This window comes from Sceloporus occidentalis, unplaced genomic scaffold, assembly GCF_023333645.1.
Source record: "Sceloporus occidentalis isolate IW3139 unplaced genomic scaffold, rSceOcc1.0.p SCAF_384, whole genome shotgun sequence".
Classification (NCBI taxonomy): Eukaryota; Metazoa; Chordata; class Lepidosauria; order Squamata; family Phrynosomatidae; genus Sceloporus; species Sceloporus occidentalis.
The window spans coordinates 349,673-416,144 of NW_028317364.1; the positions used below are offsets into that span (position 1 = coordinate 349,673).

Below are 66,472 nucleotides of genomic sequence, written 5' to 3' on the forward strand. Positions count from 1 at the left end.
GAATACAATGATTTGCAAACAAATGGCGGGATGCGGCGTGTTTGCTTTACGGATGATAGAAATAATATACATTTAATATTAATGCACATTAAATGAGCCAAAATACTGGCTTTTCTAAGTAAAATGTGTATCCTGCCCTGGACGCAGCCGTACTCTGCTTTAGTTCAGATTGTGGCGTCTAATGGACCCAAGAGCTTACAATCTTTTTTTGTTGCCCCCAGAGAGCTGGTGGGCAGAACAGGCAGTACTTAACCTGGGGGCACATTACCCAGCTGGGGGTGAGATGGGTTTAGGGTTCAGAGCTCCGTCGCGGGTGGTCTCGTGGTGCAGACCCCGATCGTTATTTTCATGGTAAATTCGCTATAAATTGCCCCATATTCCGGTCCTTTAACGGAACTTCAACAAAGGAGTCAATGTGACTTTTTTTTTGTGCCATAAGAAGTTCCTGGAGCCCCGGGGCTCAGATCCGGATAAATAATTGTAGGGAACGTCGTGTCCCCCGAGGACAGGATGAGCTGAGGTGCACGGAAGAGACTCCATGTCAAGCAAACTGCCCCCAAGACTGGGCTAATGCTGAGTGGGGGCTGATCCTGGGCAGGTCTGGTGTGAGGGGTCGGAGCCGTGCTGATAGTGGTCTGATTGTGTGTTGGTGGCTTAAAGTTCTTAATGGATGGGCCGATGGTGGGTTAAGGTCATGTTGTATAGGTTGGTGGGGGGTTAAGGTCACGTTGTATGGGTCGGTGGGGGGTTAAGGTCATGTTGTATAGGTCGGTGGGGGGTTAAGGTCATGTTGTATGGGTCGGTGGGGGGTTAAGGTCATGTTGTATGGGTTGGTGGGGGGTTAAGGTCTTGGTGTATAGGTTGGTGGGGGGTTAAGGTCATGTTGTATAGGTTGGTGGGGGGTTAAGGTCATGTTGTATGGGTCGGTGGGGGGTTAAGGTCTTGGTGTATAGGTTGATGGGGGGTTAAGGTCTTGGTGTATAGGTTGGTGGGGGGTTAAGGTCATGTTGTATGGGTCGGTGGGGGGTTAAGGTCATGTTGTATAGGTCGGTGGGGGGTTAAGGTCATGTTGTATAGGTTGGTGGTGGGTTAAGGTCATGTTGTATGGGTTGGTGGGGGGTTAAGGTCTTGGTGTATAGGTTGGTGGGGGGTTAAGGTCTTGGTGTATAGGTTGGTGGGGGGTTAAGGTCTTGGTGTATAGGTCGGTGGGGGGTTAAGGTCATGTTGTATGGGTCGGTGGGGGGTTAAGGTCTTGGTGTATAGGTTGGTGGGGGGTTAAGGTCATGTTGTATGGGTTGGTGGGGGGTTAAGGTCATGTTGTATGGGTTGGTGGGGGGTTAAGGTCATGTTGTATGGGTTGGTGGGGGGTTAAGGTCATGTTGTATGGGTTGGTGGTGGGTTAAGGTCATGTTGTATGGGTCGGTGGGGGGTTAAGGTCATGTTGTATGGGTCGGTGGGGGGTTAAGGTCATGTTGTATGGGTCGGTGGGGGGTTAAGGTCATGTTGTATGGGTCGGTGGGGGGTTAAGGTCATGTTGTATGGGTCGGTGGGGGGTTAAGGTCATGTTGTATGGGTCGGTGGGGGGTTAAGGTCATGTTGTATGGGTCGGTGGGGGGTTAAGGTCATGTTGTATGGGTCGGTGGGGGGTTAAGGTCATGTTGTATGGGTCGGTGGGGGGTTAAGGTCATGTTGTATGGGTCGGTGGGGGGTTAAGGTCATGTTGTATGGGTCGGTGGGGGGTTAAGGTCATGTTGTATGGGTCGGTGGTGGGTTAAGGTCATGTTGTATGGGTCGGTGGGGGGTTAAGGTCATGTTGTATGGGTCGGTGGGGGGTTAAGGTCATGTTGTATGGGTCGGTGGGGGGTTAAGGTCATGTTGTATGGGTCGGTGGGGGGTTAAGGTCATGTTGTATGGGTCGGTGGGGGGTTAAGGTCATGTTGTATGGGTCGGTGGGGGGTTAAGGTCATGTTGTATGGGTCGGTGGGGGGTTAAGGTCATGTTGTATGGGTCGGTGGGGGGTTAAGGTCATGTTGTATGGGTCGGTGGGGGGTTAAGGTCATGTTGTATGGGTCGGTGGGGGGTTACGGTCATGTTGTATGGGTCGGTGGGGGGTTAAGGTCATGTTGTATGGGTCGGTGGGGGGTTAAGGTCATGTTGTATGGGTCGGTGGGGGGTTAAGGTCATGTTGTATGGGTCGGTGGGGGGTTAAGGTCATGTTGTATGGGTCGGTGGGGGGTTAAGGTCATGTTGTATGGGTCGGTGGTGGGTTAAGGTCATGTTGTATGGGTCGGTGGGGGGTTACGGTCATGTTGTATGGGTCGGTGGGGGGTTACGGTCATGTTGTATGGGTCGGTGGGGGGTTACGGTCATGTTGTATGGGTCGGTGGGGGGTTACGGTCATGTTGTATAGGTTGGTGGGGGGTTAAGGTCTTACTGCATTGGGTCTGAGAATAAATGATTATAATATTTCATTAATAAGAGAATATTTGGATAAAGTTGTGAGGTGTTGCAACTTTTAAAATTAACTTTTACTGAACCTTTTTTTGCAGCTGAGGACATTGATCAATTCTAGAAGGAAACCATGGCTGATGGGGCAAAACTGGATCCCGAATATGAATGTCCCGTCTGCTGGAATCCATATAATAACACCTTCCGAACCCCCAAGCTCTTGGAGTGCCGCCATTCATTCTGTATGGAGTGCCTGGCACGGATCAGCATCGCGACGCAGGTCAATAACCGTCTGCAGTGTCCTCTCTGCCGTCACACAACAAGCCTCCGCCTGAACCGGCTGATCACGGACCTTCCGACCAACACGCACATCCTCAGCCAGATGAAGCTGCCCCCACAGCAGCAAGGACGCCATCTTTGCGTGAAGGACACTCGGAGGCTGAACGTGTTTACGCGTCCGCCATCTGTCTACACGCTTGCGGTGGAATCGAGATCCATGGCTGGGACCCAACTCACTCAACCCCAGACCCCTCTCCCCACCATCCCCAGCGATGACTCTTTCCGGCACTGTTTGCGGAACCCGCAGTTCCGCATGTTTGCCTATCTCATGATGACCATGCTGGTGGTCAGCTTGCTCCTCATATTTTCCATCTTCTGGACTCGTAAGTTCTTCTGGGGTCCTGGGTGACCACTGTGAGCAGAACACGGCTGTAGATCGGAAAGGACCGGCTTGGCAATGATTGGCCGCCAAGCAGGGGCAGCGGATGCTGGTTCGTACCGCACGGATTTCCAAAGACAGCTGAACCTGCGCGACCCTCTTGTTACCCCCTCAGATAAGTGAGATACTCTTTACAGCTGGCTATAACATTTCAGATAATTTGGGGTAAATATAAACGAGCAGCACCTAAAAAAACAACGGAGCAACTAAAACGGCTTCTGCGAGCAGCCGCTTGGACCTAAAGCCATTTGGCTTCAAAGTTGGAGATTGCAGCGTTCTCTTAAATTGTAAATAATCCGCCAACCTGGGGAAGCGGTAACAGCTTTGGTGCAAAGCTGAGGTTTAATTATTGTGTACTTTTTATGAGGGATTTAAAACTTTTTTTTTCTACACATATGGCTTCTTAAGCAATAAATTTGGCCGGGGAGCTTACATTCTTTGTGCAGTTAAGTCATCCAATACTTTTTAATACTGGTTTCATAGTTCAGTTACAGGCAAAGCGGCCTTTTTCAGCTGATCAGACAGTTCTTAGCGGGATAACGGGATCCGCCGACCTGTAGATGTGGCTTTTGACCAGTCCACGGTCAGGACAAGAAGTCAAAGAATAAAAAAAGTGACTAAATTATATCATTCGTGGCTGGAGGATGAAGAAGCAGCGACCCTGGAAGCAGCCTCTGCGAAAGCGCTGGCGTCCGGGGGCAGCAATGTTAAAAAGTCGAGTTAGAAATTGATTGTCGGGTTTGTCTTTCATGACGCGTCGGGGGTCTGATGGGGTTTGGAGGACTACAGGTTTAGCTCGCCTCCTCCCGAGTTCTTGGTAAGTGTGCGGCCGACGAGCCGAGGGTCCCGAGTCCAAAGACATGATGGTGAACACGACCTTGTAACAGCTCAGAGAAGCGATACGGCACAAAATCATTTTAACCAGAAACGAAAAGCAGGCTCTGCTTCAAATAAAAATGGAATCCAACTTCTTTTACGAAAAATAATTTTTAATGAGGCCAAACAACAAAACCTATGTATAAAAACAGACTTGGCAGAAGGCAGAAGGCGATCCGGCTCGCTGCCCCTGCCTCCCCCGCCCCCCCCCCCCCGCAGGGAACGCGGGTAAATCTCACGTATGGTTTTTTTTTAGGGTCCATTAAGGGTTTAGGTGAATCTCGCTGTCCTAATTCCTTCCGTTGAACATTAAGGACGGAGCCTTTCGAGGGGTTCTTATTCTGCCATCCAGAGCTTGAAAGTCCTGTCGTACGAGCATGTGGCTATGAGTTCGCCGTCCGATGAAATGTCCAGCCCCATCACTTTGCCTTCGTGGCCCGCCAACGTCTTTAAAGGAGACCACAGCGGATGCGTCCACACTTTAGCGGCGTTGTCGTAAGCTCCGGTCAGCAGGTAGTTTCCATTGGTGGCTGCGCAGGATCAGACAGGCAATCAAATACAAAGTATCTCCTATCTAATAAACCTCAAACAGCTAAAGATCCCCGAGCCAGGCCAATAAGATCGACCATCACCGCTCCACGGCTGTAACCGGGGCTCTTTCCTACGCTTTCTTCCAGGGTGACGCTAAACACAGGTCTGGGGGGTTTATTTACGAATAAAAAAGTCAACTCTAACAACGTATTCTTAAAAACAAGACTGCGCCTCATAAAAAAGGACCCTGCGCCAGATCCCGGCACGAACTCGGCTCCAGTAACACCCGGCTGCGTGTCTGTCTACAACTGGGAGCGCGGCCCTCGGAGACGCACCGGGGAGCCCCCAGGGGCAGAGGAGAGCTGGGTTTTCAAGGTCCAGGAATTGGAAACGCTAACCCTTCACTCCTGCTTCAGTTTGCTAGCATTTCACAGAACAACAACTTTTAGTTTCTTTCGAAGCCAAAGTCCGATCTCTTGGCTGCCTGTCGGGTGTTCGACTCCTACAGATAACGAGTTGGCAGATATACCGGGTTTTCTGAAAATTAAATCACTGTGGGCTTTTATCAGAGAATATAAAGTTGATTTAATACTATTTTTTTTTTTTTTCTTATAAATCCCAAGCAGGCTCTAAATATATACATAAAAAAGGGTCCAAAAACAGTTTTGTCTGCAGAACAAGGTATTAAAAACCAGTTACTGGGGGCACACGGGGGTCTCAGACCCAGAGCTGTCCGCAGTTTGTTTTTAATTAAATTGGCACTCACGCTGGAACTTGACGGAGCTGACCAGGTTCTGGTGAGCCGCGATGGTGTATATACAGCGACGCTGACGTAGATCCCAAACCTTACATGTATTGTCACCGCTGCCTGTAGCCACGTGGTACCTGGGACAGGAGACACATCCAAAAGGGCTTTGAGAATCTAAACCCTGATAATATATCGTATCTCTGCCCCCTTTGCTCCGTAGAAGTTACGTTTTGTGCATTTATTAACCCTCCGAGCCCCAGATGTATTCTGAAACTGTAAGTTGATCAAATATTTAGATCTGCTGGCACCCTGAGCCATGTCGTTATCTAATAATAAAGGATACAGTGGACCGATTGTGTTTGTATTTCCCCAAAATACCCACCAACACCTTTATTGGGTTTCATTTCCAAACCACCCCAGTGCCTCAAAAGCCCCCTGCTCTCCCCTCTCCGCTGGGTGACACGGAGCCTTTGTTTTCTTACCCGTTGGGCGAGAAGCTGACTCCATAGATCTCCTTCAGATGACCTTCGAGAAACATTATGCAGCGGCCAGTCCGTAGGTCCCATATTCTGCCAAAGGCATCCAAGCCCCTGCATCCGGGAGAAGGGAACTTATAATTAAGGCCCCAAATAAAATGTCATGCATGTTGGAGTCTCCCCCAAGAAAACCTGTTATGGGCTCTTACCCGGTACCGGCAAGCGACCCGTCCACGTGGAAGGCAATGTCATACACCCCTTTGCTGTGTCCCTCCTGATGTAGAATCTCCTCTTGGGCTTCCAGGTCCCAGAGTCTCCAGGATCGGTCATAACTAAAAATAAAAGTGACCTCTCACTAGAACGCACAAGGGGAACAAGGGCTGCTGACGCCGGTCACCGTCCGGTGCGAAGCTCTTACCACGTGGTTCCCAGGAAGCGGCCGGACGGGTGCCACGTGACTCTTGCTACCCTCATGGAGTGGCCTTCTATATCTGCCACCGGCTCATCGCTGCGGGAAGACAAGGGACATTGTGAACAAGGGCGAGACTCCCAAGAAGCTGAGTCACGGCCGCCGGAGCTTTACGTAATTTATACGGAACCCCCGACAGACTAATGCATAATGTTACCCCGACAGACTAATACATAATGTTACCCCGACAGACTAATACATAATGTTACCCCGACAGACTAATACATAATGTTACCCCGACAGACTAATACTAGAGCAGAAAGCAGGAGATACGATACGGAAAAAGAGTAACGCACGGACCCCACTGTGCCCAGACAGGACGAGAAAACGCGGGAACTCAATACATTTCATAAACTGATCAAAATAGATTTTGGGAGGATGGTTTAAAGGACACTGAGCGCGCCCCGCAGGGTAACACAAAAAATTACGTAAAGAAATCATTTTTGGGTGCGCTCAGCCCACGCACACCGGGAGCCTTTAGTGTAAATGTAGGGATTTCACAGGAATATTTTCCCCGACGCTTGTTGGCGCAGCGATTAGGGAGAGGGCTTCTTGGCACATGCCATCATGATAGGATGAGCCAGGCCTCCAACTCCTGACCTGAGTTTGCTACCAATGCCCCTCTCTGCTGGGAGGTCGCTCTTTGTAACCTCTAACAGTGACTTTTTGTTTTTTGGACCCGCACAGCACCAGATGTCTTGCTGTTATTGCATGCGGCTCACTGAAGTGACTGATGCGGCCCAGGGGAGCGAGGTATCTTCATGCTGCGGTGGGTATCATTCACCAGGGCAACCTCCCCGATTCTAAAGCCTCTGGATAATTACCCCCCCCGGGACAAAGATTTGCCACTTAATTAGCGGAGGAAAGAGTAATAGTTATCCAACAGCCTCGTCAGGTTCTTTATTTAGAAATGCGGTTTATTCAATTGCACGGTTTGATCTTCAGGAAGGTTTGGTAAAGAGACCCCCCCCCCACGTAACGTTACACACCACCACGTAAAAGCCATCGGCCCCGTCTAGTCGCCCGTTTCTCCTGCTGTAAAGACTCAAACCTGAATCAGTCGTCGGTCTCGTCTTAGATTCAGGAGCTGTATGTCTATCCCGTGCATGTTTAATCCCCTCACTGTATTACCCTCTACCACTTCTCCTGGGAAGTTGTTCCACCCTCAGCAAATAAAAGAGAAATTACTCTTAAGGGTTGAACTTGATGGACTTAGGTCTTTTTTCAACCTTATGAACTATGTACTCCCTCACGAAGGCATACAGTAACAAGACACTCACCTTTCCAGGTTCCACAGCTTCACCGAGCCATCAGCTGCACAGGAGACCAGATTCACGTCTTTCTCATCAATGGAGATGGTGGACTTTGGGTGGAACACGATGGCTCCCACATTTGTATTGTGTCCTGGACAGAAACACGGATAATGATGTGAGTGTGACCCGTGTTATCGCCTCATCGCTTTCTACAAAGTGTTACATACGAGCTTTGGGGGAACCCCTTCGACCTCCAACTATCAGACTGGCATCGGGGTAAACAAACCCCTGTATTTAATGAAACCAGCCAAGGCTCATAAAGGGGAGTCCTTATTATTAATCGATAATCGGATCAAACTTTACCTCTCAGGGTCCGGATGGGGTTACAGTCGGGCACCGACCACAATTTACAGAGTCCACTCCTGAGAAAGCAAACGATACAGGTGAGTCCCGGGGAATTCACCAAGTTACAAGCCCCATGCACCCCACAACCAGCCATACTCACTCACCAGCCATACTCACTCACCAGCCATACTCACTCACCAGCCAGCTGTGGCCAAAAGCTTGGAATTGGGACTCAAATGGCAGAACGAGAGCGGGCGATCATCTCCAATTTGGCTGCAGAAATTATTCAAGGACTGGATGGAAAACCAAAAGCATGCGGTTACAATTCGTTACACCGAACGGCATAACAGTCTGAATACGGGCCACGCGCTTCCCAAATCATAAAATCAGCGCCTATAACCAGAAATGTAAAATCACGGGTGGCCTTTAACTAATAAAATACCTTCCTGCAGCCATCGCTCAGATCACAGGATCTCCTAAAGAGCATTTAGTGATTTAAATCAAAGGACTCCCCATTATTATTATTATTATTAGTCACAGAATATCCGCTCTCAAAGCTCTCCAACGAGACGCCGGCATCCCTGAATAAACGCGCTAAACCGAGTGTGCGTCCCAAAGCTGAGAAGCGAGACCCCGCTCGGATCGGCGGTCACTCACCCCCAGCGACTTGTGAAGGTCCTGTAACTGGGACGTCCTGGTGGATTCTGGGATGTGTCGAAATTCTCGCGCAGCCTCCAGACGTTTCAAAGCCCTGCAACATGGATCTACAGTCAGAGTCTTGCAGGCCGCGTGTTCCATCAGCCATCACCTCGTATTTGACAATTTGGAGCTAAAGCTTAACATTTTTCTAGTGTTTCTCCTTAATGTCACAACCGCTAATAATAAGACGAATGTCCCAATAAAAAGGGATTTTTAAAACTGTTGTTTTTTTGGGTGAATTGAACTGTAACCCTTAATTATTGGTGCTCAAACCCCCTGGCAGTGCTGGCCTCAGGTGGACAAAGGAGGCTCAGTCAATGTCACAAGCTCTGCTGAAGAGCCCCTCAGAGCGGACGCAGACATGCACCGGGGGTCTCCAGGCCTGACCCAGGACGGGCCAGGTGAAAGCAATTAACCGCCAGCGTTTCTGATACGTACCGCGGGAGGGAGTAGTGTGCGATCCAGAGCCGGGCTGCTTTCAGTGAATTCGAACCTTCGTGGTACCAGGTCTGCTGATACTAAAATAAAACAGGTTTGCATGACTGCAAGGACAAGAATTTGGGGCCACATCAGGGCCACGGTTATTGCGTCCATGAAAACCCTAGAAGCGATGAAAGGACAACCCAAAGAGAGAACGTCTGCTGCACGAGACACAAACCCACGGAACGGGACCCCGGGCTGGATCCCCACACAGCAGATCCCTACCTCGTCGCTCGGTTTCTTGCTCTTCTCTTCATCTTTCTTTGTCTTTTTTAAGGCGTCTGTCCCCACAACAGACAGAACGTTTCTCAGCCTGGACACAGAAGATTTCAACGTCACGATGCAGGAATCAGCCGGCACAATAAAGGCAGAAATAACGCGCAGATCGCAGGGGTCCGCGTTTATTATTATTATTAGAGAGCCGCAGCCAGCGATAAACGTCTAAATAATATTCCCGAAGCCGGGCCCCGGCGGTTTTGCTCCCCGATTTTGTGACGCCCTGACTTATTAAAGCGATGTGGCGCACTTACCTCTCTCTCCTTTCAGCAGGCCCCTCCCCAAAGAGCGTGATTGGCTCCCCGAGGGCTCTTAGACACGCCTTCACCTCCGAGTCGTCGGTGGACACATTTATCTGTCGCGCTCGCTTTCTGCGCTCAAACTCCGCGAGCACCTCCGCCTGCCGCTCGCTGATATGATCCTCGAGATCAAACGACTCCCCTGGATTATACAAAAGACAATCAGGGGTTAAAACGCCGAAATCACACCCAAAACAATGAATTAGCCAGAAAGCGTTTACCGGTTGTTTAGGATCAGAATAAACGGCGATTCCGCTCAAGGGTTTGGGTTTCTTTCACTAATAAAGGGAACATTTCACTAAATCCAACGCTGGAACTTAATCGCTGATTCTTCTGACTTTCATTAGAACTCAGAGGTCATCGTCAGTCATCTCGGCTCACGGGGCGGAAAAAAGAGGGGAATTCCTCTGGTTCTGGAACCCCTAAAGCTACAATTTTTAATGTTTGCTTTAAATAAGTCAGTCCGGGGATTCCTCTGTACCGACAGAATAATGAATGAGCTGAGCCGCCTGTTTTTACATGTAGTGGAACCAGATCTGTCCCTTTAAATAATGAACGACCCATAAAACACTCCCGGCCAGACAATAACGCAGGGTGGGCCGGAGACCACCGGAGAGGCTACGCCATAGAGGATCCATCGCAACCCCGTTCCCTCCACCTCCGGGACTCACCGCTGCTCACGTTAATGTTCCCGGCCTCGATTCCGGCCTTCACCGCCGTCCTCCCCATCGGGGTCTCGCCCTTCGCTAGACGCTCCTTTTCTTTGTCTGCTAAGCTGCCGTAAAAGATACGGGATCTCTTCACGGCGGGGGCTCCTTCATCGTCCGACATCTTTAGATCTGTGAAAATAAACCGTCGCCTTTAAAGACAGAATGACGTAAAAATCACCGGATACAGTAACGAGATGGCCAATAATCATTTTGAGGTCCTAGAAAAGAGGGGCATCAGGGGAGGAGAAAGGGGCATGAAGAGAGGAGAGAAGGGCATTAGGAGAGGCGATAGGAGCGTTGGGGGGGGTGAAGGACTGTCCAAACTACACGGTGACACTTGGCAAGTATCGTGCATTACGCAGGCCTGGCATAGGGGGTATGTAGGAAGGCAGCAGGCTGGGGTTGCTATACAGCCCTCTGCTTCAGGATGCTGACTGAGCGGACTGGGAGTAGGAATGCCCCTGTGCACAGGATCAGCCCCCGTATTTCACCCAGGGGTAGTTACAGGTCGGTGTTCCCCCCAGCAGGGTATTAGTGCCCTCGCTACTCACGGTGCCCAGGTCTCCGCTCTCACAGGAAGCCGCCTGCTCGCTCGCTGAGAAACTTCCGGGTCACTGGGCCGCAGTGCATGCCGGGAAGAACCAGAGCGCCGGAAACTGCGCTGCACGACGGGAGATCTGCCTGTGTGTGGCGGGGTGACAGGGGCAGGTATGTGGGGTAAACAGGGTCTGAGAGTAAACGGGCATTGCGCTGGGAACAATAACGGGGTATTACTGGGGTAACTGCAGTGAGGAGGGGCAGGTTATATGTCACTGGGGGGTAACTGCAGTGAGGAGGGGCAGGTTATATGTCACTGGGGGGTAACTGCAGCGAGAAGGGGCAGGTTGTATGTCACCGGGGGGGGTAACGGCAGTGAGAAGGGGCAGATTGTCACCGAGGGGGTAACGGCAGTGAGAAGGGGCAGATTGTCACTGGGGGGTAACTGCAGTGAGAAGGGGCAGGTTGTATGTCACTGGGGGGTAACTGCAGTGAGAAGGGGCAGGTTGTATGTCACTGGGGGGTAACTGCAGTGAGAAGGGGCAGGTTGTATGTCACGGGGGTGGGCAAATTATGCATTATTGGGGTCAGTTGCAGAGAGATGGGGCAGCTCGTGTAATACTGCAGGGTAATTGTGCATTTTCGGGGGCAGTTGCGTTGAGATGGGGTAGGTGTTCTAGTTATGCTTAGAGTAAATATCTCCTTTGCGCGGTTACATTACCACTGACTCCAGGGCAGACTGGGGGTCGCCCGTGGGGGTCCCTGGGCAGGTTACTTAGCGCTTGGGGGGGGTAATTGTGCTGCTCCCAGTATTGAGGCTGATTTAACCCTTTATGTCCTTTGCAGGATGCTGCGCAGGAAGCCCACGCGTCTGGAGCTGAAACTGGACGACATTGAAGAGTTTGAGAGTATAAAGAAGGACCTGGAGGTATTTACCCCGGCAGCGGGGCAGAATTATTCAACAACATATTTTTAAATGAAAAGGTAAAATGTCGCACCCGTCATGGCTTCCCTCTCATGGTGTTTTAACCCCGCAGGGGCGGAAGAAGCAGCAGCAGCAGCGTGAAGAGGTCGATTTATCCGCCACGGAGCCGGAAGCCGCTGTCTCTCTCAGCACGGACCCCAAGAGTCGGGAACAGACCGTTCACGAGCGCATCGGATACAAACCGCAGCCCAAACCCAACAGCCACGCCACCCAGTTCGGGAACTTTGAGTTTTAATACGACGAACTACGCAGCGATTGGGGGACATGGCAAGGGTGCCGAGTGCTTCGGGAGACGCGGAGACCGCTCAGAAACCAACTTCTATTACACCGCATATGGAGGCTTTTTTGTGGGAACCCTTGCCATTTTTGGCCATGCCAGAGTGATTTTTTTTTTTTTTTTTATACTGAATACTTGATTAAGCCCCGTGCCCTGGAAACGGCTTACTCTACAAGAACTGAACTATAAGAGGAGGATGAGGAGCGGCTTTGGTGTTTCCTAATATTTTTGGAACAAGGTCTGTATCTAAAGAATCCGAGGTGTTGCTTCCGGATGAGCCGACGACCCGTGGGGGGAACCTCGCCCCGAAAGCCTTTTATCATCGCTTTCTGTGTGACGTTACACGGGGCAGCAAGGCGGCTCGCTGGATCCCGCTAACCTCAGCCGGTTTTGGGCCGTAGAGCTCCTCGGCTAGAAGGGAATTTTTATGAATATCTTTGGAGTCTAAATAAACTGAAATAAATTGTAAACGAAGTGAAATAAGATGCAGATCTGCGCTGTGTTTAGGTTACGTGCGTAAAACACGGCCCTTGCTGGAACGTCCCAAAAATAACCCATTCTTTAATGATACTAAATAGTAAAGATCGTTGCAGGGGGAGATTGCTCGTGCCCCCCCCCCCCCAACCATTAAAGCCACCATGGATTATGTGCCGTATAGTAAGGGTCAGAAGGCTTGTTTGCGTATAATCTGTGTTATGATGTCATTAACGCACTGCAGGTTTTGTGACATTTGCAGATGACTCAGACCTCAGATATAATAATCCCGATTAGACAGCAGACTGGCGGGGCTCCTACCCTCGGGGGCCGCAGCCGGGACGGGCATGAACCGCTCTGGTTACTAACTGGCAATTACGTAGTTTCTCCAATTCGATTAAAGGTGGCTGGTTTTCGGAGGACGGGGTCATACGTGTCTCGGGGGCTTTCCTGTCCCGTAGCATTATCTGTGCCGTAATATAACGAACATGCAGACTTACACGCACGCTGTCGTTACCATGCCGATAATTATTACAAACGCCGAGTGCTGCTATATTATTTTATTAAAAAGGTTTGATTTTTTTTTTTCCCTCTGTTTTTATGATGAAATAAGACGTCATAAAATCTTCACATTTTACGTAAAATACATGAAGAACCATCAAAAAAAATTGGAAAACAAAACTTCATTCTATAGATTCCTGCTTTCTATTATTCATAATTATGGTTACATTCTAGGATTCTAAATCGCGGTACCGTGATCACAGCACCTGGATGCTCGCCGAACGCGCCGGCTGCTCCATTAAAGGTTCCTTAATAAGATAAATTACTGACCGTTTGCGTGCCGTGGAGGCACTGAAGTATCTGCTCCGCCGCTGGCACACAAAGGGTTCTATAATACTGAAATACCCATTCAAAATTACCTAAGAGCAGATCAACGTTTGCTCCGATTTACTGGTTTCAAAATCTTTTTTTTTTTTTTTTCTCTAGAAACTCAAATCATTCAGAGTCTTGCTTTCAGGAGTCTTCACGATAATTTTAACTATTTGGGAGGATCCAGGAGAGAGGCTGGGAAGAAATCTACAGCGTGAAGCCACCAGACAGCAGATTAAACAGTGTTTCTCTAGAGCGACTGCTTCTAGATGCTTCATGGTATGGATTTTGTTACCACTAAAGTCTACAGAGCGTTACCCAGAATGCAGCAGGAGCACCGCACTCACAGCACTCGCTCTGCCTCGTGAGGGCCGTTGGTTCAGCGACGTGGCTTTAAAGAGAGGACGAGAGCGCGACGCTCTGATGAGAGAACGGCGGCGGCTGCAGATGTGCTCCTCGCAGGAATGGCGCATGTGATAAGGCCCGCTGACTTTGAGGGGGTAGGAGGCAAATCATGGTGTTTACCCCTCCAGGGGCACTCCAGAAACCCTAAAGGGATGACGAGAGTCTATTCTAGATCTGGTGGCAAAACAGAAGGCACTGGAGGTTTTGGTGATTACTCAGCGCCTCCTGCGGAGACCCCTAACCAAAACTATCTAATCCGTGTCTTGGGGACGTGATACGGCAGAACATGAAGGGTTAAGGCGGCCCTCCCTCCCGCTCTCGAATTTGGTGATTAATGGCAGTGTTCGGTAATGTCCACGACCACCGCCTTCCTCCAGCTGAAGAGGAAGTAGCCGGTGCCGGCTCCAGCTGCCACCGCGATGCACAGGTACGCGTTGTAAGACATGAAGACCAACATCAGGAAGTAGCTGACCACCACCTGGATGATGTGAAGGAAGGTCTGCATCACGTGGGGGATACTCAGCATCTGCTGCCTGCGCGGGAGAAAAAGACACGCCAAGTCAAAGCCCCGAAAAGACAGGAGGCTCGCCGGGAAAAGAGACCCCTGATCCGCGTCACCGGCCCTTACCCGACGGTCTTGTGAGTCTCCATCAGGGTGGTCCCGTTGGGCCCCGGCACCGGCATGGAATTGTAGCGAATGCTGACTTGCGACTTCCGTAGTAAAGCTTCACGAGCAATTTTCAGTCCTTCGTATAACACGGCGAGCAAGAAGACGGCCACGAACGCCCCGGCCATTTCTGAGAGTGCGAGAGGGGGTTAAACGTCACGAGGGAGGGACCCCCGGGGGCATTTAAATCACATTTAGTGACAAAAATATAAAAAGTAATCTGCAAAGCGTAGCTCTGACTTCTGAGATAAAAAGGATGTGAGGGGCAGTTAGGGCAAACTGGGCACAGGGAACAAACCATGCGGGGTTCATTAAATAACGCAAACAGTGATTTACAATTGGAATTTAACCCCTTGACAGCTTCGGTAATCTGGGCGCCGCAGCTCTATATGTTCTATACCTTGCCCTGGCTTATAGATATTTGCCCCGTGTGCATCTATTACAGGGCCAGTGAAATGCGCCGGTGGCATACTCACCTCCCGCCGAGTTAATCACCAGCCCAGAGAACAGCAGCTCCACGTTGGAGTAACCAAAGTAAAACGACATGGGCTGAGGAGAGAGAAGTCAGCGGTCACAAACCTGGTACGCTGAGGGTGATGGGAGTTGTACCCTGATAACAGCTGGGCTTAGGTTGTCACTCACCATCATATGCATTCCGCCGCCGCCACCACCACCACCGCCACCGCCGTGGTCGTGTCCTCCCGTAGTTGGATGATGGTGACCGGCGTGTGGGTCGGACGTAGAACCCACGGCTCCCATGGTGTGGTGACCGTGATCCATCTCCGAGGTCAAGAAAACGGAATATTCCTTTTAAAACCAAAAAGAAAAGAATTATTACTACATTTAATAATCCGTCCAAACAATCGAGCAGATCGCACCCCGACACGATGGAACGCGGGCAGCCGCCCTGCATACGGACACGGTAGCTGCTAACTGTCCCGTCTCAGTCGCCCTCTGTCTCTTTAAACCTCTCCCCGCCGGGCGCCTGGCACACTTCACCTTCTATCCAGGAAGATAAACGTAATTACGGGGTTCGCAGCCAAATCTAACAAAGCGATTAGGGAAGAAAGACGCAGGAAAAGGTCTCGGATCGCCCGGAGCCGCCGTTAGACAGCTGATCCGTCGCAGAGCGGTAACCGTGACGATGAGGGGAATTATACAAGAACACGGAAAAAGGAAACATTCGCTTTTTTCATGTATATCGTATAAATGATTTTAATTTATTTTAAGTTACGCCAAAAGCACCATTTTTAATAAGATTTTTACCAACTGGTGAGAAAACAAAAATATCTTTTTAACCAAACATTCTTATATATATATATATTCTATATCTAAAGTCTCGCGGGAACGGCCGGCGTGGCCCGAGGGCCGGCTATCTTTCGGGATCTTTGCTGATTGTTTTATAACGGCTGCGGAACGATCCGGACTCCTGAGAACATCGTAAATCCTGCAGCCGGGAAATCCACAGGAGATTTCACAGCATTTGCATTACTTTAACCCTAAAAAGAAAAGCTACACATTGCACCATATGGATCAAAGGTAAACGTGGTAAAGCGCCGCACCCAGGTGCTATCGCATGGAAAGTTTTACTTTACTGAGAGGGAACAGCCTTCCAGCAGAGGTGGTAGACGGTAATACAGTGCGGGGATTAAACACGCATGGGATAGACATACGGCTCCTGAATCCAAGACGAGACCAACGACTGATTAAGGTTTGAGTCTTTTTAAAACTGGCGACTAGACGGGGCCGCCGGGGGCCGACCTGCTGGCAGAATCTGTTGTTTTAAACCACACTCTGCTTTCCGTGCCCCAAAAGGCGGGCGGGAGATCCGCGGTCGCTTTAGAAATAACAGAACGGCTACCAAAGAATCACTTTTTGTGGATTTGGTGATTTGCGGATTTACAGGGAATCAGCGGGAGGGCCGGCAGCCCGATAACCGGCCCTTATAAAGAACAGGACGGACTCCCGCCGCGGGTAACTCCGGCTCGCCCGCTTTAATCGCCCCGTTTCCTGCTCGGCGCGAGGTCACAATCACAGGAACGGGAAAAATATAAAAAAAAAAATCAAACAATTAGGTTTTTATTTATTTCATAAAACAATGGCTTTCCTTCAAACAGCGGGCGTGCCGATGCAACTCCCATCACTCTCATCCGATATTCTGAGAATCCGAGGAGATTGTGAAAACCAGCGCTGCGATTCCCGAACTCCGACGCGTATCCAGCGGTTACCGGCGTATTGAGTAACAATGGAAATAATAGTTTTAAGGGCGTTACGTCTTCCTCTTGGGCACAAGTACCTGGCAGTGCTGCGACAAAGCCAAACAAGCAGAGAGGTGCAAGCAATCCGGCAGACACCACGTTTCCTGGAGGTCACAGAAGTCCCCCTCTGGATAGATTATAATATATATATATATATATATATATATATATCACACACACGCGTTCACATCTACCCCTCTTTATGTCCGTAATTAACCTAATTAAGGGTTATTTCCAGACGGGCCGCTCGCCCCGCTCTTCTGTCATCGCTGCTAATCTGTGTTAATTACTATTTTAAGGCTCGGACGTCGCCGGCCGGGTTGACGCCTTTAGGTAATCGCAGGTACACCCGTTATTGCGAAGCATGCGCGGCCGCCGTGCCAGCTCCCTATCTCTGGGCGGCGGATCTCCGAATAACTAGCCGGGTCGGGTTTCATCCGCCATAAACCTTAATCCATGTAAATCGGCGGATATTTGCCCCCCGGGCTCCGAGCCGCAGCCCCCCCACCCCCCAACACGTTACTGAAAGCGGAGGATCGGACGCCTCTCTTCCTCGAGGGTTTAAGACGCGAGAAGCTCGGATTTGGTCGCTGCGGACGGCGCCGTCTGTAACAGCCGCACTGAGTTTAAAGCAGACTACAGCTGGATTCGCCTCTATGGAGAGAAGTTAAACAGATGAAGCTACGGTTTAGGGCCCCCGTTGGTCTAAGGGCCCCCGTGTGTGAGGGGGGGTACCGGTTCCTCTTACATTTATATCTCGGATCAGAAGTTTAATGTTTCTTACTTTAAGTTCCGTTAATTTAAGACGGGCCCTGCTTTAATTTTCTCACTTACGGCCCCTTAAATCTTGGAGCCACCCCTGTCCGCCCTCCACAGGATCCGCAGGTTAGATGCCCACCCCAGAGGTACCAGCGGGGGTAAGAGCTGCTATCTTTAAATACCCGGGAATTAAACACTAAATGGCTGTAATGAAGAACACAGAGAGGCAGCCAGGGGGTTAAATATGGCCCTTGTTTAACTAAAGGAACCGGGTGCCAATATTTACCCCCCCCCACACAAAAAACTGTTACTAAACACACAATGGGCACTGTGATTCCTTGGCTGCAGAGCTTACATTCTAGTTACGCTGGAAACTGTGCACGGCAGAGCAAACTCTTGGATAATTGCACCATGGGGTGAAAATACAACTTTTACGAGCAAAGCGCATTCGAGAGAATCTTTTATAAAACGCAGAAACAACAAGGGATGTTGATACAAAGCTCCAGCTCTCAGCGGAGGTGGCACAGCAAGGCAGATACTTCACATTTACAGAAGGATTTGTATAAAACAGAAGAATACAAAATGAACACGTGGAAGATAAAGGTCCTGCTCTGCAGAGCTTACAATCTATTAGCACATATCACACGCAATCAGTGCTTAGAATGTTACACGTATGTACCGGCAGGTGCCACACGCAGACCTTACCAGAGCCGGGTCCCGAGCGACGACTGTCACCGCCGACTAAACTCTGCCTACTTCAGGGACATTTAAAGGGCCGCCCAGTGACGGAGCGGCATGGAGAGCGCATCATGTGACCTCCCCGCGGCTTCTCATTTATCCAATTTCCTCCTGGGCCCCTGCACTGCCCACCCCCCAACCCATTAACTCCTTCACTCCCACAGAACACAAAATCAAGAAACCCACAACCTGCCGGCAGATCGGCCCCCGAGGGCCCATCTACTCCGCCGCTTCTCCTGCTGTAGATTCAGGAGCCGTATGTCTATCCCATGCATGTTTAATACCCGCACCGTATTACCCTTTACCACCTCTGCTAGGAGGCTGCTCCACTTATCCACCACGTCTCCTTTTGGATGCTGTCCCTGTAGAGGCTGGACGTGTTTACAGAGGCCCTTATCAGAACATACCAAAGCATTACGCCAAATCCAGAGATCCGTCGCCCAGCAGGGTTAATACATTATAGCAATTTAACAAAAATAAACACAAAAACATTTCTGAGCCGCAACAAAAGTATCCGTCCGGAAACATCGAAAACATCCCGAACCTCCTTAAAATACAACCAGAAATCTGCATTTATTTATTTTTATGATTCGACACTTTGTAGGGTTTTAAGCAGCACATGGTGGGCTAATTGCCCCCCCCCGGAAATCTCCCCATAATGGGCATCAGGAACCCCACCCATCAGGGGGTTTCACCCCAACGCACCCCCCCCCCACTGCGCATCTCCGACTCAAACCCTTTACAATGAAAGAAAAAGCTAAACAATCCAGGGGGCTCCAAACCGCGGCAGGACTACAACTCCCATGATGCCTTTTAACTAGGCGGCTGGCAGAGGAGCTTGGGAGATGAAGTCCTGCCACAGTCTGGAGCCCCCTTTAATCCGGATGCCTCCATGGGGGGATATAGGGGGCAGCGAGTCCGTATGGAACTCCCAGTACCGGGCGCAGTGTGGACCCGCGGGTGATGGGCCGGGCGCAGTGTGGCCCCCCCGGGTAGGTGGAAGGTCGCGTTTTACAGCCTTGGTAAATCCAATGGGATTTATGGCCCTCGTACGGCCCTCAGAACACCGAGTCTCCCAGCGAAACGCTTACTAAGCCAGTCTCTTATCTACCTGTCACGTGACTGAGTGGCCCCGGGGCCGGCGCTGCGGAGAGCCCTCGTTTATTATCTCAATAAAAAGATTCAATGATCAAAGGTTCCCGATTCACGCCGACGCTTCCTCCGGGGCAGACGTGTTTGGGGATCGTGATGGAATCCGTGCGAGAGATCCCGTACCCCCTCTGCCCGGCGTCCGCGCGTTCTATGATCAAAGTCTCCATCAGTTGCACAACCGCTAACCCCCTGCTGTGTAATCGTTAACCCACGCTGCAGTACTATACCTCCCGAGTGTCCCTGTCTTAGCTTGGCCAGTCCCTGCACCCCCCCCCCAAATCCCAACGGCCCGATACTCGGTATAATTTCCTGATCTATCCAAAAAAATCAGGAGGAATTCAGAGTATTTTTCACACCCTCTGTGACCTGAAGGGTTAACCCCGCGCAGGAAAGTTCGGATAAATAAATACACGCCACTTCAGGCTCCTTTTCACATAACAGACATTGTTCTGCTCGGCCCGGACTTGGCGCTGCTTCTCGGTATCTGGGTTAGGAGTTGTTTGAACGCAGCGAGATGGAGAGGACGCCCGCGGTCAGTGTCTGGGGGGCCGGGGGGGGGCGGTCCCGACATTCTGGAGGTGACTGGAAGCCATCTTACATCACAGATCCATGTTTAGGCATACCTGCCAAGTGACCCTCCTTAGTTTTGCCAGTCCCTCTCCCAAACCTCTAGTGCCCCCCCATGCCCCTCTTTCCCCACCCGTGGCTCTCCCACCGATACCAGGCTTAACCCGAGGGCTTTATTCACTATACGCAGTGTTGGTGGAATTAACCCGCGCCGTTCCAGATTAAATAAACAGATCATTTTAGTTCATTACATAAAAAAAGGAGGAAAAAACTCAAAGCAAAGAGTCACCCCCCCCAACCTGGCTGGGGTACAAAAGGGGCCGTTGGGGGCCGATGACACGCAAACAGAGCTGATAACCAGGACACGATGTCCCCCTCACAGCTTCTATTTACTCACCTGTGCGGGGCAAATACTCACGCTGCCCCGTAGCCATACCTGGGGGCTTTATAAAGGAGTGGCCCCTGGGGCAGCAGGGCCTGATTGGGTCGGAGTCACACAGGGGTGGGGGTGGTAGAGACCCCTGGAGTTGTAGGGCCACACGTGAACACAGCTCCCCTAACCCTCGCTGCAGTAACCCCCTTTACAGAACGACTCCCATCACTCACAGGCCGCAGTGTAAACGTGTGTAAAAAGCCACTCTCGTATCTAGTTTGAAAGGGGGTCTTATCACCATAGCAACCAATGAAACATTACTGCTGGCAGGACCAAGGCATTGGTTGCTATGGTGATTTCCACAAAAATCACTTTTTTTTACTCAACTATACAGTGAAAAAACTGGAAATTTAATAAAAAGAAATCAATGAATGACGCGGAAAAAAAGGAGCAGAGAGATGTCGGACGCGCCCCCCCCCCCCCGGAAATAAAATAAATAAATAACGGCTGCTCCGAAAGTTCAAAACCATAAAAAGTTATTTGTTCGCATTTTTCAAAGTGAAGGAAACAGCTCGTCGCGGTCTGTACATCGCCCCGCGATACCGAGTCCGCTCCTCTGCAGACACGCCCCGAATACTACGCACAGATCGGCCCCCGGCGGCCCCCGGATACTCGCCCGTTTCTCCTGCTGTAACGACTCAAACCTTAATCAGTCGTTGGTCTCGTCTTAGATTCAGGAGCCGTATGTCTATCCCATGCATGTTTAATCCCCTCACTGTATTACCCTCTACCACCTCTGCTGGGAGGTTGTTCCACTGATCTACCGCTCAATAAACTAAAACTTCCTTCCATCTCGGACCCTCTAGTGTTTTGCTCTCTCGGTGTAACTTTTCTCCTCCTTTTAAATAAAATTTCCCTCCCTTCCTTTATGAATTTAAATGTCTCTTCTCTCCCTTCTGCCCCCCCTCGCTCTACTCTCAGCCGAGCCGGACACACTGAGACCCCTCTGTCTCTTTTCTCCGTGTTAGTTGCCCTCTTCTGCGCTCTCTCCGGAGCGTCAGCTCCATGGCGGCACCAGAACCGGATTGTCTCCACGGGCTCCGCGTTGCGCAATAAGCAGACGCCTTGCGGTTACTAAATCGGGATTTCTTAATCTGAATCAGACTTTCGGTTCCTTAAACATAACGAGCGGAATAATAATTATAACGCAATAAGATATTACCCGAGAGCCAATAAACTCCTCCGACTCTCTTACTTTACTGAGCGGTGAAACATGAGCTACAGAATAGACTTCCTGTTAGCGGAGAAAGGATAATATTAACCAATCAGATCCTTAGGAGCCGCTGGTTGCCCTTTAGGGGGTAACCATGAGACGCTTTGCTTTAAGGGGCCCGTACAGAACTCAAGGGGTTAATACTGCCACACCAACTACTTTGGAGCACTCACTGGCCCCGGCGGACATGCGCCACGCGGAGTACGATGACAGGACGCCGGCTTTACAGCCCCAGCCTGACCCGCAGCAGCCAGATCCCCGTCTAAGGCATCACCCTACAGAAGAAATCACCCCCTTGTACAACGCCACAGAATACGATGGCGCTATATAAATGATACATAATATCGCGGGGTAATAGTCACTCCAGTGAAACATGCCGGTGCTGGAGGGGCCGGGGTAGGAGGCTATGAGGGGTAGAGTTAGAGGGGGTCGACGGGGAGCAGTGATTTGGGGTAAAGTGCACGAGGAGGGGCAAGTATCCCAGTTACAGAGCCGGCAGGTCAGCAGAGGATGAGAGGAATGGGTTGCCAGGGTGACAGGGCAAATAGTAAATAACCTGGGGGGTAGTAAAAGGGACAGTGACGGGGGGGGGGGGGGGGAGTTGTTTGAAGGGACACCGAGTGGGGGGGTTATAGGAACAGTGACTGAAGGGGGGGTTATAGGGACAGTGACTGAAGGGGGGGTTATAGGGACAGTGACTGAAGGTGGGGTTATAGGGACAGTGACTGAAGGGGGGGTTATAGGGACAGTGACTGAAGGGGGGGTTATAGGGACAGTGACTGAAGGGGGGGTTATAGGGACAGTGACTGAAGGGGGGGTTATAGGGACAGTGACTGAAGGGGGGGTAGTTTGAAGGGACACCGAGTAGGGGAACCGGTTGCAGCCGCACGGACTGTCGCCGGGGGTGATATGAAGGTGAGATGATGTAACTCGAACAAAGAGAGGAGCGCTGCATGGGGCACATACCGAGCAGGCGGGGGTCACCCCACAGTGGCCCCTCCCAGCAGGTAATGCGCAGAGTAAGTGGCGTGGCCCTTACCTGGCTCCTGTGGCCCCTCTCCGGTCACCGTTCAGTGAGTGACCCAGCCGCACTGCCACTTACAAACACATCCGCCGAACACGCCCCGCCTACCTTACTCCTCTGGGCGGGACTAGCGAGCTCATTGAATGAAAACCCGGCGCCTCCGCCTTCCATCCAGGCACTGACCAATTAGCACCCAGAGGCGGGCCAGTCTCCCTCTGATTGACCGGTACTAGTAACCGCAGCGAGGCGTGACACGCAGGAAATTGGGCTTTTGCTGCGTTCCAGGAGCAGACAGCGCCACGTTGTGGCTGTCTAACAGCGACATAACGACTTTTTACGGCAGCCGTAAAGAGAACAGCGAATCAGCTGCCTACCCCGTCACTCTTCCTCATCCCGGAAGAGACGGGAAGGGGCGGCTGCCGGTTACTGGTCCCTGTATTCACTGTCACTAGGGCCCACAGCAGTATGTTCGGGGCAGAGGATGATGACACGGACTTTCTCTCCCCCACTGGAGGGTGAGTGACCCTGGAGCTCCCAGCAGGGGGCTGGAGGGGCCACTGAGTCAGGTGCAGGGCTAGATCAGACTATACTGTAGTGGGTACGTGGAATGGCCTCCCAGCAGAGGAGGTAGGCTTGAGCTAAACACAGGAGTAACACTTTATTTACTGACAAAGCCTGCAGTCTGTCCCCAAAGTATTTGCCAGAAATGCGTTTTAAATCTGATCCGCGGCGGCCGCGCACGGAATGTGTTTAGTGCTCCGATCCAGTTTAATGGAACCGGGAGGTGACCCCAAAACCGCGACCCGAACCCCACCAAACGTTGCATGTCCGGCTTGCCGTGCAGTTTGTATGACGCGGTATCGGTTACCCCGTCCGCAGCGTCCAGGAGATTCTCGTCGCCGTGACTTTAATGACGGGGTCTCTGCGCCACCCCTCTAGGGGTTTCACGACACGGAGCGCAGGGATCAGGGGGTAACTACGTGGGGGGGCGCCCAGGAAGAAAGAATTCTTTAGACGCTCTCTGACACAGCGACGAATACGCCAGGAATCCCAACCGCTGCTCCGTGACACTCGGGTTCTATTAATGCCCGTAGGATTAGAAGCAGATCCTGACCGGGAGCCGGTGCGATTAATCCCCCCCCCCCCGTACCCCCCGCTTTAATACACGCACATCGTCCTGATACCCGAAATGATAGAGCAGGGTGCTGAGCGTGCCCAGAGTGCCCAACGTGCCGCGCTTACCCCTCCAGTGACATACAGAACGCGACGATGCGCTTCTCGGTGTCGTAGACCTGGCGGCTCGGCAGTCTCGTCTTTGGGGTCATTCGATGGGAGCTGTCTAACCGGACGCTCTGAGAGATCTCGGCGAAGGAGGCGCTCTCGCTAACCCGAGTCAGATGCTTCCTATTAATGTAATCAGGCTGCGGGTCGAGACATCCGGTTATAACCCCACGCGGGGTGGCGGTGCGCACGGTGCTTGTCGGGACGCCATGTCGGGGGAATGGAGGACTCGGTACCTGTGGCACGAAGCGCACGGGTTGGTTACGTGTTGCGTCTGGCTGCCCCCCGGACCTCCGATGCTTCGGGGTCCCCGAGCTGGGATGGAATGAAGGGGTCCGGCGGACCCAAATAATATATTCCGCTAAAGGGTTAAGTGAGACGAGCGACCCCTTTCAGCCGGAGTTTTTGTCTTGCAGGGCGAAGCTGGCCTCGCTGTTTGGGATGGACCAGTCAGAGAACCGGCCGGGCAACGAGTCCTTCCAGTACACGGCCCCCAAACAGCCAAAGAAGGGCCCGGCCGGTGAGTTCACGGGCACAGCGGGCACCCAAGTCTACCGGAAAGGGCACTAACAGCTAAATAACTGTCCGGCGCCCCAAAGCCCCGCCGCGGATATACTAGGGGGGGCAGCGGTGCTGGGTCGGGGGGGGCAGCCTCCGCCGGGCGATGTCTGGAATTGGCTGATAATTTTGTTTGGTTTTTTTTCTCAGGCCCAAAACCCCCCAAACCGTCCGGACCGGCAGCAGCAGGACCCGCGCCCTCCGTCCTCTTCGCCACGGCCGTGCACGCCTTTAAATTGTAAGCTTTTTGGGTCAGTGGCCGGTCCTGGGCCCTGCTAGCCGTTCTTCGTCCCCGGGAATTTATTATTATTTCTCGAGTGTAAAAGATTTCTGGCTGTCTGCCGACGCATCTGACTGTAACGGAGCCGCGTTCTTATAACCCCCCCCCCCGGCGTTCTTATAAATCCCCCCCCCCGCGGAATCCGTTTGACGTGTTTTCGTTTTTTCAGCGTTGGCGGGCAGTATGTGAAGCAGGGGAAGTTCGGCGCGGCGGTTTTGGGTAACCATTCGGCTAAAGAGGTGAGATGCTGCTCCTGCCACTTACTGTATAGTCTGGGGATCTGCCCCCCCGTGCCTTGTTGCCCCCCCCGTGCCTTGTTGCCCCCCGCGCGCCTTGTTGCCCCCCCTGCCCCCCGCACGTGCTGCGCTCTGACTGTCTGTCTCTGTCTGGAATCCAGTACAGGATCCTCCTCTACATCAGCCAGCAGCAGCCGGTCACCTCCACCCGGATCCACGCCGGCCTTGTCTTTACGGTGAGTGTGGCCCCTGGGCCGGGTGAGTGTGGCGGATGGGAAGTTGCCCCTCTCACGCACTTTCTGATGCCCCCTGTGCGCCCAGGTCCAGCAGAATAACTACGCCACGTTCTACGATGATCAGCGCCAGAACTGGTCCGTTATGTTTGAGTCGGAGGCGGCCGCCGCGGAGTTCAGTAAGCAGGTATTTATACGGCAGCTGGCGGCTTCGTGACTCGGAGCCCCGATGAACCAATGGGAGGTCGGCGAGTATAAACTCTGAGCCAGGGGCGGAATAAATAAATACGTTCACAGGCCGGGGGGGGGGGCCGTAACGCGCGTGTCCCTCCGCAGGTCTGCATCGCCAGGTGTAACGGCTCCGCGAGTCTGGAGGGCGTCCTGTGCCAGGATCTGCTCCTGGGTGACGGGCCGGCGGCCGACGCTGGAGATCTGCTGGAAGTCGCTTACACCGGGTGGCTATTTCAGAACCAAGGCCTGGGCCAGGTACGCGGCGGGGGGTCCGCTAGGGCGGGATCTCCTGCGATCGGGTCGGGCTTATGACCATTTCCCGTCGTTTGCTAATTAATGAACGAATCATGTACGTCGCCATGGTAACCTCATGGTTTATCTCTCCTGTTCAGGTGTTCGACTCGAATGTGCAGAAGGACAAAATGCTGCGGCTGAAGTTGGGGTCCGGGAAAGTCATTAAGGTGAGAGTCCGAGGACCCCCCAAATATTACCCCATTATCTGGCAGCCCCTTCCCGTTTACCCCAGACACTCTGTCCCTGCAGGGCTGGGAGGAAGGGATGCTGGGGATGAAGAAAGGCGGACGCCGGCTTCTGATTATACCTCCTGCCCTGGGGTACGGAGCCCAAGGCCTGGCCGGGCGGATTCCTCCAAATTCAACCCTCGTGTTCGAGGTGGAAGTTAAACGGGTGAGTGACCGTCTGTCCGTCCGTCCGTCCGTCCGCATTAACCGCCCCCCATTACTTTTATCGCTGTTGAGAAATTTGAAATAGGCGAAGGGGGAAGTTTTTATTGGCTGCGCTTTGCACTTCCTGTGTGTTTAAAGGAGGGGGGGGTTCTTTATTTAACTCTTTGTGGGAAATGTGCTCCATTTTTCAGATGAAGGTGAAGGATTTGGACAGACAGAGCGTCGGATCTCGAGATTCTCCGGTGTCCTTGACAGACAGTTTACCCCAAGAATCTTTACCCCAACCGCCGACCTCGGTGCCGCCCCAGCCGGGGTAAGACTGCGCCTCGTGTGATGCACGATACACGCGTGAAGTTTCAGTTGATTACGATAATTAAGGATTAATGTTATAAATACGATAATTAAGGTTTTTGCCCCCGGCACAGGGAGCCCGCCGTCCGAGCCAAGTCTAATTCCATCAGCGAGCAGCTTGCGGTAAGCGCCTGCAGCCGGCCCCCCGTTATTATTACGTTTACTTACAGAGACGCCGGTGGATACCGTAGCGCTCCTTAGTAGTTACGCGACTCTTTTCCCAGAATCCTGACATGGCGAAGGCGAAGCTTATCTCGCGCATGGCGAGGATGGGCCAGCCGATGCTCCCCTTTCTGGCGGGAAGCGGCACCCCCCAGCCGGACTCCAGCGACTCGGACATGGAGGTGAGCACCGGGGCGGAATAATACTGTGCCTTTACGGGAAAGGGTGTTGGGTATAAATTGGTGTCGATAAAACTCTTTTTGCAGGACCCTAATATTCAGAGGCTCTCTCCGCACCCCGCCGCGCCGCTCCTCGTCCGACCCGCTCCGCAGACAAGCCACACGCCGGCTCCAGGTAACGTGTGCGCCGACCGGCAGCATCTTTTAGAGCTTAAAGGGGTTAAAATGACATTACAGGCTCTGCACTGACCGCACGGCCTCAGCGGTCTCTGGCTCAGACAGCATTTCTTCTTCAACAACCGATCCTGAGCTGCTCTGGTAAGGGATTTCTGTCTGGGTTTCTTTTTACCCTCAGTCTCTTAGCTTTACTTCCTCTGCTGGGAGTCTGATCGGTGGATTCACTGACATTCCAGTGAAAAGCCGCTGTCTGTAATGAATTGCTCTGCAGTCTCTGGGGGTTGATGACTCCTCAGTGGTCTCTTCTCAGTGACTGTCTGATGTTCCTGGCCCCTGGGAGTTATTCTGATGTTCGCTCCCCCCCTGTGTTGCAGCTCCTCAGACACAGCCTGCCCCAGGTCTCCATGCGCCCTCCGCTGCCCTCCTGCCCGTGGCTCCTCTCTCCTCCCAGGCCGGATTCCAGGTAATGCGCGGACAGCTCCAGGGAACGTAGCGGCGTTTAGTCAGCCAGACCCGTTAGTCCGGGTAACAGGTCACTCGAGATCCGCGCGGCTTTATACACGGCTTATCCCCCGGGTCTCTGCGTAGAGTTCTAAGCACACTTTACTCTAACCCTTTAGCCTTACGCTGGCATCCAGTACTCCGCATCCGTCGCCCAGCTGCAGCCGATGGGGTCCGTGTACCCCCCTCAGATACAGCAGCCGGCGCATTTTCAAGGTATGTGCCGCTGAACGTGGGAGCCGCATTTATCGCATTAACCCTTCCCAGCTCGGGGGCTCCGAGGGTGTCTGGGAGGGGTGATGGGGGGGTAAATATAGGTAGGTGACACCAGAAGCGGGGGCAGTAATTGGTCATTGAGCTTCCCAGCTGTACTTGGCGCTCCTTACGGGGCTTTTCACGTCCGTTATCCGGGGCCCCGTAACGCGTTAATCTCTGTCCCTGGGAGAGGTGAGCGGGCGAACCGCATAGAAGTTATAACGAGAGCCACTTCCCTGCTGCAGCTGCCGGGGACGTCACCGCTTTCCTGATGACAGAAGCGCGGCAGCACAGCACCGAGATCCGAATGTCCGTCAGTAAAATCGCGGACAAGATCGATAACCTGGCGTCTAAGGTAAGCTGAGCCCCCCCCAATACTCCCCTCCCCCATTTCTGTCCTCTCCCCGTCCTGCGCCCCCCCCCCGTCTCACCTCCAGCTGCTGTTTCCGCAGGTCGACAATCTCCAGAAGGAGAACTCGGCTGCAGCTTCCCACTTAACCCCCGGGATCTCGTCCATCACCATGGAGAGCGCCATGATCATGAACAACATTCAGCGCATCATCCAGGTGAATCCGCTCTGTTATTGATGTAGCGCCGTCGTATGCTGCAGCGCTGTACAACAGACCTGCCCCCCCACGGCTGATACAGAAAACAATTTAAGTGACTTTCACGCAAATCAGCCGTTCCCGTAACCGTTTTATTTTTTCAGGAGAACGAGCGTCTGAAACAAGAGGTTCTGGATAAAAGCAGCCGAATCGAGGAGCAGAACGCGAAGATCGGGGAGCTTATCGCCCGCAACCAGAGGTGAGACTCTGGGGGGGGGTAACTGCCCCCCGGCGGCGCGCTCACCGCGTTTCCTCTCACCAGGTACGTGGAGCAGAGTAACCGGTTAATGGAGCAGAGGAACGATTCCCTGCAGACCACGGCCGAGACCACGCAGGCCAGGGTGCTCCACGCCATGAAGGAGAAGGTACGGCAAGCCCCCCCCCCCCCCCGGGGCTGATTCTCCTCCCCCCATTTACCCTGCAGCGTGGTATCGGTTAAACACAGGGGGAGGAAGAAAGATGGAGGGCCTGGGGCAGGCGAACGTGTAGATCGAGGGGCCGCTGCTACACTCCTTCATACAAAAGTAACGACTTGTTATTGAAATGAGGTGGAATTCTTGGCATCAGGTGAGATTTCCTGGCTTTAAATACTAAACAAGGATGTTATTTGACTCCTTGAGCCGCCAGGATACGTCGGGATGTCGTTTAGACTGATGTTAGGGGAGTACGGCGTGTCTGGGTAACGCCGCGCCGTGCGCTCTAATTCCGCGGTTCCTGCCATGTTTTCTGATTGGCTGAACTTCTGCTGGTTCTCACTTTTGCTGCATTTTCTTCCCAGCATGCATTGCACACGGATCTGGGCAGGTGCCAGGTGAGGTCTGCAGGGCCCCTCTCCTCCCATTGTCTGTCTCGCCCTCTTTAGCCCTCTTTCTCTCCCCGTTTCTCATGCTCTGTCGCTCTCCAGATTGTTCGCACGGGGTGCAGGCAGCGGCTGGGGGGCGGATTAGCGTTTGCTCTGTTTTGTTATTAGAAATTAGAACATTTATAGCAGGACGTAGTTACCGTGAAGCTGGACGTGTTCTGGGCGTAGTCGGGGCCGGCTTGTAACCCGTTTGTTACGGCAGGTCGTATTGGCAGAGGAACTGGCTGCGGCAACCAATCAGGTGTCTCGGCTGCAGCTGGAGGTCACGGCCTCCCAGAAGAAGGAGATGGAGCTGAGGACGCGGCTGGAGGCCGCCCTGCAGGACACGGAGAGGAACGAGGTCCAGCTGAGCTCGCTTCGGGTCCAGCTGATCGGTGAGCGCACGCGCGGCTCGGTGTGAGCTGGAACCTGCCTGGGGCCGCGGCACCAACGCGTCTTCTCCTTGTCGCTTTCAGAGGCGCAGGAGACGTCCGAGCGGACTAAAAGCCGCGCCAAGACCGAGAAAGACGGACGCCGGCAGCTGGAGGCCAGGTTGGCAGCGCTGGAGGAAGAGGCGGCGGATCTGAAGGCAGAGAAGGAGAATTTAGAGAAGGTAACGCGCCGTCTACACCCAGGCAGGGTACAGGCCGGGCGCGAGTCCCCGGCAGGGTACAGGCCGGGCGCGAGTCCCCGGCAGGGTACAGGCCGGGCGCGAGTCCCCGGCAGGGTACAGGCCGGGCGCGAGTCCCCGGCAGGGTACAGGCCGGGCGCGAGTCCCTGGCAGGGTACAGGCCGGGCGCGAGTCCCCGGCAATTCAGTCTCGTTGATCTGTTGCCGATAAGTGGTTATTTCCATTGTCCTGAGGATTGTTGCCGTTGGCCTCAAAACACCTGTAAAGTAAAATAACTGAAATACCTGTTTCTGCACCCAAAAGCCCGGAGGAGGGAGTCTTTAAATGAACCCTTAACCCCCTGTGTTCTGTCGCAGAGCCTCGCAGAGAGGACGAGGAGGTCTCGGCAGGACCGGCAGCGAGCGGAGGATGAGCAGGAGGAGATACGGAGAACCTTCCAGGACGAGATCGAGGACCTCAAGCAGGTCCTGAAGAAAACCCGTGAGCAGGCAGCCGCCGGGCAGGTCAGCAGAAACCGCGTCCCCAAATCCTGCCGCGATAACGCGAGACCCCCTTCGTTCCCAAATATCTCAGCGGGGGAGGGGTGGTTGATGTAGTTTTGTAACGCTGTCTGTGTTTGTGGCTTTAAAGCACTCCTCGGGAAGAGATCTGGACGAGCAGAGACATGCGGAGCTGGAGGTGCAGGCGGCCGAGCTGCAGCCGCTGAGAGATAAGGTGAGTCCTCGGCCTGGGAGTCTCTTAATGCGTTACGGATGAGTTTATGGGTCCCAAGAGCTGTCACTTTAATGACCGGTTCGCTGTGTAAAGCATGCTGGGAGGACATCTTTATTACCCTGGCCACAGGCCCAGAGCGCTGACCGCAGGATCCATTCCCCTCCGTTACATCTCATTGTCATACTTTCTCTATTCACCGCAGTGCGCGAAGCTTCAGAGTCAGCTGGCTGCTCTGACCGAGGAATACCGAAGAACGAAATCCAAGGTGGACGAGGCTGGTCCAGCCAAAGACACCACGGAGGAGGTGAGCATCATCCCTGCGCCCCGTATGGATCTTCCTCCTGATTGGCGGCTTTGGGGGTCCTCTGACTCCGGGAGGGTTCATGTGAAATGCTATAGAGTTTTAAGACCCCCCCCCCCCCCCATTTCCCCAGGTGAAGAAGATAATGAATGGCGTTTTCCAATCACTGCGATCAGAGTTTGACTTGGAGGAGACGTACAGCGGCCGGGCCGTGCTGGCCACCATCATGAGCACCATTAAGGTACAAAGACCTAAAGTATCTCCCCTGCTCACTAAAACTTAGTCGCTGACCCAGCCAAGCAAGAGACTTTATTTTTTTGTACAATGCTCTTTTTGTGGCAAAAAAACACAGATTTGTGTCTGAAATCAGGAAAAATAAGATAAACAGTAACAATGAAGCGTTGAAGGCCAGGAGGTGTCTCTTCCATGACTGCTGACTCTTTGTTACGTTCTAAACCTCTTTCAGACAACCACACTGCGGTTACTGAACAAGCGGCAGGCCGAGGACCCTGCGGGAAGCAGCAGCGAGGAGGAGGAAAGGACCGTAGCTCAAGCTGCCACCCATACCGTCGAGCAGCCCGAGACAGAAGAGCGGACGGCGTCTGCCGTTTTGATTGCTGAGCCCCAAGAAATCCAGGAGGAACCTGCCCGACGTCTAGAGGAAGAGACGTCAGAAAGGCACGAGACTGCAAACAATGACTTCGATGCCCGGCCCGACGACGCTCCACCGGAGGAGGAGGAGAGCTCTGTGGAGGTGTTTCAAGAGGTGATGGATCCTTCATCTGCTTTGGTACATATGATCTCCAGTGATCTGCCAGAGTCCAGCACGGTCACATATACAGAAGGAGCGAGCGGGGGAGAATCTTCAGAGGGCGACGAAGCTTTCACATCCGAAACGAATCCCACTGAAGCCCCGACCGACGAGATCGAGTCTATAAATGGCCAAGAAGAGTCGCCTGCCTCCAACGTCCGCGCCGCAGAGAAAGCAGAGGAGAGAAGACCAGATGTTCCCCAACCCTCGGGGGGCGACCCGGACGGCGGCAGCCCTGTCCCTCCGACAGAACATACCTCGGCCGCGAATTCCTCCACCGTCCCTTCGGCGAAGGAAGAGGATATCGCCGGCCAAGCGACGTCTCGGAAACTCGATGCCGGGTAATGTGTTTTACTTCTCCGTGAAATCGCAGGATAACCGATCGGACCTTAATATCTATCGATGGGTTAAAGGTGATTCCGGCTTACATGCGGGTTTGGCCACCACTGAGTCACCTAAATGGACCGATTGAGATTTGAGTCTTTAGGACTAGATGAGCCGGTCATAACCGTTTCATTCTACAAGGTCGGTGGTTACCAATAATGACTACCCGTTCCGGGCGCGCATGATGATGATGACGATGATGACGATGAGTGATCGGCGCCCCGGGGCCCGGCCTTTACAGGAAACCTAGAGATATCTTAAGACGGCTTTAGCCCGAAACAAGTAACGCTGAACGATAAACGTTATTTTTCAGTGCGGACAACGCTGAGGATGAAGACTTGTTTAAAATGGCTTCTCCCCGGCCCCAGAACGCAAAACGGGAAGAGGAAGACGAGGAGGAAGTGGTGAGTTCTCACCTGTTGGTGATGGGTATTAAGAAACGGGTTAAACGGGGAGATGATCTGGAACATTGTGGTGACTTTCATCTCATGTCTGATACTTTGCATCCCGTGTTTCTAGAGCCTGAAAGGTCGCCCCCCTCCCGCTCCCCTCTTTGGAGATGAGGACGACGATGAGGATGATGACCTTGACTGGTTGGGATGAAGCCGGCTGGCATCTCAATGGCCGTTTCTGGGTTCTCTCGATCCCGATAGATCCCGGGGAACACGAAAATAACAGCGAGGAACGGAAGAGGAACCGCTAAAACCCTCGTTCCAGATGTTATGGGCTCCCAGGGGCTGGAAGATCGGAGCCGGGTATTCTGTGTGCTCCTCCGCCTCGTGGACGCTCTCTTTTTTTTTTTTTATGGCAATAAAACCTAAAGTCTGGTTTCCGTGCGGCTTGCGAGCTGTTAGTCGGCTGCCGAATGTGTATTTAATACGCAGCCTGAGATACCCGTCGTATGTATTCGAGAAATCGATGCTGGTTATAGAGAAACCGAACCCTGACTAATAGATCGTACAGAACGTAATAAACTTCTAACCCGCAAAATATTATTAACATTCTGCGTTCCTTTCATGTGATTTAATTCTCTAAATCGTTGACGACGGAGATTTGCCGTTCATTTTCCTTGGGTTGAAGGGGTTAATTCTCTGTACTGTGGAATATGATGGCGCTATATAAATACACACGCTTGGTTGGAACTCGGTACAGATAATGCCAGGGATATCCGTTTCTATGAATTAACCATTGAAATGATACTTTCCGTACACGCCGTTTTAAGGGTTAATTGTTAAATCTAAATTTATTATAATTTTGCACAGCTTACGCTTCATTAGGTAATCATTTTATACACAACGGTCACAATTGTAATATATATATTTTTTATATATTCTTTTATATATTTTTTTATAATACGTCCCCGGATGAAGCTCTGTGATATTAATAATATATAATTCTATAATAATATCATTAATATATTCATTAAACGCCCGTAAGAAGGGATTTGCTGGTGTGTAACTGCAGCTCTCATGATCCATAGCATTAGACCGGCCACATACTGGAGATAATAAGAGTTGTAGTCTCACACCTGCCGGGGATCTGCCTTGCGTTATCTTATAATCCATCATTTATTTACCTTGGTGAGTCGGGGTAAGAAGTCGCCGTCTATTGGGCCAACAAAATGATATAAAGTTGCGTAAGCTTTTGGGATCTGAAGAAGAGACCTCTGAGGCCCAAAAAACTTGCATAGCTTTCTATCTTTCTGTTGGCCCAGAGACTCCCTTTTCTTTTGGGCTGATATGGCATATATATATATATATATATATATATATATATATATATATATATATATTTATATAACGTCTCATTAAGAAGACACGAGTGCCTCCTCAGCTCAGCGGCAGCTGCATGTTCTAGACTTTCTTAGGACCTTCTGGCCAAACGCTGTATCCGATCCATTCCCCAGCAGAGAAGGAAAAGGCTCAGGTTCTATAATGGAAAATTCTTTGAAAAATGCAAAAATATGACCTACAGCACCTTAAATATAACCTGTACTTTTTGATGACATCACACTTTTACCTAAAAGCTAAAGCTGTCTCAGAGTCCCTCCCTGTCTTGTACTCTCTCTCTGCCGATGTTACCGTCTCTCGGATTCTACACCCGTCGCTCTCAGCATCCTCGTTCTCGGCAGTCTGTTTTTGCGTCTCTCTAATAGTAAAAGGAAGAGAGAGAGAAAGCACCTTCTCCATGAGCTCCGAGTGTCAGAATTCCAGACGGCAGCTTCTCTGTCATCAACATGCGTTATGTAAACAAGATGGATGTAAAACATGTGCATTTCCAAGGTGCTATTTCCCCATGCGCGGATAAATCCCATAGCCCCCTACCTCTGTACTGTCATGGCGGCGCGTCCGCTGGCCCTCTGTTTAAGGAGACATGAGGTTTACTGGGCAGTGAGGGCGCGACGGCATCCCTACTCACTATAGTCCTCGCATTGCCCGAGTTCTGGTGGACAGCTCGCGAGTTGAGTCCTCGTGGTTGAGTCTTGTTGGCTCCAGTTGGTTGATCCTCTTTGGACGGGAAGCCGGGTCGCCTTTTTACTTGAAGAAGAAGATGACGATGAAGAAGACGCAAGCGATGGTGACGATAAGCCCCAGCGCAAAGCAAATCCGGACCCTGTCGGCTGAGATAGATGTGGAGGCAGGGGATGGGTGGGCTTCAGACAGGGCCACCCGGCGGGTGATCCCCAGCAGGTAGGTGCTGCGAACTTCTTGCCTGTATCTGCCGCCCCACAGTTGGCCTTGGTCGAGGGGCACAACGTCACTGACCGTGAAGATGGAGGGACGAGCCGAGTAGGCGCGATCACTCGACAGGGTGGGAGAGGAGCACCCAGAGCTCTGCGGAGAGGCATCTTCTGACGATCTGGAGATCACGGTCTCCGTTGACGCCCGGCGCAGGGTCTCCTCGTCGGTTTTTAAGGCCTGGACTCCTTCTTCAGGCACGATGGTGACTTTGCGGCAGAAGGGACAAACCACGAAGGTCAGCAGCAAGCTGTGGCAGACCAGCTTCCGCAGGCAGTGGAGGCACAAGCTGTGGCCGCACTGCAGGGTCTTCGGGGCCCTGGATTTGGAGGACGTTCTATAGACCTCGTAGCAAATGGCGCACTCGCCCGGGGTGACCTCCTTCTGAGCCTCTAACGACGGCAGATCCATGACGGTCAAGCGTGTCCAGTGGAGCACCAAGACGGGCCCTCGGTGTCCGGATTACCCGTCCTACAGAGTATTAGTGGAAGATGGACCACGAAACGTTCCACGTGGTCTTCAGACTAAGCCTTTATGTTTCCGTACGGACCGGGCGTAAGACGAGGTCTGCGGGGCATATAAATAAAAGCACCGGGCCAAATTTTACTTAGATACGTAGTCCCATCAAACAACATGGCACCCGGTGACCCTCGCACAATCACAATGCGGGTACAAGGACTGTTTTGGGGGTCATGGGGCTTCCCCAGCGATGGGGGCAATACTTTTCTCGCACCAGAATTGGTGCAGATCACTAGAAAGTCCCGGGGAATTTGCTGATGGAGGAAGAATGAACGAATTCCACGAATATTTCCCTCTCCGGAGCTCCCGGGCGGGCGGCCAATCTCACCGCTTTGCGAACCAATCCAATTTACAGAGAGTTTTACTCCGGGAAAATTAATTATCAGGCGATCCCCGGCGAGGCGACTCCGGGAAGGAGATCTAAGATCTCGCTGGGATCAGAACATAAACGTTTTCCTCCTTCTGGCGTTCCGGCACCCGACGGGGAAACTTCCCACCGACGGACGCTCAGGTCTCCTTTAACGCCCCGACGCGCGCCTTCTTGTGACTCAGGAGCAGCCGCTCGAACGCCAGGTTCTTGGACGCGCGACGCTCCTTGTGGCCGAGGGACCGTGGACTCTGAGACCCCATGCCGGGGGAGCCGCGTCTTTATCACTAACCGAGTCCTTGCGCTGAGATAAAGCAGGGAAGAGCTGGAGGCGAAGCGGGGGTCACACGGAGCTGAACTTTGTCCGCTCTCCGCCGGTGGACAGTGACGGACCTCGGTTTGTTTGTCTTTGGCCGCTCGGCGAGTTCGTCAGAAAACAAGTTAATCTAAGACATCCCGACCAATGAAGGGAGCGCGACCTCTCCGCCCCACCGCGGGACGCTTTACTTAGCAGACCGTGACAAGAAGTCTTCTCCAGGTCAGGGATTTTTCGACTTGTCCGATCCCGTAAAAAAAGCAGCCTTAATTCAGAGTATGACGAGCGTGACACGCGTGCTCGTTATCACATACCACAGAGCGTGTTCCCGGTTACTGCTCCACCGGGCTGCATTCACAAGATCGGGAGTTCGCTGCGGAGGCGATCGCCTGAACTCGTGAAGGGCCGACGCTGGCGAGATCCCCCGGCACGAAGCCGGCCCCCTATATCGGATGGCTCGCCGTTTAGTAAATAAGCCCATCAGACGGATTCTCTGAGACGGGACTTTGGCTTCTGGTTAAGGAGTCGCGGGGGGGGGGGGGTTCATGCAAAAGGCACTTTTATTACCTGCGTGACAGTTTAACGACACATTACAGAGCGACACAGCGTGACCGATTATACAACACGCAACTCCACGGCACAAGGTGCATAACATTCGGGCTCGGGAGGGTTTTTTGGGGTCTTATTTAACCCTTTCCGTGGGGGGGGTCAAATGTCGGATAACAAGTGTGGTCTGTGAGCTGAAATACACAGAAAACGGGAAAAAAAATAAAAACCACAAACGGACGGAGCGTAAGCTTTATGGACGCCAGCAAAGGACAAACTGCTTCATGTTTCTCCCAGACTCCATCGGGGGGGGGGGGGTATTTAAAAGCCTGATCTGCCCCCCAAACACGGAGGGAGCGGGAATAATAAATTATCTACATTTAACATCCGCCTCCCTGCATCATTATTATGGCTTTTAATCAGGAGCCGGTTATGGCCCCCGGTGCGGGAGATTTCCATGCTCAGGGGGTGGCAGGCGCTCTGGGGGCTCTCGGTTAATCCCTCCGCGTCTCGGCGGTCCGGGTTATGTTAGAGCACCGCTGACGCTCCTTCCCATCACCGCGGGTTAATTATTGATCAGTCTGGTAATTAGAACCAGTGGGCCATTAACCCTTCGCTCCCTTTGGCTCTTGGTATTCGGGAAGCCGGGGTGTTACTTGTGGGGTGCGCAGGGCTGCGGCCGGCCGCTGCGCTTCACAGATGGGTTTTAAGGAGCTCGCGGGGGAGTCCAGAGGCTGAGCAACTCGATGGCATTTAAAGGGTTAACGGCCAAAACAATAATAACAACAGTTTTTTCATTGCTGACCCCCATAATATACATGCAGCTCCCTGGGACCCCATAGGCCGGAGGGTCTCAGCGTTGGTCCCCGGGCCCCCTGGTCCCCCGCTCATTATCTCTAATCAAACCACCTGAATCATCTAAGGAGATCCTGGAAGCCACTCAGTTCTGGGAGGAGAGACTCTGAGAAACTCTCAGCCGAGTGCCCTCACCGCTTCCCAACGCAAAAGCCAAGACTATACCCGACGCGTTTCCCTGTAACCAACGCCACATTTCCTTCACGTGAAGTGCAATCAAGTGTTAAAAAAACAGCTATTTGATTAATAGCGGCCAGTCCGGAGGGGCCACTCCTGCCCCCAACATGTACGAGCGCACTATAGAGCAGTGACGCCCCCCTTCATTTAGTTATTCTCTTATACAGAGGAGGGGGCTTTCATTACCTCCCCCCATTTAATAAATAGCAAATTATAGCAAATAATCTTCCTAATAACACCCATATACCCCGGTTACGCAGACTACATAGTGCGGGGACCCTCTGCCATTCCATGCATACAGATACTCGGCCCCCTCATACAGCGCAGCATCATGCAGACGGTGAATGTGATATCTATACATTATACATATAGCCAGATACTCGGCACCGCTATACCCAGCAACGAGCCAGCGGTTATATCCGATACTCAGCATTATCATACGCTGCCGCCGGCGACCTTACAGACAACGGCCTCTGGAACGACCCCCTGGAACGTTAGATACTCCATACCATTAGAGGGCGCTCAGCGCAGTTTCACATCCATGTAACGAGGGACGGGGGGCAGAAAACGGGGCGCAAACATTTAAATACACAGAATGACGTACGAAAGGAGCCGGTTCACATTATCGAGCGGTGAGAAAGGGTTAAAGCAGCCCCCCACCCCGGGGCACGTGACCTTTAACCCCTTCTTACAGCTTTATCTCAGTCAGTGCGATGGTTTGGGGAGCAGGGTCAGGACTGGATCCGTTCCCAGAATCCTCTCTGCTAGGCGCTGTGATAGATCCGTATCCGCTGGCTGATCTCGCCCCGGCACAGGGGGCAGATACGAAGGGCATCTCCGCAGGGGGCGCAGCAGCAGACGTGTCCGCAGGCGAGGAAGATGATCTGAGCCTAGAACGGGACGGAGAGCAGAGTCACGCTGCCGGTATCTGTTCAGAACATATCCCAGCATGCAAGTCGGGGGGGGGGGAGTGTATAATATATAATGTATAGTATGTAGTGTATAGTATATAATGTATAGTATGTAATGTATAGTATGTAGTGTATAGTATATAATGTACAGTATATAGCATATAGTGTATAATGTATAGTATATAGTATACAGTATGTAGTGTATAGTATGTAGTATATAATGTATAGTATGTAGTGTATAGTATATAATGTATAGTATGTAGTGTATAGTATGTAGTGTACCGTATATAGTGTATAATGTATAGTATGTAGTGTATAGTATGTAGTGTATAGTATATAGTGTATAATGTATAGTATGTAGTGTATAGTATGTAGTGTACCGTATATAGTGTATAATGTATAGTATGTAGTGTATAGTATGTAGTGTATAATGTATAGTATGTAGTGTATAGTATATAGTGTATAATGTATAGTATGTAGTGTATAGTATGTAGTGTATAGTATATAGTGTATAATGTATAGTATATAGTGTATAATGTATAGTATGTAGTGTATAATGTATAGTATGTAGTGTATAGTATGTAGTGTATAATGTATAGTATGTAGTGTATAGTATATAGTGTATAGTGTATAGTATATAATGCATAGTATGTAGTGTATAGTATATAGTGTATAATGTATAGTATGTAGTGTATAATGTATAGTATGTAGTGTATAGTATATAGTGTATAATGTATAGTATGTAGTGTATAGTATATAGTGTATAATGTATAGTATGTAGTGTATAGTATGTAGTGTATAGTATGTAGTGTATAGTATATAGTGTATAGTATGTAGTGTATAGTATATAGTGTATAATGTATAGTATGTAGTGTATAGTATGTAGTGTATAGTATGTAGTGTATAGTATATAGTGTATAGTATGTAGTGTATAGTATATAGTGTATAATGTATAGTATGTAGTGTATAGTATATAATGCATAGTATGTAGTGTATAGTATATAGTGTATAATGTATAGTATGTAGTGTATAGTATGTAGTGTATAGTATATAGTGTATAATGTATAGTATGTAGTGTATAGTATGTAGTGTACCGTATATAGTGTATAATGTATAGTATGTAGTGTATAGTATATAATGTATAGTATGTAGTGTATAGTATGTAGTGTACCGTATATAGTGTATAATGTATAGTATGTAGTGTATAGTATGTAGTGTATAGTATATAGTGTATAATGTATAGTATGTAGTGTATAGTATGTAGTGTACCGTATATAGTGTATAATGTATAGTATGTAGTGTATAGTATGTAGTGTATAATGTATAGTATGTAGTGTATAGTATATAGTGTATAATGTATAGTATGTAGTGTATAGTATGTAGTGTATAGTATATAGTGTATAATGTATAGTATATAGTGTATAATGTATAGTATGTAGTGTATAATGTATAGTATGTAGTGTATAGTATGTAGTGTATAATGTATAGTATGTAGTGTATAGTATATAGTGTATAGTGTATAGTATATAATGCATAGTATGTAGTGTATAGTATATAGTGTATAATGTATAGTATGTAGTGTATAATGTATAGTATGTAGTGTATAGTATATAGTGTATAATGTATAGTATGTAGTGTATAGTATATAGTGTATAATGTATAGTATGTAGTGTATAGTATGTAGTGTATAGTATGTAGTGTATAGTATATAGTGTATAGTATGTAGTGTATAGTATATAGTGTATAATGTATAGTATGTAGTGTATAGTATATAGTGTATAATGTATAGTATGTAGTGTATAGTATGTAGTGTATAGTATGTAGTGTATAGTATATAGTGTATAGTATGTAGTGTATAGTATATAGTGTATAATGTATAGTATGTAGTGTATAGTATATAATGCATAGTATGTAGTGTATAGTATGTAGTGTATAGTATGTAGTGTATAGTATATAGTGTATAATGTATAGTATGTAGTGTATAGTATATAGTGTATAATGTATAGTATGTAGTGTATAGTATGTAGTGTATAGTATGTAGTGTATAGTATATAGTGTATAGTATGTAGTGTATAGTATATAGTGTATAATGTATAGTATGTAGTGTATAGTATATAATGCATAGTATGTAGTGTATAGTATATAGTGTATAATGTATAGTATGTAGTGTATAGTATATAGTGTATAGTATGTAGTGTATAGTATATAGTGTATAATGTATAGTATATAGTGTATAATGTATAGTATGTAGTGTATAGTATGTAGTGTATAGTATGTAGTGTATAATGTATAGTATGTAGTGTATAGTATGTAGTGTATAGTATATAGTGTATAGTATGTAGTGTATAGTATATAGTGTATAATGTATAGTATGTAGTGTATAGTATATAGTGTATAATGTATAGTATGTAGTGTATAGTATGTAGTGTATAGTATATAGTGTATAGTATGTAGTGTATAGTATATAGTGTATAATGTATAGTATGTAGTGTATAGTATGTAGTGTATAGTATATAGTGTATAATGTATAGTATGTAGTGTATAGTATGTAGTGTATAGTATATAGTGTATAGTATGTAGTGTATAGTATATAGTGTATAATGTATAGTATGTAGTGTATAGTATGTAGTGTATAGTATATAGTGTATAGTATGTAGTGTATAGTATATAGTGTATAATGTATAGTATGTAGTGTATAGTATATAATGCATAGTATGTAGTGTATAGTATATAGCACAAATTTGTCTCTCCATCACTCTGCATTAACGAGTGAGGGGAGACCAGGCGGGGGTATCTGCTGCTAAAAGCCCCCTCAGCTTTAACCCATTGCCAACCAAATTCTGCAGTTTCTGCCTCATTCCCGGGATGTATCGGGGTGAAACAACATGAGCGTGAAACGGTACCTCCTCCTCTAAACAGACCACGCACTCCGAGCTCCTATTGGTCACTTCGGTGAATGGAACGGATTCAGGTTCCGGGGTTGGTTGGACGGGTTCCGGGGCGCTCGGCTCCGCGGCTTCAGGTGAGACGTTATCCGCAGGATTCAGTTTACCTAAAAAGCAAAGAACTTCACCCAGAGTGACGCGAAACGGCGTGTTACACGGCATAGAGGGGTGCGTGTGATACAGCGTGTTACACGGCATAGAGGGGTGCGTGTGATACAGCGTGTTACACGGCATAGAGGGGTGCGTGTGATACAGCGTGTTACACGGCATAGAGGGGTGCGTGTGATACAGCGTGTTACACGAGAGGGGTGCGTGTGATACAGCGTGTTACACGAGAGGGGTGCGTGTGATACAGCGTGTTACACGAGAGGGGTGCGTGTGATACAGCGTGTTACACGAGAGGGGTGCGTGTGATACAGCGTGTTACACGAGAGGGGTGCGTGTGATACAGCGTGTTACACGAGAGGGGTGCGTGTGATACAGCGTGTTACACGAGAGGGGTGCGTGTGATACAGCGTGTTACACGAGAGGGGTGCGTGTGATACAGCGTGTTACACGAGAGGGGTGCGTGTGATACAGCGTGTTACACGAGAGGGGTGCGTGTGATACAGCGTGTTACACGAGAGGGGTGCGTGTGATACAGCGTGTTACACGAGAGGGGTGCGTGTGATACAGCGTGTTACACGAGAGGGGTGCGTGTGATACAGCGTGTTACACGAGAGGGGTGCGTGTGATACAGCGTGTTACACGAGAGGGGTGCGTGTTACATTGTTACCTCTTCTCAGTTCCCAGATCTCTTTCGCCCGGTGGATGATGGACGCCTGCAGCCCGACTTCCTGCACTCCGATCTGCGTAATAAGACAGCCGCTGAGACGCCGGGACCCCCTCCCAACATACAGTGACCGACTACGCGGTATCTGGGGGTAAATATCCCGCCCCCTTCTCTTACTGGGGGGTAAATATCCCGCCCCCTTCTCTTACGGGGGGGTAAATATCCTGCCCCCTTCTCTTACGGGGGGGGTAAATATCCTGCCCCTTCTCTTACGGGGGGGGGTAAATATCCTGCCCCCTTCTCTTACGGGGGGGGTAAATATCCTGCCCCTTCTCTTACGGGGGGGGTAAATATCCTGCCCCTTCTCTTACGGGGGGGGGTAAATATGCTGCCCCTTTCAGGAAATGCCCTCGGTCTGACAATCCGTAACTTTGCGAGAGGGAAGCCGCCCCGCATACAGTTTAATGTCCATCAGGCTAAGGAGGCAATAAGTAACTGAATATCTTGGGGGTTTATGCGGCCCCTCGCTGTGTTTGTGGCCCCTCGCAGTGTTTGTGGCCCCTTGCAGTGTTTGCGGCCCCTCGCAGTGTTTGCGGCCCCTCGCAGTGTTTGCGGCCCCTTACAGACGCTCATCAACCAATAAAAAGAGATGATGCTGGGTTTAGCACCATCCGTCGTAAGCTCCCGATCTCCCTGAGCCCTGGGGTCTGTATCCGTCTCCTCCGGGGGGCCACGCTTCTCACATCTCCTACCTTCTTCAGATCGGCCGGAGTCATCTTTGCCAGCATCTCCAGCGAGAAGCGGTGGTGGGCGAATATCGGCAGATACTTCTCAGCGGCCAGGTCCTTCATCAGGGTCACCAGTTCCTCCTCCAAGCCTTCTTCCTACAGAGAGAACCGGCACGGCGTAACTTCCACGGGGCAAACACCAGATTTATTCTCAGCTGGAACGCAGGGCTTGGTGCCACTACCCCGTTTGGCTTCGGTCCACTCACCTGCAGTCGGAGGGACAGCGGCTTCTGGTTGAGCAGGCGCTGGTACTGGATCAGCCAGTAGTTCTCCTGGTTGGCTTCGCTCTTGGCATCCATCTCAATCTATGGAAAGTCACAAACGCCCTACAAGTTACCCCACGGCCGGCGGGAGGGTACAACGGGCAGAGTCTGAGGATAAATACCCCCGGTCACTACGGGGGGTCGGGTTACTACGGCGGTACTGACAGCCTATTCCCAGCGCGGCCTCGGACCGGCCACAGGCGCTCGTACGGCTACAGGACTACACAACGAAGGAGACGGCAGCCGGTGCTGTCCACGAACGGCCATCTTACCAAAACGTTCCTCAGCTCTTCCTCCCGCTGCTTCTTATCTTTGAGAAGTTGCTGTAGGAGTTCGCTGAGGGCCCGGCGCTGCTCGGAGATCTCCTCCTGCGGCGGAGACAAAGTCAGGTCACCGGCGACATAACGCGGCGTCGGGGCGGGGGGGGGGGATTCTGCTGTATAACACCCCACCAAAGAAGGGGCAGTAATGGGGGTTAGTGGACGGGGCAGGTGGGATTAGGGTAAGGGAGGGCTGGTCTGGAGATGGCTTTGGGGATGTCCGAGACCAAAGATTAAGGAGGAAGGATGAAGAGGGACAAGAGACTGGGGCAAGACCAATCAAACCTGCCCCCCAGTCTTACTAAAGGGCAATTAGCCTCCTGATCCTCTATCCTTCCGATAACGGCGTTAACCCTTTAATGAACACAAACGACCCGACAAAGACAGGACGAGGAACACAGCCCGGCCCGGGAGACCTGGGAGCCCCGTAAACACGGCGGGGCTTCACTCAGGACCGTCGGCACGCAGAACGCCAACTCCGTCCCGGGGAACACCGCACAAAAAAACACCGACGGACCGACAAGAGACGCACAAACAGACACAATGTACAGGCACAAAATTCACGGACAGTCACGGGGTTCCATGCGGCATGACGATACACCACGTACGAGACATACAGCGCGACACGGACACGAGACACGTCATACGGGTACAAGAGACGGGCACATGATGGAAGCGAGAGACATGAGAAGGCAGCGCAGATCCCTCACAAACACCCGGATTTTACCAAAATCTGCGATTATCCTCCTTAGTTCTACGGACGGACTCAACGGGGCCACAAGCTCCTTTCTGCTGCCAGCGCTCTGATTCCTGCAGTACCGGGGGGTCTCTAACGGGAAATGCCTCTGTCCTGGATAGATTTGCCTGTCTGGGGGGCAGCGGGAGCGGCAGACCTTGGGGCGAGAGACCTGGGGGTAACCACATACCTGCAGCGCCTCGGTGTCGAGCTCTTGCCTGGTAATCTCCAGCTGGGTCAGTTTCATTAACTCACTCTCTATTAATATAATCTAGACAGAAGACGAGACAGGGAGGTTTGGGTCAATTAACTTCCCGTTCCCGCTTGCTTGCCGTGCCGCCGGACCGTGGGCATGCGCCGCGGCAGGGAAATGGTTACACAAGCCTCAGAAGTTTAAATGGCAAGGTTAAATATACATAGAAAGGGAGCCAAAACCTCCTTAAAAAGCCTCCTTTAAAAAAAAAACATCCAGCAGGGCATTGGGGTATTTACAGCTTCGAGGGTAATTGCAGGTCATCCCATCGTGTTCAGAGGACGGCCGGAGGGGGGGGGACAAGGGGTTAATAAGATGTCTAATCTCCAGTCTCTAATCATCTGCAGACTGTATGGAATTAGTAGTGCCCAGAGTGCCCGTATATAGTGGGCATGAGACTCAAACAGGTCTATAAAACCCTAAAACCGTTGCCAAGTGATATTTAACAGCAACAAAAAATGCAAATAAATAAGAAGCAGGAAAGCCAGAAATCAAATGAAAAAAAAGCTGCAAAAACGCTGAAATGTTTGCAGGGGGGATGCGATGGATGCGGCCCGGCCCTGCCGGACGACGGATTAAGTGCACGGCTGTTCAGGCTGCTAGCGGCGGACGCGACATTTCAGAGGAACCGGGGAAAGAACATTTAAGGAGGAAGGAGCGTTACTGCGAGAGCGCGGGGAACCCGTCCCAAACGTCAACGCAACAGAATCAAGAAAAGAGGCTACGACGTCACCCAAAGCCGGCAGTTTGGGGCCCCTGGTGACGTTCCGGAGACCCCGGGGGCTCCTGGTCTCACGACGTTATAAGGAGCCTTTAAGGCGACCTGGCGTTACGTTACGGGTCACAGGTAGACACCAGAAGACCGGATTTTACGGGTAAAGCGATCTGACGATCCACCTGCCGCCCGGCAGCGAGACGGGGATCGGGAGACGTTTAATAATAATAATAATAATAATAATAATAATAATAATTCATTTCGGGTTCTTTATGGGATTTTTCCCGCTCCAGCCTGAAATGCTGCCTCCTGGGAAATGGCGGATACGGTTACCTGCCGAGCGCCTCCTCGGCCCCCCACTCACCTGCTCCCTTATCTGTCTGTGCATCAGGTCCTTCTTTAGCTGCAGAGCCTCGAAGGCGGCTTTCTGGATCTCCGACTGCAAGAGGAGATAAAAAATGTCATTTTGCCGCTAAGTAAATCCCTTTAACGTTTGGCGAGAGCCGGGGCGGCACTCGGGGACGCTGCCGGTACATAAAACGGATGGGGGAAGGAGAAAGCCCCAGGTAAGGCAGAACTCGGCAGGTCGGTGTATTAGCGGCGTCGGGTTCGGAGTGCGGGGCACGGCGGGGCGCAGGGGTCCGATCTACGTCCGCGGACCCCCTAGCGACGTACCTCCTGCAGGATCTGGCTGATGGCTTTGCTGTGATCCAGCTGCTGCCACGCTTGGATTTGCTGCAACTTGTGATCCATATCCGCCAGGCTGCAAAATAAAATGTAAGAGTGGGAGATATTTAACCCCTTGCCGTACACAGGCCCGTCTGCGATGTCAGGAGTGGAAAGTAGCGCCGCGTGCCGTACCGGCAGAGAAGCACATGGGCGGCACAAAAAAAAACCAACAGGAAAGTAACTAATTATTGGCGCTTTTCCGGTGCTCTACGGCCAAGAGACCCAAAGAATTGATGGTGTACGTCCCCTGCCGCGAACGGCACTGCGACCTGGCACACGTTGGCGCTTATCAATAATAATTAATAAAATAGTCATCTGTTTACTGTGTCGCCCATCGTGGATCGGGCAATAACTGTAGGGAGGGCTTGGAACGAAGACGTGGAAATTTCCATCGGAACGTATGGATACGAGCGCCCGTCACGCGGATTCATGGATAATCCGGCTGCTTCATACAGAGGGTCTAATCATTGACAGATCATCTGCGGTTTGGTTACTTTGTGACTCTCCCTGCAACCTAAACGTTAACCGGCATCTGCCCCGATGCCAACAATCTATACCTCCTGCCTGCCACGCCACCCCCCGAAAAAGCCCCCCGCGCTCACGTTGGGTTAGCGGTCACCGGCTTCTCACCTGGAGCACGCCTGGTGGACCATCTCCTGGCGCCTGGACTCGTAAGCCATCTGGAGAAGCCTGCTTTTGTAACTTTCTCGTAGCATCTGCTGCATGGCGGCTGGACGGGGCGAGACGGTAATTGTTAAAGAGATTAGGGGGTCGTAACCACTTGGCTCTGAAAGGGTTAGCTGATATTTTTTGTGATTAAATAAATTTTAGAAGAACAAAAATATCGATTTTAATAATAGTTTGGAAAAAGCTAAATGCAGCAAATCTCTGTTTCTTTAGAAACGCCTCCTATCCCCCAACGGTTTCTCTTTGATACCAGCCTTCAAAATGTACAAAAATGGAACTGAATCTTCAATACTAAGTATATTTTGGTAGCCGCCTGCTGCACTTACCGGCCACTTCCTTTCGCCTGAGGTTGTCTGCTTCCTCCTGGGTGATGGCCATCAGCTGCTCCATCCTAATCCTGGAAGGTACCAAACGCCATTGTGATGCCATGTGACTATGTTAATATAAGGGCGTTATATACGGGGCTAAAGGATAACTCTGCCTAGCTCCGCCTCAGGGAGTGGCTTTAACTCCACCCAGGTCTGAGCGCCTCCTGGGAGTGGTTATATCCCTACCAACATGCATATCTGCCGTGCTTATGGGAGTGGCTTAATATTAATCCTGCCCATGCAGAACCCACCTGCACTTTACACGCGCACAGAGAAGATCTCTTAATACTTAAATGGCCACAATACAGACCTTAACTTCCTGATGAGACAGAGGAAGACGGCAGCCGAATTAGACAGCTCTGAACTTCCAACACGCGGACGTCACTTACCTCTCATCTTCCAGGGACTTTAAAATGGCAACGCTTTGCTTCTGTCTGCAATAAAATGTAAAGATGAGTTTCTTCATCATACCGATAACGGCTAGCATCGTACGAGGGGGGGGGGGGATTGGACGGCCCCCCTGGGACACGGGGAATTGTCTGACCTGCGGTTTTCCTGCAATAAATTTGAGATGCGGCAGGAGATCCCTCTCTCCATTTGCTTGAGCTGTTCCTGCAGCTGAAGCCGCTCGCTCTGCAGCCTCCGTTGGTGTTGGTTCAGCCCTCTATCTAACCTGGACTGCTCCTGAGACAAAAGTACAAGACGTCAGCCACGCGGGACTGTATCACACATGCGCAGACCACCTTTTTTACAAGGGCTTATTTGTCACGAAAGAGGCCATGTCACCAAAACCAGGAAAAGGGGGAGCTGAAGACGACTCTGGGTCCTGACCCCGACTCATCTGCGGTAACCCCGGCCGGCTAACAGCCCCCGATATCTATCCCCCCCCCCCCGCGCGCGAACTCTGAGTTCTGAGGGTCTCTCTGTAGACCGCAGCCACCTTTTTCACCATCTGCAGTATCTCATCCTTCTGGGAGCCGATTTGCTGGACAAGCTGCGCATGCTCTCTCTGTTCCAAGTCTAAACGTCGCTCAAATTCCAGTTTTTCTATTGTTTTTTGTTCCTGTGAAAGCAGATTATACAAAAAAAAAAATAAGAAAAACATAAAAACCCAGCATTGGGTACGTTACACCCATCTCTGGCCAAAAACACGCTGTTTGGTTCTCCTGCTGAACTCACCTTTCTCCTTTCATATTCCGAAAACTTATTCTGAAAAATAAAGAGACAGAAAAAAAAAAAAAACTAGTTTAAAAGTCTCGGTGCATTGCTGCAAATAATAGAACTCCTTGGTCTTAATGCCCCCAGAGACACATTAAGCTCATAGAAGGAGGAGGATCTCGTAGGCTCATTCACCAATTAACCCAACGAGGTTTGGGATTTGAATATCACACAATCTATAAAAAGGGGATAAAGTAACATTAATGTAACGATAGAAAGTATCCGGGGCGCACCTGCCACTCGGTGTCCAGTCTGGGGGGCGCTGAGACCGTCCCGTCCACACAATCCACTTCAGACTCCGTGTTTTCCAGGACGGACAGCAGGTACTGGGAAGGAGGGCAATACTCAATACCGATCTCTAAACGGGGGAAACGAGAGCGAGTTACGGAGATTCCCCGACGGTGCAAATACCGTTATGGTCCGTTCTGTAGTTTTCACGTCCTTTTTGTAACAGCGCTACGGAATCTGCTGGCGCTTCGTAAATAAATGAAAGCGACGTAAAGAGTGGTGGGTCCAGGAGCGTCGCCTCTCGCTCTCTGATATGCGGGGCTTTACCCGAGTCTAGTAACGGTCTATCGCCAGCAGGGTCCAGAAGCAGCGCCGGGATTAGCGACACGGAAACGGAAAATCCTTCCTCATACGAAAGGCTGGGGGTTCTGTACACGCAGAGCGATTACCGGTATCCACCATTCCAGGCGCTTACCAGGGTATAACGACTAATTATCACCGGCGGGCACCTGATCAGTTCATACCTGTGCACAGGTAGCGCTGCACGGCTTCCGTTCCCTCCGCGCACACGGCCTCCGGGGGGTACGTCATAGCGGCCCTATCCAGAGACAGCATCTACGGAACACATGTAAGGATTACATGTGAGGATTACACGAAGGATTACACGTATGGAACACACGTACGGATTACACGTAAGGATTACACATGTACGAAACACACGTAAGGATTACATGATATTCACCCGTCTGCATGCCTGCCCCAGAACACGCAGCTCACCTCCAGAGTCCGGACGTTGGCGAGCGCCGCCGGAAGCACGCTCAGCCTGTTCTCGGTGATATCGAGGGTCCGCAGGCTCTGCAGCCCCCCTACTGTCCGGGGAAGGGTCTTCAGTTTATTCCCTACAGATGAAAAAATGAAAGGGATCCCGTGTGACAGCGAGAGACGCCGGGGCTGGAGCAGGAGACGAGACGTCTACCAAGAAACGAGCAAGAGACCGACGTGCCGCTAAACACGAACCATTGGCTGCTTATAAAAACAGGAGAATCTGGTTTTTATTGCTTATGAATTTGTTGAGATGACTCACGGACTGCAGCTCCTTCTTAGTAATAAAATTTGGTACCTTTCACGTTTAGGGTCTGAAGCTGGACGAGGTCTCCGATGGAGTCGGGAAGAGACCGTAAGAGATTTCGTTCAACATTCAACACCTGCAGAGAGAGAACGTGAGTACAGATCTCATCGGTCCTTCTAAAATCCAGCTCACGCGCACCCACTCCACCTCTGAACATGCGCAAAGCCTCTCGTGTCTAAAAGAAACTCTAATGAGATTCCCCGTTACCCAAATCCTTCGTAAATCTCATTAAAATTGCATCGGCCGCCCAGAGACATTATTACTGTAACTTGCGCTAGACACGGTTGTCCACCATCTCCCCACCTTACCTGTAAAGAGGTCAGCTGACCAACGTCATCAGGAAGGGATGGAATCTTGTTGTCGTGGAGATCGAGGACCTAAGTGCAAAAAGTGGCATTAACCCTTTAATACATTTTCTTTACATACATCTGATAAACGTTTCCGGGTTGATATAAATTCTGAGATACTGAGATATCGTTAAGTTTACACGGCACTGAGATATCGTTAAGTTTACACGGCGGTCCGTGCGAGCGCGTTCTCTACCTTTAAGGCTGAAAGGTCCAGAATTTGGCACGATTTGGGCACGAGCTGCGTTAAAAAATTGCTGTGAAGAATCAACACCTGCGAGAAAAAGCGGAGATCTGGAAATTAGAACGTTACGTCTGAGAACGTGAGCGATTCGTGGAACCGGAAGCGGGGGGGACGGACGCCGAACTGGAAGCGGGGGGGACGGACGCCGAACTGGAAGCGGGGGGGGACGGACGCCGAACTGGAAGCGGGGGGGACGGACGGCGAACTGGAAGCGGGGGGGACGGACGCCGAACTGGAAGCGGGGGGAACGGACGCCGAACTGGAAGCGGGGGGGACGGACGCCGAACTGGAAGGGGGGGGAACGGACGCCGAGCTGGAAGCGGGGGAACGGACGCCGAACTGGAAGCGGGGGAACGGACGCCGAACTGGAAGCGGGGGAACGGACGCCGAACTGGAAGCGGGGGGGGCGGACGCCGAACTGGAAGCGGGGGGGACGGACGCCGAACTGGAAGCGGGGGGAACGGACGCCGAACTGGAAGCGGGTGGAACGGACGCCGAACTGGAAGCGGGGGGACGGACGCCGAACTGGAAGCGGGGGAACGGACGCCGAACTGGAAGCGGGGGAACGGACGCCGAACTGGAAGCAGGGGGGACGGACGCCGAACTGGAAGCGGGGGGGGGGGGGGGACGCTGAACTGGAAGCGGGGGAACGGACGCCGAACTGGAAGCGGGGGAACGGACGCCGAACTGGAAGCGGGGGAACGGACGCCGAACTGGAAGCGGGGGGAACGGACGCCGAACTGGAAGCGGGGGGGACGGACGCCGAACTGGAAGCGGGGGGGACGGAGGGAACGGACGCCGAACTGGAAGCGGGGGGAACGGACGCCGAACTGGAAGCGGGGGGAACGGACGCCGAACTGGAAGCGGGGGGGACGGACGCCGAACTGGAAGCGGGGGGGACGGACGCCGAACTGGAAGCGGGGGGGACGGACGCCGAACTGGAAGCGGGGGGGACGGACGCCGAACTGGAAGCGGGGGAACGGACGCCGAACTGGAAGCGGGGGGGGGGGGGGGGACGGGGACGCTGAACTGGAAGCGGGGGAACGGACGCCGAACTGGAAGCGGGGGGGGGCGGACGCCGAACTGGAAGCGGGGGGGGGCGGACGCCGAACTGGAAGCGGGGGGGACGGACGCCGAACTGGAAGCGGGGGGGACGGACGCCGAACTGGAAGCAGGGGGGACGGACGCCGAACTGGAAGCGGGGGGGGGGGACGGGGACGCTGAACTGGAAGCGGGGGGGGGGGGCGGACGCCGAACTGGAAGCGGGGGAACGGACGCCGAACTGGACGCGGGGGGGACGGATGCTGAACTGGAAGCGGGGGAACGGACGCCGAACAGGACGGTCATGTTGTATGGGTCGGTGGGGGGTTAAGGTCATGTTGTATGGGTCGGTGGGGGGTTAAGGTCATGTTGTATGGGTCGGTGGGGGGTTAAGGTCATGTTGTATGGGTCGGTGGGGGGTTAAGGTCATGTTGTATGGGTCGGTGGTGGGTTAAGGTCATGTTGTATGGGTCGGTGGTGGGTTAAGGTCATGTTGTATGGGTCGGGACGGATGCTGAACTGGAAGCGGGGGAACGGACGCCGAACTGGAAGCGGGGGGGACGGACGCCGAACTGAAAGCGGGGGGGGGGGGCCGAAGCGAACTGGAAGCGGGGGGGGGGGGTGGACGCTGAACTGGAAGTGGGGGGGACGGACGCCGAACTGGAAGCAGGGGGGACGGACGCCGAACTGGAAGCAGGGGGGACGGACGCCGAACTGGAAGCAGGGGGGGGGGGCGGAAGCGAACTGGAAGCGGGGGGGGGGGTGGACGCTGAACTGGAAGCGGGGGGGGGGGCGGACGCTGAACTGGAAGCGGGGGGGGGGGCGGAAGCCGAACTGGAAGCGGGGGGGGGGGGGTACAGACGCACCTTTTTCTGCAAAACCCGGCATGTCGAGAAAACTCCGTCCGGGATCTAAAAACAGACGAGGGAACTCAGGTAAGTCGGCGCGTTCCACGTAACGCCAGCGGAGTAATCATTAAACAGAGACCCCCGCTTACCTCGGATAGTTCGCATTTCGAGAGGTCCAAGATGTCGTCGGCCCCGGCCTCCTTAGCCTGCAAGGAAACAATAAGAAGATGAATGGCCATGTCTGCTAAACGGCATTATCGCTGCAGACGCCTTGTGTGTTGTGTGCAGGGATAACACCGTTTAGCAGACGTGTCCATTCAAAATGGCCTGTTTTCCAGTCGGTAACACTGGAAATGGGTTTGTTTCGGAGAGTAAGCCGCCATTTTCTGGTATTTTTTAGCGAGCGGAGGGCGAGTCTCCGGGCCGAGAAGCTGACGCTCCGTGTTTACCAGGCACAGCTGGTATTCCAGCCGCTTGCGGGCTTCGCTGCTCTGCTTCGGTCTGCGGCAGAAGAGCGGCATCATGTCACCGAACCGGCGGCTCTGCAGGGGGTGCCAGGAAGTCACTCGGCGGCTGCTTGGGTGTCACCGCATGGCGTCCGCCCCTGGGGACAGACGCACAATCATTACGCGGGGTAACTGCTTTGCCCCCCCCCAGCGCCCTGACATGGCGTTTTGTAGCTGCGGATACCAAACTCTCTGTGTTTTCACCCAAACAAGTCATCGGCAGACCCGGGAGCTTCCTGAGACTCTGGAAATATTAACCCTTTAATAGCCCACTGTGAAGATGTAGCGACTCGCCAAATGTGTCAGCCAAATAGCTCTACTACCGGTCGCCATGGAAACCTTGACTTGTCATTATTTAATGATACACTTAATTGAGTCACCAGCATTCAAGCAGGGAGATCAACCACAACATACTGGGGGCAAAAGCACCAACTGGGAGTCTTATGTATGATCCCAGCGGGGGGGGGGGGAGAAAAGGAAGGAGTCAGACTGTGACCCCCATAATCTGCCCCGTCACCCAGGTATGGTGGTTGGGGGCTGCGACAGGCGCATCATACAGAGACACGAGACGCTCGGATGTTGTTCGCGGTGCAAGAAATTCCGGTTTTCTTACAGCGAGACGCCAGCCCCGAGGTGATTCAGTAGGAATCAGACGCGGCGCTTCTCACCCCAACAGCGACTTCTTCCCCCCCATAACCCAGCCCGCACGTAACACTACTGCCCCCCCACCGGGGCACCTCGCCAGCCAGCGCTGCTGCCACTCACCCACGCGTTTCACAACGAGATCAAAGCGCCGCCGGGAGCTTCACGACTGACACGGATCCTCTGGTGTTTATAGCTCGTGGAAATCCACCGGTGACGCCCGCGGATTATGGCGTCACGGAGCCGGTATCGCAGCCGAGGACACACCTGAAGACGGCATCACGGGGACATTCAATGATTTGATTGGAACGCCTGGAATGAGGAAATAAACACCCAGCTCAGCCGGCCCCGTAGCAGCAGCGGCCCCAGCACCCAAGGGCCACAAACAGTGGGCTGACACCAGCCTGGGTACCACGACACCCACAAAAAAACTCTCCGACATGAAGAATAATTAATATCCGGCTGCAGCAACGGATCTGCTTCAGGAGAAAAACGGAATCAGGAGATCGTTAAAAGAGGATGATTTACGGGCCGACGGCGGCAGACGGAGCGAAACGCGATTCATCACCAACACAAACCAGTGACAGCCGACGGATACAACACCGAGACCGCCCGGCACTAACACCCCAAACAAACACACACAGAGAGCGACCTCCCCCGACCCATACAGTCACACCCGGGACCACCGACCCATACAGTCACACCCGGGACCACCCACCCATACAGTCACACCCGGGACCACCCACCCATACAGTCACACCCTGTACCCCCCCCCATACAGACACAACCGGTACCACCCCCCCCACCCATACAGACACAACCGGTACCACCACCCCACACCCATACAGACACACCCGGTACTACCCCCCCGACACATACAGTCACACCCGGGACCACCGACCCATACAGTCACAACCGGTACCACCCCCCCCATACAGACACAACCGGTACCACCCCCACCCACCCATACAGACACACCCGGTACTACCCCCCCCGACCCATACAGTCACAACCGGTACCACCCCCCCCCCCCATACAGACACAACCGGTACCACCCCCCACCCACCCATACAGACACACCCGGTACTACCCCCCCCGACCCATACAGTCACACCCGGGACCACCGACCCATACAGTCACACCCGGTACCACCGACCCATACAGTCACACCCGGTACCACCCCCCCCCCATACAGACACAACCGGTACCACCCATACAGACACACCCGGTACTACCCCCCCCCCGACCCATACAGTCACAACCGGTACCACCCCCCCCCCATACAGACACAACCGCTACCACCCCCCACCCACCCATACAGACACACCCGGTACTACCCCCCCCCGACCCATACAGTCACACCCGGGACCACCGACCCATACAGTCACACCCGGGACCACCGACCCATACAGTCACACCCGGGACCACCGACCCATACAGTCACACCCGGGACCACCAACCCATACAGTCACACCCTGTACCCCCCCCCCTACAGACACAACCGGTACCACCCCCCACCCACCCATACAGACACACCCGGTACTACCCCCCCCCGACCCATACAGTCACAACCGGTACCACCAACCCCCCCACCCATACAGACACAACCGGTACCACCACCCCACACCCATACAGACACACCCGGTACTACCCCCCGACCCATACAGTCACACCCGGTACCACCTCCCCCTGACAGTCTAAGGACATTGTTTACAAGCTGACATCACTGCTTTACCCACAACGTGCCACCCAAACAATGACACCCTAACACCCCTTGCACGGAGGGATCACACAGCCTATTGCCCCAGCCTGCTCCCTGCCCCTGTACTCACCGTGATGGGCACGCTGACAGGACTGCGGCTTTACCTGCACAATCACTCTACAGACACTTCCGGGTTCCCCCTATCACGTGATCCACTCCCCACACATACACACTGTCAGCTGTCTGACATCAGCTGGGAAGCCCCTCCATGTGTCAACTACCTGCCCTCCTCCGAGCACTGCAAGAGGGCACTGGCACAGGGGTAACTGCATATCCTGCAGGGTGCCACCCACATTAACCCTGGTGCTGCTGCCCGTCCGGTTCCGGAACACATTACCTCTGTACGGTCAGAGGCCTCACTCGGTGCCAGGTTTGCCATTCCCAGATGTTTTGGTTGGCAAGGGCCAGGCAGTGCCACACACAAGATGGCGGCGGACCGTCAGTATCGCGATATCTTAGGAGCTATATTCACGGCATCGCGCAGACTCCTCCCTCTTTCTCGCCCGCTTCGCTGCTGGTTGAGGTGCAACTGTCCAATCGGTCGTCCCGAATCCGGGTTCATCCGACACCGAAACCGGTCCTAGTGAAGCGGAAACCCCTAATATCGAACCACCATGCCTCCTAAGTTCGATCCTACCGAGATTAAAGTTGGTACGTGCGGGAAGTGGGAGCCGCGGGCTCCGGGCGGTCGAGCAGGCCTCAGCGGCAGGCCCTCACGGTACTTGTACGGGGAGACGGGGGCTGGGTGAGGGGCTGTACCTCTACAGCAGCATGTGTCGGGCAGTAAGGGGTATCGGTATCTGCCCCTGTGGGGGGAATAAAACTAGGAGAGCCACGTGTGCGGTTACCGGTGCATGTTTCACGGTGGATCCTGATAGCGCCTGCAGGGTATGTAGCGCAGTTAGTGAGGGACTAGCACTTTCTGGGGCTTCTCTGCAGGGTGTTGGGGTCGTCCTGGTGTGATGCAGGAACCTTACCGGGGCCAACGAGTCCTTACTCACTGGGCTAGTACAGACGGTGGCCACAGAGGGTCAGTTCTCTCACCGGCCGAGTGTAGTACAGAATGTCACCCTATGGGTAGTATATTATCTGCCGGTTCGTGTGCAGCTAGTGGCCCGCTGGGCATTAGACCCCAGCTCGGGTAATCGTCTCCGGTGAGTTGTAGTTTTGTGCCAACTTTTTGTTAGAACCTCTTTAATATTTGGTTAAACATACTATTTTTGTTGCGGTGACCGTACACTAGCCACCCGCCACTATGCCAGCCTGATCCGCGTGGCTCGGTGTATTCCAGTGGTGAGCTTAGAGTAACCTCACTTTAGGAAACAGAACACTTCTCCGCATGGAATGCTCTGTGCCGAAAGCTGAGAACAGCGTGCCCACTGGCTACCGGCTGGCCCCTCGCTGCCGACTGGGCTTTCACTTCTTAATGTTGGCTAAACCTTGTATTTTCTTTCAGTGTGCCTGAGATGCACAGGAGGAGAAGTGGGAGCCACATCTGCTCTGGCCCCGAAAATCGGCCCTCTGGGTTTGGTGAGTTCTGTTCGTTGGGTCGGGGTTTTTAGTGCTATAAAGTGTGACAAGCTATTGATGGCATTAACCCTGTCCTGGCCCTGTCCATTGTGTAAAACATATTTTCTTATTTTTTTACAGTCTCCCAAGAAAGTTGGTGACGACATTGCCAAGGCAACCGGTGACTGGAAGGGGCTGAGAATCACAGTCAAACTGACCATCCAGAACAGACAGGCTCAGGTAATGTGGCTCTCGGATGTGGCTTTAGTAGCAGCTGTTACTTGTGGGTTGGGGTCTGGATGGGGCAAACGGGTTTGTGGATCTGTGCCCAGGGGCAGCTGGCCCAATTCAGCTTTTTAAAGCCACCCGCCACTATACAGGTCTGCCTGTGACCGGGTATATTCCAGTGGTGAGCTGAGAGCAAACCCCGTCTTAGGAAACAGAGTCCCTCTCTGTGTGTGAAGGACCCTGTGCCGAAAGATCGGGGACATACAAGGCGCCTTCGGCGTGGCGGGAGAGCCGCTTCTCCTCCGTCCTCACCCCGGGCTGTTCTTTTTTTTTTTTTTTTTTTGCAGATTGAAGTCGTCCCGTCTGCCTCGGCTCTGATCATTAAAGCTCTGAAGGAGCCTCCCCGTGACAGAAAGAAGCAGAAGAACAGTAAGTGCCCCTCGAGTCCCTGCCAATCAACACAGCCACCCGCCACTATAACAGTCTGCTGCGTGACTGCGTATAATCCAGTGGTGAGCTGAGAAGAAACCCCTTCTTAGGAAACAGGCTTATTCTGCTTGTGAATGATTCTGTGCCGAAAGACTGGGGACAAGATTTATCATCCCCTCCGATGGCCGCGGAGGTGGCATTAAACCTGTCTGTCTGTCTGTCTGTCTCACTGTTAAGCATTGTTGATTCTTCTTTCAGTTAAACACAGTGGAAGCGTCACCATGGATGAAATAATCAGCATCGCTCGTCAGATGAGGCACCGGTCTCTGGCCAGAGAGCTCTCCGGTGAGTGATTTCTTGCACCCCTTGACGATGCCAACGCGTGTCTCTGTGCCGCGTGCTGGCCAAGAGCGGCAGATCTGGGGGTGACAGTTTCTCTGGTATAAAACTGCGGTCCCCCGCTGCACAATGGGACAGTTATAAGGAGATTCTTTAATCTCCCCAACCGGACCATTTATGCTACATAGATCGGCGCACCAGTAGGACATCATGTCCCGGTGCTCGGTTAAAGCCCTGCGATGTCTTTTATTGTATTTGGGATGCTGGCCTCATGGGGGGGGGAGGGGGGGGGTCGCTGTTCGGTTAAAAACGTTGCTTGCCTCTGGATTGTAAATTGTAATATTTAGTATTTGGTTTTGCTGTAACGCCTTTACCGATGACCTCTGACATGTGTCTGGTTTAATTTAGGAACTATTAAAGAGATTCTGGGGACAGCACAGTCTGTTGGCTGCAACGTTGATGGCAGACACCCCCACGATATCATCGACGATATTAACAGCGGTGCAGTTGAATGCCCAGCGGTGAGTACCCCTTTAAACCAACTGTTATGATGGGGGGGGGGGGGGTGCTGCTGCGCGCAGTTAACGGCCCTGTTTTCTGGCTCTCCTTACATGGGCTGTGCTGGTTAAAACATCCACCGGCGGTAATCGGTCCTTGGAGTTCCGCTGGTCTGTCCGAGTGGTCTCGGCAGGGGCTCCAGATGTGGCCTTCATTGTGCCGTTGGTTTTGGGAGCATCTGATGGCAGATAAATGCTTGGCCCTTGATCCCTCATCCTGCCCTATATCTGGGGTCACGTATCCCTGTAATGTGTCAATTCCCTAATTGCCTTCCTGCTCTGCACCCCTAATGGAGATCTTTTTTCTATCTTTCTACAGAGTTAAACCTTCCATGAATACGGAAAAGAATCTTTAATAAAGAAAAAATCTGAATTATTTCTTGTGTTGTGTGCTCATTTGGAAATATCCGCCGTGTTTGCAGAGCTTTTGGGTTAGGTTGGTGATACGTCCTGCAGAAGGCTGTCATCTGGATTCCACTTTATCTGTAACTAAAAGTTCTCCTGCCCCGGGGATAACAGCCCCATACAACAGATCAACGTATTCGTTAAAAATAAATGATTGTAAAGGTAAAGATCTTTCCTTGACGTAAGTAGCTTTACCGACTGGCCCGTTGCTCTCCCTGTTAGCCTAAAGGGGGCTCGGTTTACAATACAGACTCTGAACCCCCGCCGCGTTTGACTTCTGGGTTCACAAATATTTTTTCGGTTTTATTTCCTGACCGATGTTCACATACTAAAGGGGCAATAAAAGGTTCTAGGTTGGCAGCATAGAGGAGTAGTCTGCCGGAAGCCCCGCTTGGTGTCGCATGTGCCCGATCTGCCGGTCCTGAAAGAAAATAAGATTGCAAGGAGGAAATTGAAAAACCAAAGTTTGTGTCCTGAAAACTCCTTAATGATCAGGAAGGGTCCTTCATCCAAGTCGCGCTCACAACCTGGCCCTAATGGGCATCATTGGGGCCCAGAATGATCAGTGGGGGCTGTAAAATACATGGTTTGTAATGTTGCATTATGGGGGGCTGTAAATGTAGAACGATCGGGTATTGATAAAATGCGGCCTTCTAGGTGGGAGCTGAGCCCTCTTTGTCTTGGAAGGAAAGAGTATTTTGGGTCAGTTGGGGTTTATTTAGAGGCGATGTCCTCTGCCTGTTCTGGGATTAGGACTGATTTGGGTGATACGCTCTGTTCCTCCGAGTCACATGTAGCTACTCCCATTCCAATCAGTGTGCCGACCTGCATGCACCTTATACACATACTACTTCCAGGAAGCCCTCTGTTTGCTTTCCATGTTGCCATGGTTACCAGCCGGGAACCAAAATGTGTTCAAAGCTAGAATGTCTTACATTTATTCAAAAGACATTCTGAGCTAGAAAAGGATGCAGGATGCATAAATAGGGACTGGGTGCTAAACTGGGACCCCTGGGAGTAGTGAAAGCCATGTTTTATAACACTAATGATCGCCTGGTGCCCGCGGGTTATTTAATGTACCCTGTGCTGTGCATCTGCTGGCCCTTTAAATGTCTGACAGACGTGACATCACATTCTGGGCACAAAGCTTCCCGCGAAATTGATGTCACCAGACAGCACGAATCGCTAGCTAACCCCAGAATGTCAGAAGCCCCCTTAGCTCCGCCCTTCTTGTAATCTGATTGGTCAGCCCTTGCCGGCTCTTCGTTCTAGGCTTGCGCCTGCCGTATGCTTTGATTGGTTCCTTGGCCGCACAGCGATCGGAACCCCGCCCAGTCAGGTTGTAGACTGCGCGCGCGGCCGGGAGAGGCGGCGCGTGGCATCGCAGCGGCTCCCGCGTGCTGCACGAGCTCGGCCGGTTGGTCCTGAGGTTTCCGCGCTCGGTGTCCGAGGGGTCAGGAGAGCCACCGCGCCCGCTGTCACAACCGGTCTCCGCGACATGACGGACTTCAAGCTGGGCATCGTGCGGCTTGGCCGGGTTGCCGGAAAGGTGAGAGCCGGAGAGAGGCCATGCCGGTGTCGGCCAAACTAAGCCCCCAAATGCTGAGGGGGAATGGGTGTAACGCGCGCTGCGCCCCTTGTTGTGAGAGGGTTAATCGCTTGTGGGGGGCGGGGTCAAGGGCATGGGGACTGACACGCCTCCTGTGGGATGGGCGGTCCCAGTCCGGCGTGGCTAGGCCTTCTGACACCCCAGAGGAGGAGGGTGGGACAGTGACTCCAGGGGTTGCCTGTTACCCCAGAGGAGGGGGGTGGGACAGTGACTGTCACCCCCGATACCATGGCTCTGGCATGGCTGGCCCCAGCGGGAAGTAGGTGCTCAGGGTTACATTTGCGTGTTCTGGGTGCACTTAGCGTGTAACTTACTTCGTTAAATGGGCTGGAGTGTAAAACATGCACCTGTATAAACCCGGAGGCTGCCGCGGGGCAGGTTACCCGGCAGCGCTCACCGCAGGGAGCTGGGCGAAATCTGGGTCACGTACCGAGGAGGGAGCGGGTGACACCTGTGCCGCGTTCAGACATGTTTGGAAATGCCCGGGGTGTATTTAGCGAAACGCCGTCACGTCCTCCGTCTGCTTGGATCCCTTTTGCCGTAATGATTTGATACTCGTGCCGCGATCATAGAGCACCGGTGGGCTTGGATGGGGGGGGAGGTAAACCTGGCACATCGCACCGGCCGTCGGCACGTGGGGACCCGCTCTGCAGCTGCCGGGCATGGGGGGCCGCTTGCAGATGGGGAGGTGGCTCCCGCTCCATGCGCTCTCTTTGTACCTAAACATGCGCTCTCCTCTCTCGTAGATAAAGTACACGCTTATTGACGAGCAGGACATCCCACTCGTGGATAACTATTCTTTCGAGGTAAGAATGCTGTGACTCGTGGCCCTTCTCCCTGCCCGCTCTGTGCCCGTCACGCTGCTGAAGCCGTCGCTGGCACGAGACTCCTGCGCCGGCAGCGCTTTTGACCGCTGACGATGTTCTCCTCCCTTTCAGGCTCGCATGGAAGTCGATGCAGACGGGAACGGCGCAAAGATATTTGCCTACGCGTTCGACAAGTACAAAGGCAGAGGCTCTGGCTGCTTTCTTCACGAACTGTTGTGGTGCGTAGGAACGGGTTATGTTTGCCGTTAATCGCTTGCCGTGATCATTTGACGAATGCCTGTTGAGGTCCTTCACTTCGTTTGGTGTTGATTAGGAGTTTTGCAACTTTCAGGCAAAGACACAAAGGGGGGATCGCACCCGGATTTCAAGTGGTCCATCTAAATGGCATCACCGTTGATAATCGGTTGGATAACCTGCAGCTGGTTCCTTGGGGCTGGAGACTCGAGAAGGAGGAAGTTTCCAGCAAGCAGAGGTAATTGAACATGTGCTCAAGAGAGTGATAGATAATTGGAAGAGCCTTCCAGCAGAAGTGGTAGAGGGTAATACAGTGAGGGTATTAAACATGCATGGGATAGACATACGGCTCCTGAATCTAAGACGAGACCAACGACTGATTAAGGTTTGAGTCTTTACAGCAGGAGAAACGGGCGACTAGACTGGGCCGACGGGGCCGATCTGCCAGCAGGGTCTGGCTTTCCGTGTTGATTGGGTTACCTTCTGTTGCAGGGAGCAGTCTCTTTATTGGCTCGCCATACAGCAGCTCCCCACCGACCCCATAGAAGATTTATTCCCCCTGCTGAACGTCACGCGCTGTTACAACGCCAACGGAGAAGTCGTCAGGGAGGAAGAGAATTCTTGCACTTATTACGAATGCCATTACCCTCCGTGCACCATGATGGAGAAGCAGGTACCGCAGTCACCGGAGTACAAACTCGCCTTATAACGGCGCATGCAATGTGTCCTATCCCTCTGTGGGATCTGAGTATGCAGGGACGCGCGACACAGCGGTCTCATTCATTGGCGCTGAACGTCCTTCACTTGGCTTCAATAATGAATTCCACCCTTTTTTTTTCTTCTTCGTAGTTGCGTGAGTTTAATATTTGCGGGCGATGCCAGCTCGCCCGGTACTGCGGCACGCAGTGTCAGCAGAGAGACTGGCCCACCCATAAAAAATCCTGCGCGGAGAAGATCCGAACTCTGCAGAACGAGCCGGAACCCGAGCGGTGATCCGCGTGATCCAGGACCCCAGCGACTATGCTCCGGTCTTGCGATGAGATCAGGATTTTGCACGGTTTACGGCCGCCTGGTCGGAGGAACCAGAGGCACTGAAGAAATTCCTGCGATGCTTGAGTGGACAGCGAGGCCGCGTCGGACCGGGCGCCTCGCGCTGCGACTGCCAGGGAGAGGACGCCTCCAGTCCAGCGTTATGTCTTCACAAGGACTACTGTGAACGCTCCGACCCGGGGCTTCTAATTTATGTTTCTCTTTGTAAAGTCAGCGTACAGAGGGTTTTTTGTTTTTTTATATATAAATATATTTTGAGGTTTTTGGGAAGTGATCTTGGTGTCCAAAATGAAACAATTTTTGGCCTTTTTGCAGTTGGTTTTATTTGCCTTTCCATTCATTGTGGAAGAGAGTAAAACGGATGGGGTAACAGTTCGGGGGGGTTAGGGAGTCTGAACATATAATGCATGGAAATGTTTGTAAAATAAAGTTAATGGTTTCGATTCCTTTCCGCTCCTCGATGAACCGCCTGCCCTTTGCTTAATCCACGCTTTCCCAGTAAGAAGTTGTCCAGCGCCCCTAGTGGCTGTGAGGTGCGAATGCGATCTGCTGGTAGAGCACCATCCCCTGTTACTGGGGAGTCTGTAGAGGGAACATAAAAAGGACAGCTGTCCACACATGCTGGTGGATTCTTTAAAAGCTTTTCGATCTGTGTTATAAACCTGAAAAACAAAGGGGGCCTCGCGGGCAAGAAGTTTGTGAGAGCTGCCCTTCCCTTCAATGCCTCAGCTAAGGGGAACCAAATAAAAGACTCCCCGTTTGCTTTTGGTGCAATGTTTGGTGTATCTAAATACTGAAACAAGGTTTCCATGACAACAGGTATTAAAGCCACATGGCTAATGTATTTAGTCACTTTCTGACTGTGGCTACCCTGACTGAGCCCGCCTTGTGGAATGCAGGTAGAAGGTCCCACCCACATTGCAGAGAATGCTATGTATAGTGTAGAAGTGGGCGGGGAGTCGGACATGCCCCTCCCATGACCCGGCGTGTTCCCTTAGTGGCCTGGAGAAGCAGCGCCCGCCTGCAGTCTCCCAGGTACGCTCATTACCAATAATGGTTTCAGGCTCCGCCTACTTAAGATGGTCCCAGGTGTGGGGGGGTGGTACTCCATAGAGTTGTGGGTGTGACTGGGGTCCATTGTGGGTGGAGTTTGGATGTTTTTAGCGCTTGGCACTTTGAATATTTGAAATAATCTATAAATACCACGTCATAATTTCCCCTCCACAAAGGGTAATTAAGACCTTTGAACACTAATTTTTATAATAAGGCAAATATCAGCTACAAGGAAACACAGGTGGTAGATTGCGTAAGCTGCCCTCAGGTAACAGCCCCACTCCAGAGCAGGGGCAGACCGGCGGGGGGGGGGCTACGAAAAGAAACAGAGAGAGAGAGAGAGCGGCTGCTTCTTATGGTAGAAGATGATTGGTGGAGAGGCCTGTCAGTCAGCGTGACGTGGCCTTACAGGATGCCGGATGTAATTACTGAGGCAGGAAGTGGAAGCTGCATGGTGAGTGCACACTGCACAGAAAGGTAGCTTGGCTGGGAGTAGCTAGAGTAAGACTGCACTCAGCCCTATAGGTTGCTATGAAATTATATACATTTAGAGAAATTCCCAAATTTACCATTTTTAATATTATTATGCCTGAAAAAAAACGAACATATTTTCAGACAGTTTATTACATTGGAGTGAGATCAGAATAAATCACTGAGTTTGGCAAATAATTATATTAATCGAAGTATTATTTGTGTGGTCTATGTTTAACACTTTGTGTGCCAGAACCCCATGAAGCAGGAAAAAAATTACAGCGTAGATTAATTTAACCAAAAACATGCTTAGAATTACCCTCCCCCGTTTTTTTTTCTTATATTAGATTTTTTTTGTAACTCTTATGTTTATATTGCTCCGCGTATTATTACGGCGCGAGTCATTGGCTGGCCGCAGGGATAATACGCGTTGTTCGTTCCCGTTCAGGAGGTTCGGAAATGGCGGTGAGATGCAAGACTCAGACGCTGCAGGTTATAGACACGGAGTACAGCGCCGACGCCGCGGAGTGGTGTCCCCTCGACGGCTGGAGTAATATCCTGGCATGTGGAACGTACCAGCTGAAAAAGCCAGACGGTGGGGTGCGTAGATGTCCTGCCGCTGCCGTCATGGCTTCATGAGGCAAGCCTTGTGGTCTGGCTCTGCTGTCTAACACGCTGTCTCTCCTTACAGTCCGGCGAGCGGGAGAGCGACAGTCCGCACACGCGGCTTGGACGCCTGTATCTGTATCGCTTCTCTCCAAACCAGCTGTTCTCTCCGGTGACTGAACTACAGAGGATGGAAACGGCTGCCATACTGGACATGAAATGGTAACGAGGGCCAGAATTCTGCTGCATTCAGAACTTTTACGGTTAATTTGGCGCACGGTCGCTATAAATAAAGTTCATTCGGGAGGGTTCTTCTTCATTTGATCCGCACTTACCGGTTGCCTCACGGTTAACGAATCAGACAGTTTGCTTCTTACTAACGAGCCGTGCGCCTGAGAGGCGCGTAAAGATCTCGCAGGAACTTCCAGGAGTTCAGTGATGATGTCACCCGGTGTGTTTTACCCATTTTAGGTGCCACTTGCCGGTAGCAGACTGTCCCACGCTGGGTGTTGCCGATGCAAAGAGCTCCTTGGGATTGTACCGGCTCAGAAGCGGTAAGGTAAGTGCCCATCATGCGCCGTAGCGCCGGTTTACCGTATGGCTCGTTATTCCATCATGCGCGACGGATCCACAGAAGGATCTTTAATTCCTATTGGATCTTAGCCTGTAATCGCTGTGTCCTTCGCGCCTCTGACTTCACGCTCTGTTGTTTCAGTAGGAGAGCTGCAGGGTGGAACCTGTCTGTAGCCTTGGCCTTGGAGATGAGTGTCTGGCTCTGTCTCTTGACTGGTCCTCTGGGAGAAAAGAGAGGTGAGACCACAGTGTTCTCTCTTTCGGACGTGAGCGCTGTGCAGGGATTGTGAGACATTGACTGCTCGACCTTTTGTCTCCGTCTTACGCAGCGGGTGCCCTCTCAAGATAGTCTGTAGTGACTCCAAGGGTAGGTTGAGCCTTCTGCTGGTGGAGGAATCAGCACCATCCCTGGACATCTCGTGTCAGTGGGAAGCTCATGAGTATGAGGCGTGGATAGCTGCCTTCAACTACTGGAGCCCTGATGTGGTTTACTCAGGTGAGTGCTGCTATTTTCTAAGAAGGGAGTAAAGTGCTTTTCTCCCGTGAGTCTTCACTTGACCAGCCAAGCTCCACCATCCTGACTATAATTCTCCAATGCGCGGTCGAGTACCATGGGAGTTTTGGTCCCAACAGTTGGAGAGGACCTCTGGCGCAGCAGCCCTTGCGAGGCCGTTCTTGTTCTCCTGGCTGCACATTTCATGATCCCTCTTCTCATTGATTTGGGGTCTAGGTGGAGATGACTGTTTGCTGAAGGGCTGGGACACCAGAACTCAACCGGACAGCCCCATATTTACCAGCAGAAGGTAAGTGTCACCATTTTACTCTCTATGGAGATGATGGGGGGTCACCGCTTTCTCGTTGGTGATAAAGGCGGGGGTTACCCTTGTTTGAATCTGTTTTTAGAACGTATGATCTCCCCACCAGGCACTCAATGGGAGTCTGCAGCATCCAGAGTAACCCTCACAGGGAGAACGTGCTGGCAACAGGAAGGTGAGAAGTCGCGATCTTCCAGTCTGTGAGGCTGATGGGGGCAACAACCCCGGCTAGAAGCCTGAAATGAATATGGCGCAAAGAGAGAATCTGTAAGCTGAGTATGTATCGGGATATCCATGCCGTGCCACGCGCACTCACAGCCACCGCCAGTGAATGGGTCATTGTGTCCTCAAATTACCTTTATATTTAAATAGACAGGTAATCTGCCCACTTGCCCCTTCTGCCTATGCTCGTGTTTGTGATACTGACCCTTCGGGTTCTCAGAGCTTTGGTGTGACGCGGATACCCTTTAAAACGTAGTAATGGCTTAACTGTAGGGATGAGACCCGGGACCATCCCTTATGTCTTTGGACGTAACCATATCGTTTCCTCTGCACTGCCAGCTACGACGAGCACGTCCTCCTGTGGGATACGAGGCAAATGAAGAGACCGACGTCCGACACGCACGTCCGGGGTGGTGTGTGGAGGCTGAAGTGGCATCCTAGCCAGGGAAACCTCCTGCTTGCAGCCTGCAT

At 52.0% G+C, this 66,472-nt stretch overlaps 9 protein-coding genes and 3 non-coding genes across 13 annotated transcripts in view; 9 read left to right on the forward strand and 3 right to left on the reverse strand.

The window, feature by feature from the left end:
- Positions 1–2,581: 2,581 nt before the first annotated feature.
- On the forward strand, positions 2,582–3,136 carry LOC149273347 (E3 ubiquitin-protein ligase RNF183-like). Its single transcript, XM_089506436.1, has one exon. The coding sequence runs from the start codon at positions 2,582–2,584 to the stop codon at positions 3,134–3,136; it is 555 nt and encodes a 184-aa protein (XP_089362562.1).
- Positions 3,137–4,378: 1,242 nt separating this feature from the next.
- Positions 4,379–10,449, reverse strand: LOC149273348 (U4/U6 small nuclear ribonucleoprotein Prp4-like). Its single transcript, XM_089506413.1, has 13 exons — positions 10,290–10,449; positions 9,574–9,760; positions 9,269–9,356; positions 9,002–9,081; positions 8,522–8,615; positions 8,063–8,157; positions 7,883–7,941; positions 7,547–7,670; positions 6,216–6,305; positions 6,007–6,129; positions 5,804–5,911; positions 5,340–5,458; positions 4,379–4,572 (listed from the first exon to the last, which is right to left on the reverse strand). Exons 1-13 carry the CDS (start codon positions 10,447–10,449, stop codon positions 4,379–4,381), a joined length of 1,521 nt encoding a protein of 506 aa, XP_089362539.1.
- Positions 10,450–11,712: 1,263 nt separating this feature from the next.
- LOC149273349 (anaphase-promoting complex subunit CDC26-like) lies at positions 11,713–12,085 on the forward strand. Of its 2 annotated transcripts, none has more exons than XM_089506415.1 (2): positions 11,713–11,793; positions 11,903–12,085. In XM_089506415.1, the coding sequence occupies exons 1-2, from the start codon at positions 11,713–11,715 to the stop codon at positions 12,083–12,085; spliced, it is 264 nt and encodes an 87-aa protein (XP_089362541.1). The 2 variants fall into 2 exon arrangements, with proteins under 2 accessions (XP_089362541.1, XP_089362542.1); XM_089506416.1 differs by having other exon boundaries at positions 11,912–12,085.
- Positions 12,086–14,207: 2,122 nt separating this feature from the next.
- On the reverse strand, positions 14,208–15,323 carry LOC149273350 (high affinity copper uptake protein 1-like). The gene is made up of 4 exons (XM_089506414.1): positions 15,186–15,323; positions 15,020–15,092; positions 14,505–14,673; positions 14,208–14,409 (listed from the first exon to the last, which is right to left on the reverse strand). Exons 1-4 carry the CDS (start codon positions 15,321–15,323, stop codon positions 14,208–14,210), a joined length of 582 nt encoding a protein of 193 aa, XP_089362540.1.
- A 7,829-nt stretch (positions 15,324–23,152) lies between these two features.
- Positions 23,153–32,707, forward strand: LOC149273351 (FK506-binding protein 15-like). Its single transcript, XM_089506437.1, has 28 exons — positions 23,153–23,202; positions 24,385–24,500; positions 24,677–24,764; positions 24,976–25,045; positions 25,204–25,278; positions 25,364–25,462; positions 25,612–25,761; positions 25,899–25,967; positions 26,050–26,193; positions 26,384–26,505; positions 26,618–26,679; positions 26,745–26,887; positions 26,972–27,059; positions 27,436–27,524; positions 27,682–27,778; positions 28,063–28,172; positions 28,270–28,383; positions 28,527–28,621; positions 28,685–28,787; positions 29,487–29,658; positions 29,740–29,876; positions 30,251–30,450; positions 30,491–30,608; positions 30,811–30,912; positions 31,043–31,150; positions 31,376–32,061; positions 32,418–32,508; positions 32,624–32,707. Exons 1-28 carry the CDS (start codon positions 23,153–23,155, stop codon positions 32,705–32,707), a joined length of 3,582 nt encoding a protein of 1,193 aa, XP_089362563.1.
- Positions 32,708–38,386: 5,679 nt separating this feature from the next.
- Positions 38,387–52,688, reverse strand: LOC149273352 (E3 ubiquitin-protein ligase LRSAM1-like). The gene is made up of 24 exons (XM_089506438.1): positions 52,614–52,688; positions 52,314–52,370; positions 52,183–52,227; positions 50,228–50,305; positions 49,993–50,061; positions 49,676–49,760; positions 49,333–49,454; positions 49,080–49,170; positions 48,561–48,685; positions 48,289–48,318; positions 48,050–48,172; positions 47,654–47,793; positions 47,499–47,543; positions 47,068–47,138; positions 46,685–46,784; positions 46,001–46,088; positions 45,690–45,764; positions 44,548–44,628; positions 43,574–43,669; positions 43,245–43,343; positions 43,003–43,134; positions 42,254–42,326; positions 41,437–41,585; positions 38,387–38,512 (listed from the first exon to the last, which is right to left on the reverse strand). The coding sequence occupies exons 1-24, from the start codon at positions 52,686–52,688 to the stop codon at positions 38,387–38,389; spliced, it is 2,175 nt and encodes a 724-aa protein (XP_089362564.1).
- Positions 52,689–55,636: 2,948 nt separating this feature from the next.
- Positions 55,637–58,495, forward strand: LOC149273353 (large ribosomal subunit protein uL11-like). Its single transcript, XM_089506418.1, has 7 exons — positions 55,637–55,725; positions 56,531–56,604; positions 56,725–56,823; positions 57,159–57,240; positions 57,499–57,585; positions 57,988–58,100; positions 58,456–58,495. Exons 1-7 carry the CDS (start codon positions 55,689–55,691, stop codon positions 58,459–58,461), a joined length of 498 nt encoding a protein of 165 aa, XP_089362544.1. The 5' UTR covers positions 55,637–55,688; the 3' UTR covers positions 58,462–58,495.
- LOC149273354 (small nucleolar RNA SNORA65) lies at positions 56,321–56,447 on the forward strand. The gene has a single exon (XR_016279472.1). It is a non-coding gene; the product is annotated as a small nucleolar RNA SNORA65 (small nucleolar RNA).
- LOC149273355 (small nucleolar RNA SNORA65) lies at positions 56,949–57,076 on the forward strand. Its single transcript, XR_016279473.1, has one exon. It is a non-coding gene; the product is annotated as a small nucleolar RNA SNORA65 (small nucleolar RNA).
- Positions 57,279–57,405, forward strand: LOC149273356 (small nucleolar RNA SNORA65). The gene has a single exon (XR_016279471.1). It is a non-coding gene; the product is annotated as a small nucleolar RNA SNORA65 (small nucleolar RNA).
- Positions 58,496–60,039: 1,544 nt separating the features above from the next.
- On the forward strand, positions 60,040–62,204 carry LOC149273357 (zinc finger MYND domain-containing protein 19-like). The gene is made up of 6 exons (XM_089506421.1): positions 60,040–60,090; positions 60,897–60,956; positions 61,089–61,195; positions 61,309–61,449; positions 61,704–61,884; positions 62,061–62,204. The coding sequence occupies exons 1-6, from the start codon at positions 60,040–60,042 to the stop codon at positions 62,202–62,204; spliced, it is 684 nt and encodes a 227-aa protein (XP_089362547.1).
- A 2,040-nt stretch (positions 62,205–64,244) lies between these two features.
- Positions 64,245–66,472, forward strand: part of LOC149273358 (diphthine methyltransferase-like) — a 3,217-nt gene continuing 989 nt past the window's right edge. The window contains exons 1-8 of the mRNA XM_089506439.1: positions 64,245–64,385; positions 64,477–64,613; positions 64,863–64,950; positions 65,110–65,201; positions 65,294–65,460; positions 65,695–65,767; positions 65,889–65,954; positions 66,341–66,472. The exon at positions 66,341–66,472 is cut by the window's right edge and continues 41 nt beyond it. Of these exons, the coding sequence (XP_089362565.1) occupies positions 64,245–64,385; positions 64,477–64,613; positions 64,863–64,950; positions 65,110–65,201; positions 65,294–65,460; positions 65,695–65,767; positions 65,889–65,954; positions 66,341–66,472 (896 nt within the window). The remainder of the gene's footprint in view (positions 64,386–64,476; positions 64,614–64,862; positions 64,951–65,109; positions 65,202–65,293; positions 65,461–65,694; positions 65,768–65,888; positions 65,955–66,340) is intronic.

Bases quoted from the DNA above. Each gene is read 5' to 3' on its own strand.
- LOC149273347 (XM_089506436.1), top strand. From the start codon at position 2,582: ATGGCTGATGGGGCAAAACTGGATCCCGAATATGAATGTCCCGTCTGC.
- LOC149273348 (XM_089506413.1), bottom strand. From the start codon at position 10,449: ATGTCGGACGATGAAGGAGCCCCCGCCGTGAAGAGATCCCGTATCTTT. The intron at 9,357-9,573 runs GTAAGTGCGCCA...TTCTGTGTCCAG, and splicing joins CCTGCTGAAAGGAGAGAGAG to GCTGAGAAACGTTCTGTCTG. The intron at 8,616-9,001 runs GTACGTATCAGA...TCCATGTTGCAG, and splicing joins GCACACTACTCCCTCCCGCG to GGCTTTGAAACGTCTGGAGG.
- LOC149273349 (XM_089506415.1), top strand. From the start codon at position 11,713: ATGCTGCGCAGGAAGCCCACGCGTCTGGAGCTGAAACTGGACGACATT. The intron at 11,794-11,902 runs GTATTTACCCCG...TTAACCCCGCAG, and splicing joins GTATAAAGAAGGACCTGGAG to GGGCGGAAGAAGCAGCAGCA.
- LOC149273350 (XM_089506414.1), bottom strand. From the start codon at position 15,323: ATGGATCACGGTCACCACACCATGGGAGCCGTGGGTTCTACGTCCGAC. The intron at 14,674-15,019 runs GTGAGTATGCCA...TCGCACTCTCAG, and splicing joins GGTGATTAACTCGGCGGGAG to AAATGGCCGGGGCGTTCGTG. The intron at 14,410-14,504 runs GTAAGGGCCGGT...TCTCCCGCGCAG, and splicing joins GAGACTCACAAGACCGTCGG to GCAGCAGATGCTGAGTATCC.
- LOC149273351 (XM_089506437.1), top strand. From the start codon at position 23,153: ATGTTCGGGGCAGAGGATGATGACACGGACTTTCTCTCCCCCACTGGA. The intron at 25,046-25,203 runs GTGAGATGCTGC...TCTGGAATCCAG, and splicing joins GTAACCATTCGGCTAAAGAG to TACAGGATCCTCCTCTACAT. The intron at 32,062-32,417 runs GTAATGTGTTTT...GTTATTTTTCAG, and splicing joins TCTCGGAAACTCGATGCCGG to TGCGGACAACGCTGAGGATG.
- LOC149273352 (XM_089506438.1), bottom strand. From the start codon at position 52,688: ATGATGCCGCTCTTCTGCCGCAGACCGAAGCAGAGCAGCGAAGCCCGC. The intron at 49,761-49,992 runs GTAAGGTGGGGA...CTCTCTCTGCAG, and splicing joins GTCAGCTGACCTCTTTACAG to GTGTTGAATGTTGAACGAAA. The intron at 47,794-48,049 runs GTGGCTGCGGTC...CTTTTGTCTCAG, and splicing joins TACTGCAGATGGTGAAAAAG to GAGCAGTCCAGGTTAGATAG.
- LOC149273353 (XM_089506418.1), top strand. From the start codon at position 55,689: ATGCCTCCTAAGTTCGATCCTACCGAGATTAAAGTTG. The intron at 56,605-56,724 runs GTGAGTTCTGTT...ATTTTTTTACAG, and splicing joins AAATCGGCCCTCTGGGTTTG to TCTCCCAAGAAAGTTGGTGA. The intron at 56,824-57,158 runs GTAATGTGGCTC...TTTTTTTTGCAG, and splicing joins TCCAGAACAGACAGGCTCAG to ATTGAAGTCGTCCCGTCTGC.
- LOC149273357 (XM_089506421.1), top strand. From the start codon at position 60,040: ATGACGGACTTCAAGCTGGGCATCGTGCGGCTTGGCCGGGTTGCCGGA. The intron at 61,196-61,308 runs GTGCGTAGGAAC...TGCAACTTTCAG, and splicing joins TTTCTTCACGAACTGTTGTG to GCAAAGACACAAAGGGGGGA. The intron at 61,885-62,060 runs GTACCGCAGTCA...TCTTCTTCGTAG, and splicing joins GCACCATGATGGAGAAGCAG to TTGCGTGAGTTTAATATTTG.